The sequence below is a fragment of the Cajanus cajan genome, chromosome 4 (assembly GCF_000230855.2).
Source record: "Cajanus cajan strain Asha chromosome 4, NIPB_CcT2T_4, whole genome shotgun sequence".
In the NCBI taxonomy this organism is placed as follows: domain Eukaryota; kingdom Viridiplantae; phylum Streptophyta; class Magnoliopsida; order Fabales; family Fabaceae; genus Cajanus; species Cajanus cajan.
In genome coordinates this window covers 1,172,239-1,231,851 of record NC_138520.1, presented here as the reverse complement: position 1 = coordinate 1,231,851, position 59,613 = coordinate 1,172,239, and the positions used below count along the sequence as shown (strand labels likewise).

The 59,613-nt window shown below is 31.7% G+C and overlaps 5 protein-coding genes across 6 annotated transcripts; 2 read left to right on the top strand and 3 right to left on the bottom strand.

The window, feature by feature from the left end:
* Positions 1-6,959: 6,959 nt before the first annotated feature.
* On the top strand, positions 6,960-13,164 carry LOC109802399 (kinesin-like protein KIN-7E). Its single transcript, XM_020363755.3, is given in 16 exon segments — positions 6,960-7,267; positions 7,527-7,752; positions 8,333-8,422; positions 8,521-8,621; positions 8,734-8,847; positions 8,932-9,013; positions 9,087-9,154; positions 9,243-9,308; positions 9,396-9,520; positions 10,098-10,434; positions 10,729-10,830; positions 10,941-11,097; positions 11,186-11,814; positions 12,296-12,615; positions 12,715-12,938; positions 12,941-13,164. Coding segments are annotated over 15 exon segments (2,661 nt in total). The 5' UTR covers positions 6,960-7,267; positions 7,527-7,532; the 3' UTR covers positions 12,967-13,164.
* Positions 13,165-14,677: 1,513 nt separating this feature from the next.
* Positions 14,678-16,994, top strand: CIB22 (LYR family of Fe/S cluster biogenesis protein). The gene is made up of 5 exons (XM_020363785.3): positions 14,678-14,863; positions 14,942-14,983; positions 15,109-15,190; positions 15,714-15,769; positions 16,737-16,994. The coding sequence occupies exons 1-5, from the start codon at positions 14,732-14,734 to the stop codon at positions 16,776-16,778; spliced, it is 354 nt and encodes a 117-aa protein (XP_020219374.1). The 5' UTR covers positions 14,678-14,731; the 3' UTR covers positions 16,779-16,994.
* A 4,440-nt stretch (positions 16,995-21,434) lies between these two features.
* Positions 21,435-21,998, bottom strand: LOC109802878 (30S ribosomal protein S31). The gene has a single exon (XM_020364285.3). It carries the CDS (start codon positions 21,933-21,935, stop codon positions 21,687-21,689), a length of 249 nt encoding a protein of 82 aa, XP_020219874.1. The 5' UTR covers positions 21,936-21,998; the 3' UTR covers positions 21,435-21,686.
* A 1,766-nt stretch (positions 21,999-23,764) lies between these two features.
* Positions 23,765-26,917, bottom strand: LOC109802405 (ubiquitin fusion degradation protein 1 B). Of its 2 annotated transcripts, XM_020363767.3 has the most exons (9): positions 26,736-26,917; positions 26,477-26,557; positions 25,388-25,412; positions 25,257-25,289; positions 25,014-25,135; positions 24,771-24,901; positions 24,477-24,679; positions 24,206-24,372; positions 23,765-24,119 (listed from the first exon to the last, which is right to left on the bottom strand). In XM_020363767.3, the coding sequence occupies exons 1-9, from the start codon at positions 26,736-26,738 to the stop codon at positions 24,030-24,032; spliced, it is 855 nt and encodes a 284-aa protein (XP_020219356.1). In that variant the 5' UTR covers positions 26,739-26,917; the 3' UTR covers positions 23,765-24,029. The 2 variants fall into 2 exon arrangements, with proteins under 2 accessions (XP_020219356.1, XP_029127834.1); XM_029272001.2 differs by lacking the exon at positions 26,736-26,917 and having other exon boundaries at positions 25,388-25,466.
* A 16,601-nt stretch (positions 26,918-43,518) lies between these two features.
* ADC2 (arginine decarboxylase 2) lies at positions 43,519-46,304 on the bottom strand. The gene has a single exon (XM_020363104.3). The coding sequence runs from the start codon at positions 45,855-45,857 to the stop codon at positions 43,821-43,823; it is 2,037 nt and encodes a 678-aa protein (XP_020218693.1). The 5' UTR covers positions 45,858-46,304; the 3' UTR covers positions 43,519-43,820.
* Positions 46,305-59,613: the final 13,309 nt, after the last annotated feature.

Below are 59,613 nucleotides of genomic sequence, written 5' to 3'. Positions count from 1 at the left end.
TGTTGTACCATTTTTGCACTTTTTCACGTGATATGGGGGCACTTTTTTAGATGTTTAAAAATCGTCACTTTCCATGACGTCTTATACATCTTACTTGACAAAAATATTTATTTTAGTAATTAGTTTTTGTATTAATTTATTTAAATAATTTTATTTATTTATTTATTTATTCTGGTCAAAAAGCCCAGATTTAATTTAATATTTTTGATATATTTTAATCCGATTTAATTAAATTTTAATCGATTAGAATTGATTGGTGTACCTGTCTGAGGGTACACTCGTAATATTGTGGGGAAGGGCCGAACAGGAGCTTCAGGTAGATACTTCGGAAGGGGGGAGGTACCTGCAAAAGGCACTCCGACGCTCAAGTCAGGACAAACACAATTTTCTAGAGTCAATAATGAACAGTGACATACCTCATTACGTGCGACCTATTTATAATACCTGACATGGGTCTGACCATGGTGGGCCTTTTCTGACACTTACCAAATTAGGTAATACAATGCTAATCAGCTAATCATGTCTTAATCATGCGCTTATCCTTGTTAACTGTGATTTGTACTATAATCCGTTTAACATTTCGGCACATCGCCGAGCCGACAGACTAAAGCTTGGGAAGTTGCACGTCTTCGGCTGTTGACCGGGCCGACAAATGCTTATTCAGTTACCTTACTTGGTCGGCGTTTGGCCGAGCCGATACGTAGTGTACGGAGATGCATCATGGTGTTGTTTGCATCGGCCTTCAGCCGAGCCGATATTTACTAGTAGACTATTCTCGTCCTTCGTCAAGGTTTACATAGACATGGTTCAGCTCGCGTGGGTGTCTGATGTAACAGCACGTGTTGGTTCACGTGACCGATAAGGTCTCTCTGGTACAATTGGATTTTTTCATTTTTCACTATTCCATCTAAACTAATCCAATGTTGGTTTAGTTTAAATCAGAGTGGATTTTTAGTTAAAATAATGAAAAGAAAAAGTAAATTACATTATACAATTCGTAAAGTATATTATCGTGTTATCAACTAATAAAATATTTTGTTAACAACTTAATATTATAAACTATCCAAAATTTATCAAGTTTAACAATAGTACAAACTTAAAACAAAATCTACAAATCTATCGTGCACAACACCATTACAAATTTAAAACATTTTGTTTTCATTTAGTCAACACCACTCAGGTCATCGAGGATTCTACATTGAATAAGTTTATTTTAGATCAAAAGTGTAAATTTTACAACTTAAATTAAACATGATAATTATAATTATAATAATTATTATTATTTAATTGGATAAATTGGTTTAATTTGATTTGTAGAAATCAAAATTCAAAATCTAAACTAAACTGATTAGATTTGTCAATTTTTAAATCTAAATTGATACAATAACTTGAACTAATAATATAAACTTTTTAATTATTTTTTATTTGGTTAAATTTCACATTAGTTCATATTTATGTTTTTTTTTTATATCAATAAGATGATTAAAAAAAATAGTAATGAGCCTGTAGGACAAAAAAAAATCCTGCACACCCCGATGCAAAGCACATGTCACCTAGAAATGACAAGAAAAAAAATCGTATATGTGAGTATTTATAAAAAAAATTGTCATAAATAATAGATGGTCTAAATAAATACTTATTAATGATAAATAAGATTTTTTTTTATTCATAAAAAAGTGAGAGTGGATATAAATATAATAATATATATCACCGTGAGTACCACCAGGTAAAATTAGTTAATCATCTATATATTTATCTTATACTTTTTAATACTATTTTTAATATTTCAGTATAATTAATATTGAATACATATTTAAAAATTAGTTTTAATTATTTATCTTTAATATTTGAATAAAATTAACATAGCCAAACTTAAATCTATTTGTAATATTTTTTTTAAAGATTTAAAAAGAAAATCACAAATATTTATAAATATTCACACAGATATAAAACATATAGGAGATAAATTTTTATCGAACGAAAATCGAAAGATATTTCCATACCCCTCAACGGCCCACATTGTGATCCTAATGTCAAATAAGCAAATAGCAATTGAAGAAGAAACGAAACAACGTAATTTACGCAACGACACATGGAACTCAACCTTTTCCTTTCCAAAGGCTCTTTAGTTTAACTTTTACTTTTGCATGTGTTAATGATAGATTCATAAACAAGCTCCACGGATACTTAATTAGTACTTAAACTTCTCATTAACATTTTGAAACATGCACGTAATGTAACAGGTACAATGTCAATTTCGTTATGTCATTGTCCCCATCCAAATGGACTTTTCCTGCAAAGCGACTAGCAACCCAAAACAGATAGAGAAATGAATACTAATATTATTTATAAACAAAATAATTTAAATGTATGTACAGTGTAAGCTTTTATTTTTATGTTATCATAGTATAATAAATTTATTAATTTTATAACAATTATATAATAAAAAATCTAAAAATGTTAATAAGGTGAAATTCAACTTAATATAATTTTGCAAAAATTCACATGGTTTTTCTTATATATAATATTATAGTCATATCATTGGATCTTGAACACACATCAGTAGTGTTCAGTGACTGTATTAAAAAAATAAAATTTAGTGAGACAATTTTTTTAATATTTTACAAAAAAAAATAGTTAAATTATAATTTTGATTTTTTTTAATTCACAATTTTACTCACTTTTTTTTAAAATAGATAAATCCAATAATTCTAATTTTAAAAATACAAAATTTTAGTCTCACACTAAATTTATATTTATTAATTGTTAAGTTTTAATCTTTACATATATTTAAGTGATGTGACATTTCATAACATAATACTTAAAAATTAAAATAACTAAAAAATATACAGATAAAATTTATTAATAAAATTAGTATCAATTATTCGTTAAAATATATACAGATGTAAATATTTTATGTTACTTTAATTTTTTTTATTTTTGCATGTGGTATCACTAAATATTTCATTATTAAGTGGTGACAAGTCTTAAAACACATTAATTCAATATGTATCCAAATCGTCATCCAAGTCATTAAAATATTAATATTTTTAACAAATTTATTATAAAATAATTATTTAATTCAATATTTTATAATTTAAATTAATATTTTAATTATTCAAAATGATTTCGAAACATGTTTTTTGGACAATCAAAAATGGATAACAAAATTACACATTGATAAAAATAAAAGGATTGAAATTGTAATTTAATTTTTTTTTTGTTAAAATACATTATCTTGTTACACATAAATCAAATACCTAAGTTTCTACACCTTGTTTTATTTATTATTTTTTCTTTATCATTTATTTTTAAAACAAATTATGTTATATAGGAGCAAATTTTCTTTTATTCAATATAATATAAGTACAAAAAAAAATTGCTGTGGGATCAATTGCTCCCATAGTCATTTAGGTACATCCGCCACTACTATGCTAATAAATTAAATTATATATCTTAAAATACGTATAGTTAGCAGTACAATATTTCATGAATAATGTTACGTATATAATAAAAAAATTGTATATAATTTTTTTATATCTATCTCTTTTTATCAGTTAATTTATTATTAAAAATATTATTAATAAAAAAAGAGATAAACACAATAATTTTGTATAACTTTTGTTTTACGTGTATTAATGCACTTGTGTTCTTAAAAGAAGAAGAGAGTGAAATTTACTGAAAATATAGATAGTTTTGCAACATTGTATTCTGTTGATGGTAGTTAGCGTGACAGGCGAAAAGTGGATGCTCTGAAGGACGTGATGCACGCTTCAACTGTTTTCAGTTTCTACTTTCTAATTTAACAAATGATTTCACGCTACAAGGAGGCCCAATTATGTTCATCTGCCATCTTGTCTAACATGTTAATAAATAAATAAATAAATATATATATATATATATATATATATATATATTTTTTTTTTTTTTCATTTTTTATACTTTCAGACAAATATAGTCGATGATATTGTATTTTTATATAGATTAATTTGATCTACAAGTTTTAAAAAATATGTGAATTTAATAATTCTTAACTTTAAAAAGTATGAGCTTTAAAAAATTAAATAAATTCACATGTTTTTAAAATTTATAGATCAAACTTATTAATAGGACATATATAGACATGAAGCCAGACATGGATATTAGAAGATATGAGAATAAAAATTAAAGTTCATACATTAATATATATCAAATTTCATATGAAACATTCATATTTCAAAATATTAATTGAATTAAAATAATTTAAAATATCAATAAAAGTATATCTAAAATATAGACAAATTAAACTCTTTTTAAAGAGCTAAAATTATAAATATTAATCACCAATTTCGCATGTAATGAAAAATTTAATGAATTTATAATTTAAAAAATTATTTATTTATTCTTAAAAATACTTATAAAAAATACTATTTATTAGTATAATACTTTTTAATAATTTAGGATAAATAAAACTTACGTTGAAAAGATTATCTCTCCCTTATATACTCATTATTCGATAACAATCATTTACACTAATTTTTAGAAGAATTTTAGAAGAAGAAAAAATAATGAAAATTGAAAAGAAGGAGATTGATATTAAGGACTTCTCTTGCTTGGTAACGAAAAGAAATACGGTGGAAGTCTCAAAAGTCATGTCTGTCTCGCAATTTTATTTTTACTCAATTATTATGTTAATGAAAAAGAGGACCATTTTTTCTTTCCAAATAACCAATTTATCTTTTATGCGGTACATTGTTTCCAATAATTCTATCACAAAATGTTTTTCTTTTCTACCTAACACAATAAGTATAGCGAAAATTTAACTTTTGTGTCTTCTATTTTGTTTTCTTTCTCATTTTTTCTTTCGAACAAAGTATTAAGGTGTTTTAAGACATTTCAAAATAAGTAATTTATTATAATTGTTTATCTTTATTTTCTCCATAATTTGTATACAAATACTATATAACATTATTATACATGTCTAAAGGTATATTCGTAATTTTCTCGTAATCTAAAGGTTGAATAAGAGCTTCGAACAAATATTTCAACGGGGGGGTATATGCAAAAGGTACTCTGACACTTAAGTCATAATAAGCACAAATATCAATAGTAACTAATGAACAACCTTTGAGATATGAACTATTTATACTGACATTTATAGGCCCGATTTTCAATGGGTCATGTGCTAAGGTTACCAAATTAGGTAATATATTGGATAATTAACTTTATGGCCATAATTAACCTTTGATCGTTAATTAAAGATGATTAACATTTGTTTAAGGGGTTTTATCCGACACTCGACTGCCAAAGATATCGAATAGGTTTCGACTGTCGAGAGTGCCGAATGGGTTTTAACTGCCGAAGATACCGAATGGGTTTCGGCTGTCAATGGTGCCAACTAAGTTTTGGTTGCTGAGGGTGCTGAATAGGCTTCAGCTACTGAGGGTGCCGAATGGGTTTCGACTATTGAAGGTGTCGAATAGGCTTCGACTGCCAAGGGTGCCGAATAAAGTCCAATGTTGTCTACATGTGCGTTTCGACTGCCGTGAATGCCAAATGAGGCATTTTAATTGTGGCTCTCGGTCTCCTCGGGTGCCGAACGGGTTTCGACTAACGAGAGTACCGATGGAGGTTTATCAAAATGAAGCTTGATCCTTTCTACATTAGGGAATCCTCTAGGAAGCTCTCAACTATCTAAGGTGTCGAACGAGTCTTAGTGTTTGTATGCCAAGGGGTATGGCCGAAAGACCTTCCCCATACAATTATTTTTTATTTACTTTACACAATTTAAGTTATTCATTGTAAAAAATATTATATAAATCTCACAAATTACTTACATTTAATCTCTAATCAATAATTATTTTTTGGGTACAGTAATTGATAATTATTTAAATAAATATTTGATTCTTAAGAAATTAAGAATCATATAATTATATAAAAAAATTAAAAAAGAGATGTATCAATAAAATGAATATTATTTTTTATTATATAAATTTAAAATATGAAGCAAAATTTTATCATATTTTTTAATAAATTATTTTGTAGAAAAGAAGAATACATGAAGGCGTGATTGAGGGTGCTGTGTTGTTTGGATGTCCGTAGGGTGGAAAAGCCAGGCTGGAACTGAACTGAATTATTTATGTTCTTCTACTCATATTTTTTCTTTATTTTCTACTCAATTAACTATTTTATAATTTTCTTTTACGAAACAACTTAAAATGATGACTTTATAAATGTAGTTGTAACAAGATCATGCAGGGAAGAAGAAAAGGATGTAATAAAGTGGGTGTGGAAATATTGAAATCCTCTGAAATAGACGCTCATGAGAAGGAAAGTAGGCTCCCAAGTTCCATGCTATGCCATGAAACCAACCACTCTCTCTCTTACATTGCAATTTGCATGCTGTACTGTATTGGCGTTACAATTCTTTTCAGATCGTGGGTCGTTAAACTTGCACCCATTTTCACCCTTCTGCTTTCACTACTCTTATTCTATAGAATAAAAATAAATAAATAAATAAATAAAAAGCTTCATCCTCTACCTTTTCTGTTTCTGGTTAACCAAAAATATAAACTTGGACGCTACGTCACACACCTTATGGTTATGGATCGTACTAACTTCAACTCTAGTATTGTGACTCCAGTCTACTCAAAGGTTTGAACTTTGAACTCTGAAACATTTAGTTGTGTTGAGTAAGCGACTTCAGAAGAGAACCAATGCGTGAGTTGATTTTAGTCTTACTTTTGGGTCGCATTTGTGGTTAAGCTTTCAATTGCGGTTCGCTCACCGCCAGAGGAAGAAGCTAAAGGACAGAGAAATTTGAAGGTAATGTCACTCAGTCATGTATCATTAATTTCTATAAGAATATGTGACCGTATGTGTTTGTTGGAAAGAAGAAAAAGAGGGGGAGAATGAAAGGGATGTTCTTGTTTGTTGGGACCAGTGCCCCGTGTAATGTAACAAACGAAACAATTCATGGTCTTGTCTCGTTGAACTTTGTTCTCAGGTCTCACTCATTCAGCAGTTGACACGATCAAACTTTTTTTATTCTTCTACTACAATTGATCTTTGGTGAACCAAAGATAAAAAAAATCGGATTTTTCATGTTTTGCCCCCTGCACTATTTTCTTAACTGTTTTTCTTTTTATTTAAATTTTTTTATCGCTCTTCTCTCTCATCTCTTCTTTGTTATCTTACTTTCTTTTTTTGTTGTTTAAACTTATCGAAGAGAAGTTCTCGTGATATAAAGCTTACAAGTGACAAGAGAGAATTTATTGATGATTTAAAAGTAATTAGTTAGTATTCTGTTGTTCTTGGTCTTTTCTAAAGTTAGCTTCTTGTTGCTGTTATTGCCTGTTTATTTATGAGCTGAAGTTAATAGGTTGTTGTCTTCTCATTCATAATTTGCTTTTCCTGTGTATAATGCTCAAATTATGGGCTTGGTATTTGTGAACTGCCAGCTATTTTGCTATAACTGTCTTGAATTTTTGGGAAAGCATTAACAACTTTTATAATTTACCATATCACTTGTTTTTCACTTTTAAAAGTGAGAAATGGGAGCGGTTGCTGGAGAAGAGTTAGTTAAATGGGAGAAGATGGGTGGAGTTGGCGGTCATGAAGAGAAGATTCTGGTGTTAGTGAGGCTTAGGCCTTTGAGTGAGAAGGAAATTGCCGTGAATGAAGTAGCAGATTGGGAATGCATCAATGACACTACCATCTTGTACCGGAACACTCTCCGGGAAGGTTCCACATTCCCAAGTGCCTACACCTTTGGTAAGCAAATGTCTACTATCATTGATGTTGCTATATAATTCACAAATATGTATTGTCATAAATTGGAAGCAAAATCAAACAATTCTGTGTTTGCATTATATCGACAAGCATTGGAATATTAGAACATGGGATTGATTCATAAAGTACGTTTACTGGATCTGAGGATCTCTTTCCTTTGCCTGGAGAACAAGGTTTAGTTGGTTTAAATAGTTTCAAGTTCTCTAGCTTTAACTTTCTATGGCTGAGATGCACTTTTTTCTAATTTTCTAGGGATGACCAACTTGTGAAATTACTTAATTGAATTGGTGATACAAACATTTGGTGATTCCCTTTTTGCTTGTTTGGATGATCAATTGATATAATTTGTTAAGATGCCAATTCCTTTTATTTCCTTTATATTTAATTTTTAAAAAATGTCTGTACTTTACTGTACTTCAAAATGCATTTTGCTTAGCTTTTCTGAAATGATTGTGTTTGGATTTTATGGAAGCACTGTTGATTAAGTTTAAGATTTAATGTATCCGGGGTTCATTTATCATGGAGCAAATGTTTCTGAATTTTTATTATGATATGGTTGTAGATAGAGTATTTCGGGGTGACTGTTCGACAAAGCAGGTATATGAGGAAGGGGCCAAAGAAATTGCTCTGTCAGTTGTTGGCGGAATCAACTGTAAGCATATTACTTTTTGCTTGCCAGCTTCTGATGATCCTCTTCTACTCCGCCTCCTTAGCTTTGACTATAAATATGTATTTGTACATTTTTTTCAGCAAGTATTTTTGCATATGGGCAAACGAGCAGTGGAAAGACATACACGATGGTTGGAATAACTGAATATGCTGTAGCAGATATTTTTGACTATATCAATAAGGTAGTTAGACTGTGAATTTATTGATCTAGCTGTTTAATTCTTCAGTATCATTTTTAACCATAACTCTTGTTTATAATGTTACAAGTCTTTCTAACACAAGGTTACTTTTTAGCATGAAGAAAGAGCATTTGTATTGAAGTTCTCAGCAATTGAAATTTATAACGAAATTATTAGGGACCTCCTGAGAACTGAGAACACATCCCTAAGGCTACGTGATGATCCTGAGGTGAATGCATTCTATAATCTGTATCTATTGAATTGAAGAATAAATAATATTATTTATTTAATTAATTGTTTCTTGATTTTTCAGAGAGGACCTCTAGTAGAGAAACTCACAGAGGAGACTCTACGGGACAGGGTGCATTTGAAAGAGCTCCTATCATTCTGTGAAGGTAAAAGAAATTTGCATAACTTTCTTGACACAGGTTGGTTTATGGCATTACAATTTCCACTACAATCTTGCAGCACAGAGACAGGTGGGAGAGACATACCTCAATGACAAGAGTTCTCGATCTCACCAAATTATCAGACTGGTCTCTGCGCCTTTCCCCTTTCTGCTTAGAACATTGTGTTTTATATGTTTTACTTGTAGACTTTGTTATGGTAATTGTAACCTTGCAGACAATTGAAAGTTCTGCCAGAGAATTCATGGATAAAAGCAACTCAACCACCCTTGCAGCTAGTGTGGTATGTTTAAATTTATAAATTCTTCCTCTCGTCCAAAATAAAATGTTTAGAAGATTTTACCATTATTTTGGTTTCTTTTCTCTGCAGAATTTTGTTGATTTGGCAGGGAGTGAGCGTGCATCACAAGCATTATCTGCTGGGTCCAGATTGAAAGAAGGTTGTCATATAAACCGAAGTTTACTCACTCTTGGGACGGTCATTCGTAAACTTAGGTTGTCTACATTCTTAGCCTATGATGTCTACCTTCTTTACTCATCTTCTAATATTGTTAGCAAACTTACATCTGATATTGTAAGTCGTGGGTGCCTGATTGCCTGCCTCTTATTTTATTGTTGATTAATTACTCATATCTTTATTGTTTATGATTCCATGTGTCAAACTACAAGGTTAACTTTGTGTTTTGTATTTAAGAAACTGACGAGCATATTTTTGCTTTTCACAGTATCAGACTGAAACTATTGATATCATATAGGCTCGTAGCAGTAGGATAGTCTGTCTTTCAGAAAATAGAAAAAGAGCATTGAGATAGCCTTATTTTTAATTATAAGCAACTGAGTTCCTTTTTTAGAGTCGAATATCAGTTAATGTTAACTTCGTCAATAAATCAAAGTTTGGGTGAAGAAGCAAGACAGATATTATGTACCTTGTCTTTTGACTAATTTGAGATTGCTTCTCATTGGAAAACTTATGTTCATTCAAAACTTATCTGACGGGCTACACTTTCCATGAAGCTGTTCAAATGTAACATTTAGAAGTTTCTGTTGGCTGACATCATGTGCTTGAACACAGTAAGGGAAGACAAGGACACATCAATTACAGAGATTCTAAGTTGACACGCATACTGCAGCCTTTCTTAGGTGGCAATTCTAGAACAGCCATCATTTGCACCCTGAGCCCTACACGGAGCCATGTTGAGCAAACTAGAAACACCCTTCTCTTTGCTTGTTGCGCAAAACAAGTGACCACTAAAGCACAGGTTAATGTAGTGATGTCTGATAAGGCATTGGTCAAGCAACTGCAAAAAGAGGTAACCAGATTAGAGAGCGAGTTGAGAAATCCTGGTCTTCCTGCCACCAATTGTGATTATGCAGCAGTGTTGCGAAAGAAAAATCTCCAGATAGAAAAGGTTATAATTTAGTTTTTTTCGAATTCATGATATACAGTTTGTGTAGATGGTGGACATGTCTAGACATGGAACTTCAGAGATATTGATTTATAACTTTGTGTGTTAACCTCTCTTTTCTGGTTAATTAATTGTTTGTTTTTCCCCAGTGTCTATAATTGGTATCATCATTTATAGTTTTAAATTTTATTTCATAGTTAAAGCTGTATTGGTGCTTAGCGATATATCAGTCACCTTTATGCAAGTTACATTTTTGTTACTTCTTGGATGTTGATAACATGGGTTTCAATTATTCAGATGGAGAGGGAGATTCGGGAGCTAGTGAAACAACGTGATCTTGCTCAATCTAGGGTTGAGGATTTGCTGCGTATGGTGGGAAATGATCAGAAATCTAGAAAAGTTATTTCTATCTCCTAATTAGTGAACTTCTATAAGAAATTATGCCTCTGAATTTGGTTACCTCTCTTGTTGTTGTTTAGACTGGCATTGATAATTGTTTTAATATGCAGGAAATGACGGACACCTGGGAAGATGATGATTCAATATCAGAGTCATCAAGCATCTATCGTTCTGATTTACGCATTACAGAATTCAACAATCCTAACTATAACAATGAAGACAGTGAAAGTAGTCCTGATAGTAAGTTGTTTCCTCCCTTTGCCAATAGTAAGTAGTCTGATGGAAGTTAATACCATTCAAGATTAGAACAGCATCATATTTAGCATGTGAATTGTGATAATTTTTGTCTGTGCAGAAAACCCTGATGAATACTGCAAAGAAGTTCAAAGTCTTGAATTGGAGGAATCAAGTAGAGATGACTTGGAATATCCTGATCCACCAGTAAGTGAAAATGGGGTGTTGGCATTACCATGGTATGGAGAGGAAAATGTAACAATTCAGGAAATACCGACCCCTGTGAATGAAGATAGGGAAGAGAGACAGATCCAAGACAATGCAACAAGTAGTGTGCTGGAGCAGAGACTGGATGATGCACAATTGAGTAATGATTCTCCACTGGCTAGCTCAGCAACAGTGTTAAATTGTAGGAATCTTAAATTAACAAGGAGCTGGAGTTGCAGGGAATATTACACTCCTGATAAAACAGAAGAAATGGAGCGGACTCCGCTGAATAGTTTTGAAAAATTCTTCCCTGGGAGACCAGATGGATTGCAGAGAAAATTCCTTCCATTAACTTATGATGCTTCCACAAAATTGTCAACTAATGGTTCACCGTCTTCTATTGGAAGTCCCTCTATGGATGAGTTAAGAACCAACAACTCCAGAACATATGCTAACGAGGATATTACTAGTGTCCAAACTTTTGTAGCTGGGATGAAGGAAATGGTCAAACTTGAGTATGAGAAGCAGCTTGTTGATGATCAGGTGCAAATGAATTATTTCAAGTCGTTTCTTATTTCTTATAATTTAAGCAAATTTTCTCACTGATGTATTAATTGCCTTTGAAAATAACTGGAATTGTTCATATGCTTCTTCTGTTATGTAATACTAACCCGTTACGATACAACTGTGAATTATGGTTTATTGAAGTGTTAATGTCTTCATAAGTAGGTTGTTTACTCTGGTCATCTTTGTTATTAATTCCTTTTCAATATTTATTGTGTGAAATTGTTCCTTGTCATTAGCAAATATCGGAAGAATCTTGAACCTCTACGTATCAAGACATTCATAGTTTCATATTGATACCTGTAGCAGCCATGGATATTAATAAGTTCACACAATCATATTCATATCTGTTACCACTACTAGTGTTTTCTGTGTAATGTTTCATTTGATGCTTATAAATCTGATTTGGAGGGTCACACAGTTGAATGTTTTTGTCTAAATTATAGTTACTGAATTGTAGGATCATCAGGCAGAGACAACATATTTTAGATTTGAGAAGAATATGAAAGATGCTGGTGTAGATTCAATGTTAGAGGTACCTGGATCTCCAGTAGAATGGTCTATGCAATTCAAGCTTCAGCAAAGAGAGATAGTGGAGCTGTGGCAAACCTGCAATGTATCCCTGTTCCACAGGACCTACTTCTTCCTTTTGTTCAGGGGTGATCCAACAGACTCCATTTACATGGAGGTGGAGCACAGAAGATTATCTTTCCTCAAAGAAACATTTGCCGGAGGAAATCAGTCGTTGAACGACGATCAGACAGTAACATTAGCTTCAAGGTTCTCTTTCTTTTCTGTCATATGAGCATCTGATATACATCTTGCTCATGCACACTGCTTAGTGTTGACTGACATACATGTCTTTGTATGGGAAAACAGTGCGAAAGGTGTTCGGCACGAGAGAGACATGCTGGTGAAGCTCATGCAGAGAAGGCTATCCGAGGAAGAGAGGAAGAATCTCTTCAGAAAATGGAGCATTGCGTTGGATTCAAAGCGCAGGAGGAAGCAGCTGGCGAATCGCTTATGGAGCAACGCTGATATGAACCATGTTGCGGAGAGTGCTGCGGTTGTTGCAAAGTTAGTGAGGTTTACTGGGCAGGGTAAGGCCCTCAAGGAGATGTTTGGCCTTAGCTTCACACCACAACGCATGTCATATTCCTGGAGAAGTACCAGGGTCTCTCTATTTTAGGCCTTTGTTCATGTACACCAAATTTATTTTTTTATTTATTATGTAATTCACTGCTTTCGTCAATGCAAATGGAACCACTGCTTTTCTCATTTTGGTGTAAACGAATATAAGTATATTACCTAATGCCTTATACCTGTGAATTCTTGGTCTTCTATTGCTAATTTTATAGTAGATTCCTTTTATACCTCTACCATGTTCTACACTTCTATTCATGTCACTCTATATTTTCATGCTACGTAAAAGTCAATGTGTTTTTCGCTTTCCCTCTCTTTGTATTAAAAGCATAACTTCCAAAGGTGGACGTTATTTCTATCCTTTATATATATATATATATATATATATATATATATATATATATCACACCGCTCAATAACTTTATATTAATTATGAATTTTGTAAATCTAACCGTTAGATTAAAAGTTCATATCACTTTATATGTGTATATCAAATTTTGTTAAAATTGAGCAACAACTTGAAGGTAATCAAAGTGTTCATATTTTAGTATAGTTTGAAATGAATATATTACGTTAATTTTATTTTATAAAAATGAAGTATCAATTAATTTTGGATTAATATAAAATTTTGTATATATAATCTGAGAGTAAAGAATTTTTAATCTAACGGTTGAATTTATAAAATTCATATTTAATATAAAGTTATTGAGCAGTATAGTACTTAGTAAAGTTATACCGATGTCGTTTGAACTATCATTATATATATATATATATATATATATATATAGTTTATGACTGTAAAATAATTTTATAATTATCCGTCAATTTGAATTAATAAAATAAAGTATTAAATGATTTTAAATTTTTTAAAAATTACAAACTTTAAATTTAACGGTTGGATCATTAAAATTTAATGTAGAATATGAGTTATTGAACAAAATAAATCTATCTAGACTTACTTTGAAAATAAAAGGATCTCTCCTCTTTCTCTCTCTCTCTATATATATATTCATGATTATTTGTCATTTTAAAGAAGACTGCTAACGTTAAAAATGATTAAATTTAATTTACATTCAATTTTAAGGAAAGAGAGTGTATATTTTAAAATAAAAGAGAGGAAAATATCATTTACTAATTATATGTTTCATTTTTTCTGTATTGTGGAAGTATTGAAAAAATGGACAGAAAAAATGGGTGGTATAATAGAAAGGCTCGTGATATATACACCTCTTTTTCTTATAAATACACCTCCTTTATTTTTTTTATATTATAAAATATTGTAGTTTTTTTTTAATTTTCTAATTTTACACTTCTAACTTTTAATTTGTTACTTTTTTCTTCTTTTTCACACACTTTTTTTGTCTCTTTTAATTTTTACATGCTACTAAAATAGGTGAGTTGGAGGAAATGTAAGGAAGTGCATATAAAAATTGAAAAAATGAGGGAAGATGTGTAAAAAAAAAATACTAAATTAAATGTTGTGGATGTAAAATTAAAAATTAAAAATTAAAAATTAAAAATTAAAAATTAAAAATTAAAAATTAAAAAATTTTAAAATTATAATTATTTTTTTAAAGGAGGTATACTTATAGGAAAAAAAGGAGGTGTATATATCAACGCCGTAATAGAAATTGGATCCAACTAAGATGGAAAGCCCAGCATGGAGCCCAAAGTCTAGTCCAATCTCGACACGACGCGGTGAGTTTTCCATTTTTCCAATCCGTGGGTTGGGAAAGTGAGGAGTGAAGTGAAAATGAGCATGGCATCGACGGCAGCGTACCTGGCTCGGCGGGCGGCGCAGAAGGAGAGGGTTCGGATCCTGTACCGCCGCGCCCTCAAAGACACTCTCAACTGGGCCGTACATCGCCACCTCTTCTACGACGACGTATTCTCCTTTCTCTTCTCTCCATTTCAATTTCAATCCCTTCTCTTCTCTAATCCCCTTTTCCCTTTCTCTCCTCAGGCTTCAAATCTCCGCGAAAGGTTCGAGGAAAACAGACACGTCGTACGTTTCCCCTTTCTTTCCCCCTCAATCCCTTCGCTGCGTTCGGATCCACACATGCGTTGTCACACTTTTCCTCCCTAATTGTTAGGACTGTGTTTCTGATTAGGGATTTGTGTCATATGCAGGAAGACCCTGATACCATTGATAGGCTCATAGCGGATGCTGAAGCCTCCTACAACAAGTGGCGTCATCCTGATCCTTATATAGGTAACTTTATTTAATTCACCTCTGCCGCATTCTTGCTTTCTGTCACTCTTAATTGCATATTATATCATATCACGTCCATTGCAAAGTATTACTGAGATTTTTTTTCTTCTAATTCCTAATATCACACGAATGATGATGGGTAAAGATACGTTCTTGAGAACATAAGCTGAATATCATGTTAATGTCTTTAGTTGTAAATAATTCTTAATAGATTGCTTTAAACATATCTTCAACCGCTTCTCCTTTTGTTAAAAGAGGGTTGAGGGGATTGCTATCATACGATTATTAGCTATATTCTCCGTAATCAGTATCTTTGCTTGTCACTGCAATCAAACTGTTAAACTTGCCAAGAAAGAAACGGCACAAAGGCACGGTATCACCCATATCTTAGCTTTTCTTGTGTTGGGGGTTAGATTCATCTGCGCATATTACTCTACTAGTTGGCCTTTCTCTTTCCTGTTTTGTTTATTTTATCCAGTTCATATATTAACCCCTTTTACTCCCATTTTCTGATGTATAACAGTTCCTTGGGCTCCTGGTGGTTCTAAGTTTACTCGTAACCCAACTCCGCCTCAAGGGGTAAGTTGTTATGTTTATCTTTTCCATTTTTTGTTGGTTCCACTTACTTATTTTGCTATTTTCATGGACGTCACTGAAATTCTTATTCTGTCTTTGATTAATACTTTTCGAACAAATTTTATATATGCGTGTGCAATGCAAGAAGCATAGAATGATAGAATACCTGCATAAGGCCCCACACTTTTTTTTTTTTTTTTGGAATGGGGACATTTATGTTTATACCTCTCATCAATCATCGTATGACCCAGTTGCCAGTTGGGTCATGCGACCTGTTATGTAAGGGTATCACACAAAATGTTCCATATCTGTGTGTATTTAATCACTTTAAACACTTTGTGGCCTTTTTCTTTGACAAATGCACGGAACTGTTCCTGATTGTTATGTGATTTGCCTGGTTTGCATATTGCTGGGAATGAGTGTATCTCATCTCCTCTGCATTATGTCCTAAATGTGTGTTTGATAATTTTAGAAGTTAACAATGCATTGCTCCTCCATATTTCTGCAATAAGTACAATTGCTAGATGAGTAATTTTTACTTTTGAACAAGTGATGGAATGTTCAAGACTGGCTAACTGAGATCTCAGGTGGTCATAATATTATAATCATGAAGATGAAAACTGCTATGAAGTTTGCTTCTTGTGCATGGCCAGCTTCCATAGTTAGGCTTTTGAAATAATTAATCCTATCATTCTATAATCTGCTGCTGGATATTCATTTCCCTTGTGCAATATAAAATACCAGTGAAGTTGTATACTGTTTTCCAAACTATCTATCAGATAGGGTATATGCATAAAATATGATGAGGGATGGGAGGAGGAAGTTTTCCATTTGTGAGTAGGGTATCCTTCCGGCGTGCTTGCATTTTAGTGTTCCTCATTCATTTTCCTCTGTATTAAATCCCCAAAGGTTGTTCCAATTTATCGATTTCAAATATATGCTTATTTCTGATATTATGTTTTTGATGCAGATTGAGATAGTTTATAATTATGGCCGGGAAGAGAATGACTGAAATTTGAAATTTTTGGTGGCACCCTTGCAATGAATAAAGGTCTGCAATCAAACTGTTCTGTATTCCAAGATTGTGGATTAAATTTCCTTCGTTTACACTTATGTGATGAATATAAATTGATACAGAATCCCATCCATGCTTATGATGTTGAAAAATTTGATCACCTACAAACTAGATGGTACTTGGATCATTGAATTTTTTAGGATTGCATTGGAACTTCGTTGTGCGAGTTTGGAGTTTTACATAAAAAATAAAATAAATAAATAAATAAAAACTAGTTGCCTGAATCGTCTGCAAAATCTGAATTTTGGTCTCTTCCCGATACCTTAGCTATACCTTATATTAACTGTTTAGCTACACTATCACGCCATTACAATGGTTAATTAGATCTAATTTACTACCTATGAGATCTGAGAACAACACTAATATATAATGTATGTGAAAAAATTGGTTAATAATAAAATTCTGGCACCATAGAAAGTGAACCGTCACAGACCATTCAGACAACGGAGAAAGTTGACAAGCCCCCGTAGAATTGATATTGGGGGAGGGGCTGCTGGATTAGACTTCTTTTCGATGCGACGTTACCGCACAAAACGAAAGGGTTTAAAATTTCTGAATGTGTTGAAGAATTTGTGACGGAGGCATTGCATTGCAGCCTAGAACCAATATAGCTGCTGTAAATACACTGTTAATGATTATGTGTGTTTGGATTTAAGTTGAAAAACTTAAATTTAGTTAAAAGTAAGTTTAGTATAACTTGATTTATCTTTGGATACTTTTATTCCAAAAGTACTTTATTGAAATGAAAATTGTTTGAATAATATTAATGAAAAGTACTTTTACATGTATAATTACCAAAATGAGTATATATTTTATAATGATAATAATATTGTTTATTTTGTTATTTTTAGTATATTTGAATTGATGAAAAAACTTCATTGTTATTATTTTATATTTTGATATTAATATTATTAGTTAAGCTTATTTTTACTAATTTTTTATTATTAAAAAAATCAAATAAAAATGAATACAAGAATGAATTAAGTACAATAGAAAAGGAAAATTGAGAAACGAAACTTCTTGTTTAACGGAAAAGCAACATAAGTGTTGCTTTAGATGTAACGAATGTTTTTGAAGATAATGAAGTTTAACGTAAAGTAAAAAAAAAAAAAATTATCAAACACATAGGTGCAGTCGATCAGAATTGAACTTCTGTTTGGGCATCCAAATAGTAAACCAAACATATTCCATATTTTCTAATATATACTTATTGCAAATTTCCCCCTCGAGATGTTTTTGATTTTGCACTTTTCTGTTTGTGTATATTCTTTTCATCTGAGCACGTTTTAAAATAATCACCTAGATGCAATTTGAAGTAATCTGTTCCATGTGAATTCTCTGATTTGTATTATAGTTAAGCACTCCAAACACCACGCACAAAATGAGGGGCTTTTACCTTATATTATGGCGAGCACGGCCAAATCCAACTTACTAACCCGATTCAGGATTTTAACCCGATTCAGGATTGATTTGGATGAGCTTGAGTTTTGAAATAGGACTGATATATTTTTAAGGTGGCTCAACTCAACCGGTTTGAGATTTGATTTGATGGGTTTTAGTTTTGAAATAGGATTATATTTTTAAGACAGGTTCGAATTACGTTTTAGACCATTTAACTTGATTTTTTGACATAATATTTTCTCATAAATTACAAGTTTTTTGAATTTTTGTACATTAATGTTAAAATGTTACTAATATTTTTTTTATAATATGATATTATATTTACAATGAAATTATTTATTTTAGAGTATATATACCGTAATTTTTTAATTTAAATTTTGTACTTATTTTATTTTATAATTAAATTATACATAATGTTAAAATTAATAGTTTAATAAAGTCAAATCAATTTGAATTTATCCATATATCTTCGTGTCTTGATTATAGTTCATTTTCGTGTTTTGATTAGGTCAGTCTTTAAAAAATTGGTCCAGACAAAAATTGATTTGAGTTTGACAATGATTCATGCTCAATCCTACCTTTTGTTAATTCATTTAAAACGAGATGGAAAAAAAAAATATTTTTTTTCCTCTTCTAATGTTAATATACGTTATATTTATATATCATTTTAGGTTATCACACTGAGTTAACAGTATTGTTACTCCTAAGGCGACTTTGTATCGTGTCTAAAACAAAGAAACGTGCTTGAGCCGGATAAGAGTGTTTTAAGTTAAACGTGTTAAAATAAGCATTTAATTAAATTCCTTTAATTATTTAAAAGACAACTGTTAGTTGATGTTTTTAACTATTAGAAAAGCAAATAACTTTTTTGAAAGTATGTAGTGAAACAAACAAACAAAAAAACTATTATATAAAAAATATATAATTAGCCAATTGTTTCATTTTATAAAAATTAGTACAAAATACTCTTCAACCAGTGTCTTTAAAATATTTGCTAACAAGACATATATTATACAAATATTAAATAGTTTATACTTTTTTTATTAAACATACTTTATTTTGGATTCATTTTTTGTCTCGTATACCAATACGACATTGGTCAATAAACGCTTACTTACGTAAGGTTAGTATAATTACCTAAAAAAAACAATAAAAATGGAAGAGACTGATCTTTGGAGAGGCTTTTGTTTATCTTGCAAAGTTGTGTCATTGTTGTACACTTGTATGTCACCATGATACAATTAAAAAAAAAACGACGCTTACTATCCGTGCGTTGAAGATGTATCCTATCGCAAATAGATGTCTTTTGCGTATTAGACATCTTGAATACACCGTCGTAATGGGATTTTTCAAGTCATTTTTGGTGCTAAAAATATACAGTTTACTAGTTTAATTTGAATTCACCAATATCATCTTTTTTCAATGAGCTCCTCCATAAAAACTTTGCGTGCCAGAGTTATATGATTTTGCTTCACAGCCTATATAAGATAATTGTTACTCGCCCACCCAAGAACTATATTTACAGTTCAGACCCTTTTGTGTTCATTTGTATCTTAACAGAATTCTTGCCAACATGGAGTTGCAGTTAACCATAACTAAGACGCGGAAGATGTTTTCGAACACCAATTCTTCAGGTGCTCGTGCAAGTGCAACAACATTGCGTGTAATTGGAGCTCTCATTGCTATGTCCTTGCTATTATGGACCATCTGTTATGGATATCAAGCCATAACAGGACCACGAAGACATCCACTGCATGGCCAATGGATTTTGTGGGTCGGAGGGTTGATTATGATTTTAGGTTTCTTGCTTCTGGCTCTGGGGCTTCCCATAATTGCGGATTTGTTCCTTAGGTTGTTAGAGGAGCTACAATATCTAAAGGAAACTGATACTCATCAGAGTAACCAACTGAAAGTAAAAGTTGACGAGTTTTGTTATGATTGAGCACCGTTCTCCAGGAAGACTACAAATCTATAACAGGGTATTGTTTAAGTTATTTTCATTGAAGCAGTAGATCAGACTTCAAAGTTATTTTCATTGAAGCAGTAGATCAGACTTCAAAGTTCAAATGTCCACTCTTTATTTCTCACCTATAAACAAAGATGTTGTATAGTTCTACGAATCTTGACCAGGAATTGCCTTATTTTATAAGAAGGGTTGGTGTAATGCCACCGATGTATGAAGAATTGATCAGCTATAGAGGGTTTAGGAAGAAAAGATATTGCTTGCTAGTTTCAAAATTTAAATGCATGAGAACACTGATGACATTCGATATTACATAGAATGCAGTTTTTTTAAATGCAACTTTTTACTGTTCCAGTTTTCTTAATGATAGTCTTTCAAATGAATTACTAAAACAGAGGGAAGCATCAATAAAATGAAGTGAACATCTTAAGTTTTGAATATGATCACAGTATTCATGTTCTTGTGGATTATTTAAACTGGAATGAACAATAAGCCTACCAAAGTGAGCAAACCTGCTACGTCTCCCTGCTATTATGAAATCATACACCAGTTGTTCTTTCCCTACACAACCAACAAAAAAGAAATGCCACTAGAAACACTGGGTTGTTGATTCATAAATGTTTTATGGTCAAATGCGATCCAACTCTGGTTTAGTCAGTCTCATGTTGAAAAAAGGGGAAAGAAGTCACTCATTTGGTACATAACTAAAAAGCAAACTCAAATGCTTGCGCATAAAAATGAACCTTCAATTGAACAGCACCAAATGAATATTGTCTTCCTCTTTCCGGAAGGCTGAACAAAGGTATGAATAACAGTTATCACACAACATACGTGAGCTCATAGCTAGTTAAGAAATATGTTAGGTGTGACAGCATTTGACTTAGCTGTCGCCTCTTTATTCTTTATATATAAGAGGCTTTTTTTCAGAATTTTATAAACCTGTGCCTAACATTGTATTGATTTTATACGAGGGGAAGGGGATTAAAACCTCCTCCACATGGAGTTCTTCCATTAAAAATCCCTCTATACACATTGTAATCTCTCAGTAAAGGCTGTTACTCAAAAATCAACCACCTCAGCCCTAAATATTTGTATTTTCTGAGGTAACCAAATCCAATGAGAAAACTTTCCCACAATCTTCATCTATAAATCAAGTGTCCTATGTCTTTGAGCAAATCCATTATTATGGACAGTGTCCAGCAAGGAATGCAGATATGCAGGACAGCATATAATATTAAGATAATTTGCATAATTAAGAGCAGCAATTGTGTGAATCATCCGTGTCTTGGTGGATTCAGTATTTAGCCATAAATCACACTCCAAGGATACAAATTGAAGGACGCAATCTACCAACTGAACTAGGTTTTTAATCTACTAGAAACTAACAAACATTGAAGTTTATGATAGATATTCAATGGCAAGAGATAATAACGATTGAATAGACATATGAGTCAAACGAAGCAGGAGATTGGAAGAATGAATCAGATGAGCTTGAAAGGGAGAGGCCAAGGAGTGGACCTGGGAACTTCGACCTTGTCTTTTATGCGCTCTATCATCTTCTCTTTCTTCGGACGAGAGTTTCCGTACGATCCCTTGAATCTCTTCCCTTTCTTCGTCTTCTTGTCCCCGCGCCCACACAACTGTGGCAACGCCGGCGCCGCCCTCTCCGCCGTCATCAGCCACTTCGCAGCCACGCTGCACCGCTGCATCACGCTCCCACCACTCGCCATGCTCCTTTCCTTTCCTTTCTTCTTCGCAATTCAATTCAATATACACTACAAAATCATGTGGGCCGAGGCTACACTTCCTTCTTCCTTTTTTAATTGGACCTTCATGGGCCTTACCCAACTTCTTTCCCCTATGCTATTCATTAAAAATATTCAAAACCCATCACGGATCAATTAGTGAGGTTATTCCACCTTAATACTTTCAAGCGCAACAAAAGACAATACATGTGGTTTAAGTAATGAGAGCTACTAAATTTTTTTATTTTTAATAAATTTTAATTAATATTAAATATTATATTCAAAAGAGTATATATTTTTTAAAATAATTATAGTGTTGGTACAAAGTATATATCATATAAAACAGTGATAAATCTTTATTAGAGAATATGAGTATATAAGGTGGGTATTTTCCTCTCATTATAATATATTCAAAAGAGTATATTAAAAATGTGCAGTTAATGTTTTTCTTATAATTACATATTTTCTTTCTTGTCTTTGTGTAATTATTGAATAATAGTGTATGTTCTTATTCACGTGTTTTATACAATTAATTTTTTAAAAGTTTGAGATAATTTATTAACTAATAAGATTTTGTTTGAGAATTTTTAATTTAAATAAAATTTAACAACAAAAATAATGTGATATAAGAAATAATAATAGAAATATATATAAGCAAGTCAAATAAATAAACACAAAAATAACTAGTTTAGATTTAATTTAACAGAGAAAATTCAAAATATAAATTTTTTAAAATATAAATAATTAAAAAGTAAGACATAAATGTATTTAAAATTAATATTTTAATTTATTTTTGAAAAATTAACTCCTATATGTAAAATATGAACAATTATCTTGCACGAAAACATTTTTATGAGTTTTTCTTCCATAAAATAATTTTTAGATACTTTTTTAACTTTATATATAATTTGATTTTTATTTATCATAATTATTTATGAATTAAATATTAACATTATTTAAATAAATTATCAATAAATAAAAATAATTGTGTCACAAAATAAGTTATTTATCATAAATCTAAAATATAATTTATATATTTAAAAAATATTTATTTATTCAAATTTTAATATAATATATATATTCTAACCTAGTATTTATTTATATACATAATTTATTTTAAATTTTAATTATTTATAATAAATTTTTAACATGTATATTCCATAGGTTAACATATTCGTAATTAATAATTTGAATATTTTAAAAATTATAAAAAAAATACTTTTTTTATAATTTCGTATTGACTATCAGGTACCACGACGCTCTTCAATGACCACTGTGCAGGCATAATGAACATAAATTTGGATTATTTTGGTCATGATTTCGTATTCTTTTTTAATGCTCAATTTCAAGTATTTAGCATATTATATACGACTGTTTCCTTAATTTGTGGTTCAGTTACTTCTCTACATTACAATCATATATGTTCTATTGTACAATTTATTCAAGTGACTGAAAAAGGCAATTTTGTTTGATGAAAAATTGCAGCATGCCTTTAAAATCCGTCATTCTCAAGGTCAAAGGTCAAACAACTACGACTTTTGTTTTCAATCAATGATTTCAGAGCGCGTCAATCTCCTACCAATGTTTATTATAAAGTAACAGAGATAGTATTTCTTGCTAACAGAAATAATATCCAATGAAATCACAGGAGAAACTGTTTCATTATCTGCTTTTCATAGAAAGAAAATCTCCTGAAGGATTTCAATTTCTTTTTATTCTTAGGTGCAAATGCCTCTGCTCCCGTCCCATAGGACTAAATAATTTTCCGCAAGATGAATTTGAGGGAGAGAATTTTGCAGCTTTCTAAAATGAAGTACGAGTATCAAGTATGGTTCATATGTTATATTACACAATTTGATAAGTCGAATTTATACAAATATTGTCCCCGTTCTCTGAATCTACAAAATCAAACTAAGGAAAAGGAAAACTTCTAAACATTCTCATTGGTTACATACTTTATTTGCTACAAGCGTAGCTAGGATACTAGACTCTCGAAACTAGTGTCGTTGATTTATTTGATACATATAGGGGCCAGGCCAGCCTAGTAAATTGCTATCTAATACTTTGATTTTATATCAATCAACCCTTTAGGGAGTATTTCTTCCCAATGAAAGGCTGAAATCTCGGTTGCTTCTGATGGGGTGGCTCTTGCTTTGACTCGGTCTTTTCCTACAATAAACAGAAAAAAATGATATTAGTTGCCAGCCAGATAAATATTATCTAAGAAGAGCATTGAGGAGAAGGAGTAGAATTACCTTTCCTGTTTCTTTTGAACGGTAAAAATTTGATCCAAACACTATCTTTCCTTGAGATGGACGAGAAAAACTTGGTGAACTAGATGTTGTAGAAGACAGTGAATTGACATTTGGAATTTGGTTTCCATCCAAGCGTCTCCCAGTCCCGAAAAATGGGTTCAACTTAGCTGTGATAAGAAGCCAAAAGTTAAGTCACATTTTCATGCTATTGATACAGCCTAAAGAAAAAAAAAAAAAAGGCAGATTAAGACCACGAGTATTGAATGTACACCATTGTCTAGTGTTTTGTTTGCAGTATTAGGCTTGTAATCCAAGGAAGGAGCAAAGTCCACCTCACAGTCTGTCTCGGTGATGCTTATAGCATTATTAGGTTTTGTTTCTATAACATCTATATAATACTTTTTGTTGTTGTATGTCACCATGATGGTATCTCCAGTAGTCAAGCAGGAAAATTTTCTCAAAGTGGTCTCTAAGCTGCAATGTAAAATATGATCAAAGTCTAAAATGATATCTATCAGTGAGTAAATTATTTTCATCCAATATAATACGATCACCATCAACTCACATAGCTTTTGGGTTGGAAATATCAAAAAAGTCCTTTGTGTGGGGTTGTAATTTAACATATGTTCCCTTTGGAAGTGATACATATTTCACTCTAACGGTGTCTCCCTCTTGTAAAACCATATTCTGCATCATCTGTATAGAACATGTCATTAAGAAACTAGAACGCATTAAGAAACTAGAAACTTGGAGAACCATTCTACTAGCAACAAGCATATGCACAAAGTTTCGATTCCTGTGGTCCTACCCAGTATGGCATATATATAGTTCCTTCATCTGCAATGAACTCCAGAACCCCACAATGAGAAACCCTCTCAGAAGCACCATTTCTGAGTTCAAACATCATAGGATAATCTATACGTAGAAAAGCTGCAATATTACACTTGATATTAGTCTTGCTATTTTGTCAACTGGACATCAACATCAGTGGAAAGACCGAAAAAAATATGCATATATAATCAAATATAAGATCGGACTTAAAAAACCTTACCTAGACGATCAAGGGCTGAAGGAGGCATTATAACTGAAGCAGCAACAATCATAACATATTCAGTATTAGACGGGTAAAAGAGAGTGCGACGATATAAAATAAAACAAACCTGGCTAGATTTGGAAACTTACTTTTATCGCCATTTTCAATTTCGGACTGCAAAAATCATGAAGAATAGTTGGAATAATTTTCCACAAGATCTATTTGATACTGCAAAAATCATGCTTTTAAAATTATTTTAATTCACATTAAGAGTTTAAGTCTTCCAAATATGCTTTTAAAACTCTTTATTTCAACCAGATTTTGATATTTAAGCAAACAAAAAGTAGAGAAAATGATTTTACTTTTTTTTTTCACACAGAAGTGAACAGAGCTTGAATTTTGAGTCTGTAACTACACTTAACAAACTTGCTTTCCCAATATAGTACGTATAATCCAGAACTTTAGGTGTTTATGCAAGTTTTTTCATTAGTCCATTTTTTCCTATTAAACCTCTTCTAATTGAGCTGATTCATGTGCTATATTTAACATTATTTATTGAACATAAATAAAATCTCATACTGTTAAAATAAGACGAAAAATACAAATTTATAAAATACATAAAATCTCCATTACTATAAAACTTTTAAATAATAACTATAAATAAATTTATTAAAGTTTAAGCCTAAAATAAGTTTGAATTTTCGATGCACACCAATATTCAATCAGTCAAATGTATACCAATATTCACTATTATTAAACATGACCTATACACTGACTCTGTCGTTGATGGTCCTGGGTCATTAATTCAACCAATGGATTCCGGATCTAATCGATTGAACAGGTTGATGTTATCTACACTTTGCATTTAATTTACTCAGCTCAGAACGGTTACTCAACAGATTCACTGGTCAAACAGCCAGATTGAACCATGTTTTAAAACTAGGCAAATATTCTTCCCCTTCTCTAAACTCAATGAAACTAAAAAAAGAAAAACTAGTAACATTTTCAATCGTTGCATAGGTTATATGCTAGAAGCGTAGGTAGGGTACTAGACTCTTGAAACTCAAATGAAAGTCCATAGCTCATGTTGTATTATTTCATAAACAGTTCCGTGCATGTAGTTTTAGTTTATCACAAATTTACAATAATAATCACCTCAGTGAATTTTAACGGTGGTAATTAGTATGAACAGTAATGAATCATTGATAGAAATCATCACGTAGTAAAGGAATGCTGACCTTTTCAATAAATGAAGCAGAGTAACATCGATATATCTGTTCAAATGATGATGTCCCCTCATACCCATATCCGTCAAGAAACTGCCAATATACCAAAAGAAAATCATCATGGTACTATTTCAATGTCTAAGTAAATATTTGAATGACTAAAAAATGACTATTAATAAAGAAATATTGTTACAGCCAATGGAATTTAAATAAATAATTTAGGAATAACATGTTAACAATATGCACTAAATAGTATATATGTATAGCATACCATTTTGCTGTCCAAGCTTTAATTTGGAACTCGAGCTATTCGATCAAAGAAGACGAAATTCAATGTGTGGATTTGTAGTGGAGAGCGCCTTGCAGGACTGGTAAACTAGAAAAACCGATATTTATCATTGTTATTCAAGGTCATGGTCATGATCATGGCATGAGATAAGATAACCATGTGCTTTATGCTGTGGTGAAAGTTTAGATGACTATATCTATATGGTATATGTTCTTAGGTACTGCGTAACAAGTACGCAAGATCAAGCCTAGAAATAGAATCGACTCTATTATGGCCGAAGAACAAAGAACGAGTATAATTGGCCCACAATACCAAAGAACAAATTATCATCTTTTTTTCAAAAAAGATACGAAAGTAGTACTTTGTGCAAAATTTGCATAGCAAAAATGTGTATAATTAGAATACGTGTTTTTAGCATTTTTCATTCAATTATGTGTTCCGTGCACACCTTTCTCGATGTAATTTTCTCATGCGGCTTACACACATCAACCATCGCAGGAAAGTGGTTCACATTATGATGTAAGACTCGTATTTATAGTTAGTTGTAGAGCAGAACATGATAGACATACTATAATTTATATTTCTTTGAATATCCTTAGTTTTAGCATGTGTTTGGTTCAAATTTTTAACGTGATTTATCACGTTAAAATGAAAGCTATCAATTATAACTTTTATATTTTTAACGTGATTTTTTGCTTCGATACTAATTGATGTCATGAACTGAATCTATTACACATTGATGAAAATTATACAGAATATGTAAAAACAAATTGAAAATTACAGAGAATATCTAGGGAGCAATTATTGGGAGATGAATTTACCGACATAAATAGCATAAGAGATTAACTGATGCTTCTTCATATTTTGTCAACTCAATGCTTTACGTAAAGTTGTTGTTCAGCTTCCAAGTTCTAAATCGCGTTAAGATAAGCCCTCATGGTATATGAATATGATGCTGGAACATGTTCATTCGATATTCCTATCTATTCGATCGATTCACTATTATTCGACGAGAATTCTATGCCAAACCCAATTAATTATTTCTCTAAAATCTTGAACATTCTCCGTCACCTAATGACTCTAACCAGTGGCGTAAAATAAAATATTCAGATCATGAGCTTGTAAGATTTTCAAAAGGAAAATAATATGAAATTGATTTTATATAGATATCATGTATAATAAATAAATATTTTGGAATATATGTAAAAAAACTATATATTGTATTTATAATTCATAATAAGTAATTTTGAGCATATAAAATATACTTTAAACTTATTGTAAACAATATAGTACAAGTTATTTTAATTATTAATAATTTTAAAAATAATATTGAAAATCAATTTAAAACTTAAAAAATGTAAATATAAATTAAAAGAGACTAAAGGTTGAAAAATAAATCGCTAAAAATACTTTCATCAAAGAAATCAACTAAAAATACTCGGGTTGATAATAGTTTCTATAGAAACATTTTCTTTCAATATAGTTATTTTAATTTATAAATACATAAAAAAAATTATTAATAACTTTTTAAGATATTAAAATTCAATTTAAAATAAAAATTTAAAAAGATAAGAAATTAAAAAAAAATCATTAAAAACATTTTCAACAAAAAAAAATTCTAAAAAATATTGTCATTCAAGAAAGGGGCTGGGCGTGAGAAATGAGAATCACGAGACCATATTATTTGCTTGGAAAAATTGTATCATACATAAAAAATAAAAACAAAAAACTTAGAAAAATTATATTTGTTTTAATTTCTTTTTACAATAAAGTGAGAGATAAGATAAGAAAAGAAAAAATAATATGAAATAAACAATTAATGTACTCAGAAAATTAAAATAATAATATTATAAAAATTGCATAAAAATATATATAATAAATATTTAAAAATAATTTAAAAAGGATTGTTGAAAAAACAAACTAAAAAGAAATGGTGTAACGTGTTTCGTAATAAATCAATATTAATACAAGTGTTTCGTACCTATAACGAATAATATATACTTCTATATCCATGCATTTAAGTAAAATTTGGTCTAATTAGCTTTATTTAAAAACAATGGGTTAAACTAAATATTGAGAAAACACATTTAAAAAAAAAATAAACGTTTCCTTGAAAACTCTTTCCAAAAATGAGTCATTATTCTTTCCATTTTGTCAATTTGACTAGACATTTTTTCAATATTAAATTTTTTTCTACTTTTGAAACGGTTTAACACAAACGTGTTTGGTAATAAAAAATTGAAGGATACCTGTACCTAACTGAACTTAAACTTTCCTCCTTGGCATCCTTATCCTTCATGGGTCTAATATAGGATCTCCGAATACACAAACATTTTATTTCAATTATAGTAAATTTTATCGTGACACTAAAGATAGACATACAAATGCCTAGTAAATATTCCTTTGACTATTCCGTCCTTTTCATTTTGGTTGAGCAACATTACATAATGGTTTGGTTAATTGAAATTTTAGAAAGTGGAAAATGATACTAGAGCCTTTGAGTCAAAATTCCACTTTAAAAATTTGCTCCTAAACAAGGTGCAGTCTTAGGAAGTCCTAATTAAGTGCTGGATAGGATACCAATGTGATAAAGTGAAAGTATTAGAGTAATGAAAGAAGAATGAAGATTATAGAGAATATTCATGGGGAAGATGGTGGGAAATGAATTCGCCGTCGTAAATAGCAGAGCATAACAGATTAGAAGATGCCTTAGTTTTGTCAACGCAATGCTTTCTGGAAAGCTGTTTATCTATAATCATGTGGTGCATGATGCTGGCCATGCTGGAACTTGTTAAATCAATATTCCTATCTATTCGATTCACGCTTATTCTATGCCTATGCCAATACATTATTCCTTTAAGATCTTGAACATTCTCCATGACCTATTGCCTCTAAGAACAAAAGCATTTCAGGTCATCTACTAGTGCTTATAACATTTTCAAAAGGGAAAGGGATTTTAAAATTTATATACTAAACTATTATCATTTTTTATTTATTTATTTATATATATATTATTAATGTGAAGTCTTTATTTGATTGGCTCATTTTTAATGAGTTTTCCCTTCTTAATCATTTTTTTTCATATATAAAATTTGAACTCGAGACTTTATTAAAAGAGATAAAGTTCAATATCAGCTAGATCAATGATTTATTTGTATTATTGACTTATTTTATTATGTTATTTTTTAAAGTATATATTTTTATTAAAAAAATATGTTTAAAAACTTTTATAATACTTAACTATCATTTTGTTGGTAAAAAATGGTGAAAACATTTAAAGAATTTATGTTAGTAGAGCTATCAAAATTGATCACTCATTTTGGTCTAGTATACCACGGATTGACTAATAAGTGAGTCAATCAAATCCAACTCACCTTCCAGTGAGCTAATAAAAAATGAATATGGTCCGACCTACAACGAATTGGTAGATTAAATGAGTTGACTTACTTAATTTTTAAAAATTAAAAAAAAATCTAATTTTTTGTAATGTCTAGCCATATTTTTCTTAAAATATCTATTTTTTAAATACATATCCAGCAAAATCTATTTTGTACCGGAAGGGTCCTATCGGCCACGTGGACCGACACGTGATATCGTATCGGATATCGGCACGAGGGACATCGGTCACATGGATCGACACGTCACGGCCTATCAGATATTGACGCGGTCCGGACACGACTTCGGCTAGGCGAAGGACCGAGAACTGTGGAGAATCCAACCCATTTCCTATCGGCTCGGCCAAAGGCAGAGAACAAAGAGGTCGTCTCGGCCATTCTCTATCGGCTCGGCCAAAGGCCGAGAACAAAGAGGTCGTCTCGGCCATTCCCTATCAGCTCGGCCTCGGGCAGATAGGATCAGAGCAGTTAGGACGATGATCATGATTAATAAAGGGAAACGCACAATTAAGGAATAATCAGTCGATTAGCATCGTATTACCTAATTTGGTAAATGTCAGGAGAGGCCCACCACACTTAAGGCCCATGACAGGTAGTATAAATAGGTCAATGGAAACGAGGTATGTCACTGTTTATTTATTACTCTCGATAATTGTGTTTATCCTGACTTGAGCGTCAAAGTGCCTTTTGCAGGTACCTCCCCCCTCTGAAGCATCCACTTGAAGCTCTCGTTCGGCCCTTCACCTACCAGAAGATTACGAGTGTGCCCTTAGACAGGTACATATTTTTTTAAAAAAAATCTAATGTCCAGTCACACACTATCTTTTTTCTTCTAATTTCTTTTCTTTTTCTCTCACAAAAAAAAAAGTCTCTAACCTAGTAATAACCTTTCCAGGGTGACATTTGGCTAAATGAATAAATGGACTATGAGTTTTTAATTTTTTTCCATGAGTGAGTTGTAGGTTTTTATATTGTTGTTGTATGAGTGAGCTCGTGAGTCAGTTCAACCCATCATAAATTTAACTTGGATGAGCAGGGTTCATGGTGGATAGGGCTGAATTTTCAACATTACTAAAATTTGCAAAAAAATTTAACCCAATCTGACTCGAATTTGTGATGGGTTGAGGTGACTCAAAGGTTGTGACCCATTTTAACATGTGCATATTATAGAGAATAAAATTTTATTTTATGTTTTTTATAATATATATATATATATATATATATATATATGTGTGTGTGTGTGTGTGTGTGTTTGTGTGTGAATTATATTTCAATTTTTAATAAACAATTTAAATAGTGAGATAAAAGTATTGACTAAATTTATTTTAAAAATAATCAGTGAACTTTAATAGAAATAAAAGCAACAGTTGATAAATTAAAAGTAATAGGTTAGTAAGATGATGAAAGTAGTTGGAGATGTTAGAAAGAATATATATATATATATATATATATATATATATATATATATATATATATATATATATATATATATATTTTGGTGATATAAGAATCATCATAAGATCTTGAGTTGGATGGTGTGGTAACTGGATTAGTATTATGGGTAATATTTTTGGACAAGTTTTGGGAGATTTGTCTTGAAGGAGAAGGTATTGAGCTTGGTTCAGGGGCATGTTCTAAAGCTGCCATTGGGTCAAATTTATTGTGGAACAGTAATGGAGATTGAGAATAATCCTCAACATTTTTAGAGGCCATTAATTCTCAATCTCCATTACTATTCCACAATAAATTTGACCATAGAGGATCTTCAAAAGTTTTTTAACTTCTTGTGGAGCTGGCGAATAACTTTCTTGAATGGCACACCAGAGATGGCCCACCTTAGTATTGGGTTTTTCTAAATTTTTTGAATAATTTTTATTTTTCTTAAAGGATTTCTTATAGGGCTTTTTGTAATTATTATAAGGCTTGTGGTAAGACTTTTGAGAAACAAACTGTTTTCTCTGGGCCTTTTTCTTGATTGCACTGGGTGCTCTAATAGGTTCTACTCCATATTGTTCACAGAAATTTCCTATTTCTCTTTTACTTGTTCCGGCTTCTTTTCTAAGTTTGTTTTGGAGTTTGAAATCATTACAAACTTGTATTCCGGTATCAATAATAATACTATGTATTTGGCCATATGTAAGGGTATTAAAAGGTATTGGTTTTCCAAAGTGACTTTCTAATTTTATTTTGACTTTTTCAGAAAATAGTTTTGGTAATCCTACAAGGAATCTTTCTTTCCAGAATCCTTGAAAACCATCTTCTCTTAAAGTAATTTTGGACATAAATATGTCTCTATACGATCGGTAATCGGACATGGTTGGACAATAGAGATTTGCTAGTTGACTAGCTGCTCTATCCTTAAAAGTATTGGGATCTCCTATAAAGTGTTGAATAATAGTGTAAATAAGGGTTGCAACCGCATCCTCTTCACCAGTTTCTGGTTTTACTGCATTTAGTATTGATTCTTTATCTGCTGGTGTCTAGAAATTATCCCACCAACCTTTAAGTTGGCCAGTAAATCCTTGGACTATAATTAAGGTTGTAGCCTTATCTGAATTTCCTCTTCTTTTATAGGCACTGGCGGCCATAGACATCATACAAATATAATCTAATAAACTTTGTTCACTCATACCATCTATATTCCATTCAATCATTTCACTTCCAGAATAACTATTTTGTACATATTCTCCTCGATCAGTCTGAAGAGTCTGAAGAGCCTGTTTCTTCAGGTTGAGAATCATCTTGAAGTGCTCTGATTAATTGGAGTCTTGCCTCAAATTCTTCTTGAGAGGTGGCTGAAGCTAGTTCGGCCATAATTTTGCTTTTCTCAGCTAGAAACTGAGTGTCTCTAGAAATTATTTTCTTGCTTTCTTGAGTTAAAAAGGCTGGAGAGTTGTTTTGAATCCATTCTTTTATTCTTGATTTACTGATGAAATTCATATCAAACTTTGACCACCATTTAATCTTTATACATCTTGCAAGAATCTTTAAAGGAACATTGTCATAGGGTTGCCTGAAGATATAATCCCAGGTAACAATCCAAGTAATATTTTGGGATGCAACAAAGGTAATCATCTTGTAGTTGGGTAAAAATGTTGTAACTTCTTTAAAATAGTCAAAGTTTTCTGAAACTTCTTGTGGAAACAATTCTCTAATGGGTCCCCAAGTATAAAACCATTGAAGAAACCATTTTGGAAATTTTAGCGAGATTCCTCTGCGGAACCAGAAGAACCATGAATGAGTCTTGGGTTTAAGATATAGCATGTAGTTCCATGCCATGGTGTAATCATAATAGGTATAAGTTTGAGGTTGAAACTGTCTTGAAAAGGATTTAGGTTGATAAATGGGTTGTCCCCATTCTTCAGGTGTCATAATCTTGAGTATCTTGGCTTTGGAATAAATAATATTGTTGTCTTTGTCTCTGGAATGGAATAATTCTATTGAAACAGAATCAACTAAAATAAATTCATAGAAGATTATGGGTTCTAAAGAAGTTTTGATAATGGGTGTCCTTTGAGAATATGGTATTGATTAATTGGTCTCTAGATAAATCCTAAGGTTATACACTCTTGTTGGTGTTCCCGGTAGTAAAACCTAGTGAGGTAGTAAACTCGTTGGTAAGCCATGGACAGAGGCCACACCTTTACCACTGTCAAAGAACCCTCAAAAATATCAAGACTTTTTGAAACATTTAGCAGTTTAGGAACCAAAAACAAAAATAAGCAAATAGTTATGAGAACTCCCAACACCCAAGAAGGAAACCCAAGTACTTCTCAAGATAATTCCCAAACAGAAATTCAAATAGCAGAAATAGAAAACTCCCTTCATAATTGGTCAATACCTATTATTAAAAAATGTGAAGTTTATAAGCAACATAGTATTTTCTCAACAAATCAAGATGAAATTCATATTTCAGAATTTTGTTATCCAGGTACTAAGACTAACAAAATTATTAATATTTTGCAACAAGATATATTAGATGAACATATAAAAAAGGGTTATAATTTTATGCACTTAGGATTAATTCAAGTTGCTGCTAAGCCTAATTATAGATTAGGTGTAAACAGTCCAATATTATTATTATTAAGAGATATTCGTATGAAACAATTTCAAGATTCTATTATAGCAATATTAGAAAGTAATTTACATGATGGCCCCGCCTTTTTCAATTGTTATCCAAACTTTTCCATGAATATTAGAAACTCAAAAACAAGTAATGCTTTAAAATTATATGTTATAATCCCTGATGAAATCTTAGATGAAGATTCAGGCCCAATACAACTTATTTTTAGAATTTATTATAAAGTTACTAAAATAGATTATAATTATAAAGCTCTTAGATCATCTCCAAAAAATGAAATTGTTTTAGTCGAAGCAAATCTTAGAAAGTCATCAATACAAGTACCAAGGCGTCTTAGTCATGCTGAGGTAATTTCAAAAATTCCAAAAGATTGGTTATTAGAAAATATAATAGATGAACCAAAAATTTACAATACCCATGTTAGAGAAATAGTTCAAGAAGGAACAGATATTAGGTTAAGAATGAATAGGTCAAAATCTTTTAGGACTAATTTACCACAAATGATTTATAAAGGAAATAGTGCAAGACATTCAGTAGATGGATCTACTATTAATATAGATTTAACCAAATTAGATATTAAATCTAAAATTACAAGACCTGTTTATGAAAATGTTCAACATGAAGAAGAAGTAGATGATTTTAATCCTACTGCTTCGCAAATTATTAACACTATTATAAGAGAAGAACCGTTTCAAATAGATAAAGAATGGATTAATCAAGATTTTAAAGCTGATTACAATAAAGAATTAAGAAAATGGTATTTTGCAAATTTTACTCAAGAAGAAACTATTAAATTTAGAAATTTATATTATTCTTATATGGAAGAAAATGAAATCAATATTTATTTCTTTGATTGGTTAAAAGATTATTGCAAAGAAAATAATATTATTAAATCAATAAATCCTTTAGTAAAAACAAACAAAATGTGGAAAACAATAGATAATAAAATTATTATTTCAGAATATCCACCTATGACTACTGTTAAAATAGAAATAGAAAAACAAGAAATAGAGGCAAGTCCTTACAAAACTATTAATGAATCAGAACCAGAAGTTAACAAAAAAGATATTAAAAAACTTCATAACCAATTAAATTTTTCTAATAGTATGCTAGAAACTTTGTCAAAACAATTAACAAGAATAGAAGATAAAGAAATTCCTTCCTCAAGTAGTAGTAGTATAGTCTCAAGTATTCCAAAACCATTATTAAAACCAATATATCAGTTAAATACTCATATAGATTCATTAAAATTAGGAAGTGAAAGTGAAGAAAAGATTGAAGAAATAAAGGATTTACTATCAAAATTAACCTTAGGAAAACCTTCAATAAATACAATAGACACATATGATTTTACTATAAATAAGATTAAAACTCATTATCCAAAAACAAGAACCTTTATTGATATTATGCCAATAGAACCAGAATGGAAGGATTTATCCAGAGACCAATTAATCAATACCATATTCCCAAAGGACACCGATTCAAAATATCAATAATTTTTTAAATAAATAACAGAATTTGAACACAAATTCAAAAATAATACAAACAATTATAATTCCAATATAAATTGGACCAAGTAAAGGTGGCAGAGCCTCCTAGTTATGATCAACCTCTTGTTAAATAATCGGGTAAAGTGTTTGACTCTCCTTTAATATGCTCAATCTCAAAATCAAAGCAGGATAATAAAGCTTGCCATCTAGCAAAAATATGTTTTGAAACTAAGTTTTTAACATCTTTTTGTAAAACTGATGGTGCTGCTTTACAATCGGTTCTTATCAAAAATCTTTTTGAAAATAAATCATCTTGAAATTTTTGAAGACATAAAACTATTGATAAAATCTCTTTTTTTGACTGTTGAATACTTTTGTTGAGCTGGATGCCAAATACCTGAATGATATCTGACAACTTGTTCTTTTGCTAAAACTTTTTGCTTTAAAATTCCCCCATATCCTAAGTCTGAGGCATCTGTCTCGACAATAAGATAGGCTTCTGGGTCAGGAATCCCTAAACAGGGTAATCTCTTGACTATTTGTTTAACTTTAATAATGACTTGGGTCATTTCTGGGTCCCATGGTTTTGGATTCTTTCTAAGTCTTGTATATAGTGGGGCACAAATAACTCGAATATTGGGAATAAAGTCTGCTACATAATTGACACAACCTAAAAATCTCTGAAGTTGGGTCTTATCTTTTATTTCATTTGGAAACTTATCTGCAAATTCTATTGATCTTTGGATTGGAGTAATAGTTCCTTGATAAATTTCATATCCTAAAAATCTTATTTTTGTAGAAAATATTTTAATTTTATTGGCAGAAACTACTAATCCATTTTCTTTAACTAAATTAATAAAAGTTTTTAAATGTTCTATGTTTTGATTAATAGAGTTTGAAAATATTAATACATCATCTAAATATACTAAGGCAAATTTCATATATGGATAAAAAATATCATTCATAATATTTTGATATTCAGAAGGGGCATTCTTTAAACCAAATGGCAGTACATTCCATTCGTAATGTCCAAAAGGAACATTAAAAGTCGTTTTATACTTATCTTCTTCTTTCACCCCAATTTGATAATAACCAGATTTCATATCAAATTTTGAAAATATTGTTGCATGAGTTATTCTTTTAATTAAATCTTGTTTATTAGGTAAGGGGTACCTAATCCATTTTAAGACTTTATTTAATGGTTTATAATTAATAACTAATCTTGGGGCTCCTCTTTCTAACTCAGCGGCATTTAAGACATAAAAAGCTGAGCAACTCCAAGGAGACTTAGAAGGTCTAATTAATCCTTTATCTAAATATTCTTGAATTTCTTTTTTACAATATTCTAAATATTGAGGATTCATTTGTATTGGTCTTGCTTTAGTATTAATGTTCTTTTCATCGAAATTTTCTATATATGGTAATGATACTTCATACTTTTTTCTATGCCAAAAAGTTGTTGGATTTAACTCACAAATTTCTTGTTCTATTTGATTATTAATCTTTTTAATAGTTTCTTGAATATTTTTATTTAATAATTGTTCTTCTATTCTTTTATATTGAATTTCTTTAGATAAAAAATTAATTTGTTTTCTTTTATTTTCTATAATACTTTTTTCTCTTAATAGGTTTAATTCTCTTGATCTTGGTGGATGTATAAATTCAAAACATATTGAATTACCTACAACTTGTGTTTCTAAACCTTTTGGAGTAACCTTAAAAGGATATAGTAATGATAAAAAAGTTGTTCCTAATATACAAGGAATGTTCATATTTTTAACTAATACAAAAGAGGCTTCATAGCAAATTTTATTTTTACAAATTTTTGCGGATGATAATTTATAATTAATTTTCATATAGGAATTATTGGCACTCAAAACTTTTTCAAAAGACTTTTCATAATATTTTGATGGAATAATACCTTCTTGTAAACAATTAAGATCTGCTCCTGAATCTATTAATGCAACTAAGTTAAATTCTTCACTTTTAACTAATAATTTAATATTACAATGCCATTTATGAGTTGTTATCATATGTAAATAATTAACATCTTCTACTGAAGTCGAAGGCTATTCTAAATCTATTTTAGTATTTTCTTGTTCTCTGACTTTTTCTTTTCCTTCTAATTCTAATATTCTATATTTAATAGATATATTATCTTGTTTTAGATTAGTGATTTCTATTTTTAAATTTTTAATTTCTTCTTGTAAATCTTTAATGATAACTGGGGTTGGCTGACGAAATCTTGAATATATTTCTTTTATATCTACTTCTTTAACTTCTTCTTGTTCTTTTTCATCGGCTCTTAATAGTTCTTCTAATTTATTAATGAATTCAGTTCTTATTGGACCATGTTCTAATTTTGAAATTAAATCTAATAAAGAATGAGTTTGATCTACAGTTAACATGTTAATAGTTTTACAGTCATTACAAGTACAAAGTCCTGGACCTAAACAATTATCTTCATCTTGAGACTGATTAGAGCTAGAGTCTTCTTCTTCTAATTGATAAATAATTTCAGTATTGTTTTCTTCATCAGAAGTAGAATTGCTCTCTTCTGATTCTGAATTGATCATTATTGCTATTAAAGATTTTTTTAATGATTCATCTATTTCTAATTCATTAATTTTTTGTTGAACTCTACATTTGTTGGCAAAATGGCCTGGTCGCCTACATTTCCAACATGTTATATTCTTTTTTGTAGGTTTAGGCTTAGTATTGGGTTTTTCTAAAATTTTTGAATAATTTTTATTTTTCTTAAAGGATTTTTTATAGGGCTTTTTGTAATTATTATAAGGCTTGTGGTAAGACTTTTGAGAAACAAACTTTTTTTCCTGGGCCTTTTTTCTTAATTGCACTGAGTGCTCTAATAGGTTCTATATATATATATCCTAAAATTTTGCTTAAGGAAGTTTATTTTTGGAGTTTTCCATATTTTTTTTTAGCAAAATAAAGTTGTTTGCAAAATAAGGGAGATATGAATTTGGAACAATAGCTGAAATTTATAAATAAAATAATAAAATAAAACTTTTTTCAAGCATCTGAACAATTAAAGGTTGTGATCATTTGTTAGCATTTTTTTCTTTTTAAACTTATTTATTGTGCAAAAAAATCATATCACAACAAAATTAAATATCTTCAAATCAATTTCATTTTCAATTATAGCAATAATTAAATATTAAAATAAATTAATTTTCCCCATTGTCCGAAACACACCCCTAGAGGCTAGAGGTAATATATGATTATGAAACACATCCCTAAAAAAGAGAAGAAATAATATTTGATTGAGAAATTAAGTAGAATAACTTACTTTATACTGAAATTTATATATATATAAATAGATAGTTTCTATAAAGAAAGAAAAAAGTATAGAGTTTTTTGTTCAATTATTTAAATTAAAAAATAAAATAGTAATTTTATGAAAATATCTCTTTCAAAAATTAGCAATTGTTTATGTACCTTTTACTCTAGTATTAAATTAACGAATTTTTTTTAAATATGTCATTTTTTTAATTTATTTAAATAACTTGGACTCAAGATTATTTACCTAAATAACTCATTTTTTAGGTCCAGTTGAGAAATCGGTTACTAGGTAACCGATTTCTCAGAGGGTTTTTTTAAAAAAATTTCAAAAACTCTTTGAGAAATCGTAACCGATTTTTCTTTTGGACTTTTTTTTTCTTTTTTTGGTTTTTTTTTTCAAACTTTTGGGTTTTTTTTTTGTTTTTTCTTCAGATTTTTATATTTCTTTTTTCATTTTTCTTCGGAATTTATAAAAAATTATAAATAATATTTAAAAAAATATTTAGTGTAGTTATTAAAATATAAAAAATATATTTTTTATTTAAATTCAAATATTTTTTTAAAATATTGTTTTGATTAAAAAAGAAATATAATTAAAAAATAGAGATAATTTAATTAAAAATTGTCAAATAAAATATGTATTAAAAAATATATTTTAATAATGAAATTAAATTTTTTAAATATATAAAAATTAATACTATAATTTAGTAAATCAATTGTTAAAATTATAAATATGTTAATTAAGAATGACATTGATTTACGTGCGTCAGAAATCAAATGCTTTAGTGATGAGTGTCATTGATGCAGTGTGTCATTGATGATTGTGTCATTAATGAATGTGTCATTGATGACTGTGTCATTGATGCAGTGTGTCATTGATGCAGTGCTTAGGGTTTCAAAGTGTCATTGATGCAGTGTTTAGGGTTGTATAGTGTAATTGATTGAAGTCTATCTCCACCTTCTATTTAAATGAGATCATTCTTAGGTTCAAATGCAGAGTGCAATTAAGCCAAGTTTTCTTGTTTCTATGTGTTAGTCTTTGTCTACAACAATGTCTTCCTCTTCTTTCCATGTGTTAGTCTTCTTCAATGATGAAATCACTCAAACAAACGAATGAGATACTTTTGTATCCTCTAACCCAATGTTTTTATCAGTTAGTTCACGTATCACACTTGATGCGTTGAAAGCTAAGATCCAAAGAAGACTCAACTTACCACAACCACATTTAGTTGATCAACTTTACTTTCGATATCCACAAGTGGTAGGCGGAGAAATGCTTAATTTCTGGGCTGTCAAGCTTAACGATGATGAAGACGTTCATGGTATGATTCAAATTGTTCGTTCCCTTATACATCTTACTTCTACTCAACTATATGTAGATCTCACACCAATAAATTCTTCCTATAAAAATCAACCTTCTTCCTATGAAAACCAACATTCTTCCTATCAAAACCAACCTTCTTATCACAACCTACCTTCTTCCCATGAAAACCAACCTTCTTCATATGAAAACTAACCCTTTTATTAAGAAAATCAACCTTCGTTAGACGATTTTCATACACATGGATTTTTGACCAACCTCCTTACATTTGGAGTCCCATAAGAAGAACAAGAACAAGGAGTCCCTGAAGTTGGAGTTCCTAAAGAAGAAGTTGGTCCTTTCAGTGAGGGGGAAGACGATGCAAGACTCCAACAAGACGAACAAGATCGTCTTCTACAACAATCTCCGCACGTAAGCACATTCAGTTTCCCAGCACACATGCATAATGTTGATTTACAAACAGATTTCACCGCAAATCATACCAAATCCGGAAAAGATTATAAATAAAAAAGGTAGTCTAAAGTCATCCATAATACGCACTGAAATGGATATGGTTGAACCAGGACAACCAAAAAGATATTCTCTCTGCAAGAATGTAGGTCACTCTAAGAAGAAATATTTTTATCGTCAAGGGAGTTCAAGTCAACATGCTTAAAATGTTTTGTAATTCCAAATGTAATTTGTTTTCTATTATTTTATATAAAAATTGTCTTTTTCTTAAAATTTTATTTAATATTTATTTAATTATTTAATCTTTCTAAAAACTTAACTAAATAAAATTTTTTTAAAATACTATAATTTTTTTAAAATATAAAATTAAAAATTGAAAAACAAAAAAAGAAATATAAAAATCTGGAATAAAAATGAAGAAAAAAAAAGGTATTTGAGAAATCGGTTAGTAACCTATTTCTCAAAGGGTTTTTGAAATTTTTTTAAAAAAATCTTTTGAGAAATTGGCTACCGAGTAATCAATTTTAGGTTACCGATTTCCCACCTGGACCTCAAAAATGGATTATTTAGGTAAATAATCTTGGGTCCAGGTTATTTAAATAAATAAATAAAAAGATATATTTAAAAAAAAAGTCTTAAATTAACATTCAAAAATAGGTGAAAATGACTAAGTACAAAAATTAATATTACTATACTCGTGAATAAAAAATAAAAAAGCCTATAAAAGTCATATTGTTGTCTGAAAATATGACGAAATCATGGTACTTTCTCTGTAATATATTTCATGATTATAAAAATATTCCCATTTGGGCCGCCAGTATGATGGTCGATACAGCAAAGCAATGTCAACTACTCTACAATTTCGTAATGCTAGGAGATGCAAAGATAAAACAAATCATGTTGACCGTTAAACAATGGAATTTGAGCTATTTCCACCCAAAAAAAATTCAGATATTGTTGCTTGAACAAGAATGGACAGTGGGTAGACTTTGATCTTGAAAACTCTTTCAAGTGGATTTTTTCCCTCACAAGCTTCTCTTGGACATTTGGTGAAGGGCATGATTATCCAATGTTTTAATGTAAAGCCGACGGCCAGTACTATGGCTAAAGCAACATCCTGAATTTCAAATATTATCATATTCAGACCTAATGCATATATATGTTGAGTCATACTTGGGATTGAGTTCACCTCAAGAAAATATTTTATCATTTTACGTATTACATCACTAAATGCAATAGTTACAACATTACCATGAATATTTTATTGACAATATTTTTCTCAGTGCACATCATTATTATAAAAGGAAATTATAAATCAATGAGCAGTGAGCACAAATCAGTATTCTTTTATTGCAAACATTACTAGTTCTTGACTAACTTCAAGTCTTCAACGGGGTACCTTATCAGCTTTCCATTGACATGCCTCCAAGGCATATATTGCAGAGACTATTCCTGGTTATTCATCAAACGTCCCATCATCAACACCAGTATCCTAGTATCCATCAGTGTGCATAGAACAAAATCTTCCATTAATTGTCAAGGAAAGGTTCATACCGAAAAACGAGAAAGACACACATGAATTCCTCTTTTTCTCCAAACTGCTGCTTTTTAATCAGTAGCAAGTGATACTATTCCATAATAATTCAAGCTTCAGTTACAGGTAACACCATTTTTTATCAGTGTACCGCTCAGAACAAGCAAACGATACGCACCTGGTTCCTTGCTTTATTCTCAGTGATGCTTTTCATTAAAGATTTTTCAGGAAATGACTATAGCATTACTAAAACTGCAATTAGCGCGTGCAATGCATTATTTGGTTCAATTGTATACATTGAATGGGACGCTTCTAGTTACCAACCATATTTCCTACATGCGTTGAGGTTCTTTAACTTTAACAACATACAGACGCCAAAAATCATTAAAAAAAAGGGGTGGACTGTGGCAACTGCGAGGAAAAAGAATAGTAGTGGTAAGTGCCCCCGAATGATTTGAATTTTGAAACCGTTGGACCTATTATTCTACGGGAAATAATCAATCGTGAGAATGACAGACGAAAAATGGGCGAGTAAAAAAGAAAATAAAAAACAAGCGAACCATGACCCGTGTCCCGTCAAATACTTTGTTTTAACAACAGTAAAGAAACATATAAATAGATATTTTGCTTCATAAACATGTAACAGTAACATGTGATTCGTGAACATTGTAGAAATAATTAGTGTTTAATAAAAACCTCCCCATAATAGGACTCGTGTCTCTCACGTTGCACAACGTACACTAAGCCCAACTTGTATCTCCATAAATTACGCCCACTTTTTATCTCCATAAATTAAGCACAATATCCACAGCCAGCCCCACACGCAAAGAACTCGACAAATGCAGCACGCCACCTCAACCTTCAACCACCGAACTAGCAAGCAAATTCAGCTTTCTCTATACAACTACTGCACCTGCCGATGTCAATTCTAAGAAGAACGAAGCATCGAAGTTACCAGCCACATTTTAAACATCCATTGAGGTTCTGTTACGACATACAGACGCCAAAAATCTCAAAAAGGCCCCCACCAATACCAACAATAATGGTATCAGAATCAAGAATCAACCTTTTTCTTCGGTTACGCTATCTCCTCCCCTCACCGCACACAAAGGTCACACGATCAACCCAATTCACATTCATGGCCACAAAACAACAAGAAGAAATAAAGAAAAATGCTAAGAAGAGAAAAAATGAGAACTTGTCCATAACAGAACATTTTTATTCTAAGTATAACAAGCAAGGCAACAATAAAATTTGTTACTCTAGAACTTGACGAAAGTCATAGACATTTCATTTTGAACAAAATGCAGAGAACAACTGACTGACGGACCCTGTCCTTGTCCTGCATCCTGTGCTAAACTAAAAACAACGAAAACGGAGAAAATAAAAAAAGGAAAGAAAAAAAAATGAAGATCTCCACGACCACGACCACGACCAACAGCAACAACCAACAAACAAGCAACAGACAAGCAGGGAATGAAAGAAAACGAGACTCAAGCACAGCAATAAGACCACTGTTCGGCCTCATCTTGGGCAGCAGGAACAGCAGCATCGGCCTCAAAAGAAGAGAGCGGCACCAGATAAGGCATTCTATCAAAGGTGCGAGCAAGGGCAGAGGCGAGAACCGCTGCGCTGTCAGGGGTGACATACTCAAAAGCACGGTGCTTGAGAGACTCGAACATGAGCTCGGGCTGGTGCTGCATCACTCGAAGGACGTCTCCACAGGAGGGCCCCGGCACGGCACGCGTAACAGCGAAGCTGTGTGGGCCGTCGCTCTGCGACACCCTCACCACGCTGGGGCCGCCGAACAAGTTGTGGACTCCGCCGAGCGCCTCCTCGTAAGCCCCACCCAAGAACATTCCCAGATAGTAACTCCCTCCTTCCATCTCGTGCAGCGGCAGGCTACTCTCCCCGTTTATGAACTTATCAATCTTCCCATCGCTGTCGCATGTAAGGTCCGAGAGAATACCCCTCACCGAGGGCTTCTCCTCCAAGCGATGAATGGGGATAATGGGAAACACCTGTTCAATGCCCCACGCGTCGGGAATCGACGTGAAGACAGACAAATTCACGTGGTACGTACGAACCGGTTCCACCGCCCCGACCGCTTTCCTCACCAACTCATACAAGCCGTCTACGGCTGCCAGCTGTTCCATACACACTGTTCCCTGTTTGAACTGCTCCACGCATCGCTGCTTCATCTCCTCCGTGTACACCAGGCATGTTTCGTAGTCCCCTCTTATCGCCGCGTCCGAGAGGTTCCTGTAATCCTCCGAGAGCTCCTCCGCCAGATAATGGGTAGACAATGCCGGAGAACCTCCTCCCATCCCAACTGCCTCGAAAATCAACACCGAATGGTGAGACACAATGGCTCTCCCACTCTCGCTGCAGATAACGGGGTGCTTCACGGACCTTCTGTCGCAGACACACTGAACCGCGTGAACCACCGCGGCCGCGTACTCTTGCAGACCATACCCAACGGAAATATCCGAGTCACACGATTTGGAACCGTCGTAATCTATGCCCAGTCCACCTCCAATATCGATGACCCGCATGTTGGCCCCAAGCCGAACCAGCTCGCAATAGATCTGCGCAGCCTCTCCCACGCCATCAGCAAGCAACGCGGTGGATGGAATCTGAGAACCGATATGAAAATGCAGCAGTTGCAAGCAATCCAGCATGCCTGCGAGGTCCAGCTTCTTCACAACCCGCAGAATCTGAGCGGTGGTGAGTCCAAACTTGCCTTTCTCCCCAGAAGTCCCACCGAAATGGCCAGCATGCTTGGTTCGAAGCTTCGCACGCAACCCAATAACGGGCTTAATGCAAAGCTTCTTGCTCAAATCAAGGATCAAATCGAGCTCCTCCTCCTGCTCAAGAACAATCACGGTGTTCAACGCCAGCTTGTTGGCAACGAGGGCGAGAGAAATGTACTCGGCGTCTTTGAAACCGTTGCAAACCAAGAGCGCTTCGGCGTTGCCTTTGCACAAACAGCTCATGGCGAGAAGCAGTTCCGGCTTGGAACCGGCCTCGAGGCCGAAGCGGAAGGAGGAACCAAATTTAACGATGTCCTCGACGACGAAGCGGTCCTGGTTGCATTTGACGGGGTAAACACCTTGGTAGTGAGAGCCGTACCCCTCGGATTGGATAGCGTAGTCGAAGGCGGATTGAAGTGACTCCAAGCGGTTCTTCAAGACGTCCGGGAAGCGCACAATGAGGGGAAGCTGAAGCCCCAGACCCCCAAGAGACTTGGGATCGGAGGCCTTCTTCACAATCTTAAGCAAATCGATCTCCTGGTGGGAGAGGGTGTCGGAGCCGTGGGGGCGCACGGAGATGTTACCGGCGGTGTTGACGGCGAAGTAGGGGCCGCCCCAGCCTTCTACGTTGTAGAGGGCGGAGGAGAGGGAGGGCGACCAATGGTTGTCGGGTGTGGTGGGCGGGGTGAAAGGGACCGGCGCCGGAAAAGAGATGTCAGCGGCAAATGCATAGGTGGGAGGTGCTGCAGCGTCCACGCAACAAGCCAGGGCAGGCATCTTCTCTTCTTGGGCGACGATCAAAAAGAAAAAATGATTAGAATAAAAAAATAGGGTTAGGGTTTTGGCAACAGGGCTGTGCAGGTGGGGGCTTTGAAAGCCGCCGAGGCCGAGGCCCCGGCTTCCCCCTCAAAAGAAGACAGTGAAAGATCTATTGAAAACGGAGAGACCCCTCTCTTCCTTCCCTGAAAGACTCTGGTATCCCCACGCCTACCCTTCAGAAGATAGATTTCAAGGATTCAAGAACCCCACCCACGCCTTGCACCAGATCTGAAACCAAAATGCAGAAAAAAAGGGGAGCCTATACGGGAAAGGTGGGATACACAGTAAAAGAATGGATGGAACAATAGTTGGGAGACACAACACAGAGAGAGAGAGAGAGAGATAAGGCTTAGGCTCCTACGAAGGTGCGACTGGGCGAGCGAGAATTGCATGAACGTATGACCCAATTTATAGACCCTATCAGGGAGGGAAGCAGCTACGAAGACGGGTTCCTTCTTCGTTCGTTAACTTAACGGACGTCATGGGCTTCTTGGGCCCTGGGCCCTAGACCCACCCGAATGCTATTCAAATTCTCGTGTTTATCGCGCTGCACGATAATAAAAATTAATAATAATTCATTTTCCTTTTAATTAAATAATAAATTATAAAATGGACTTACTAGGTTTTTGGAGTTTAGGACGATTCTGCTTCATAATTGAGATTGAGTGATCATCGGCGTCGATTTGCCGCGTGGCCTCCTACTGTGGGACCGCCTTCACCATTCTCTTTCTAGCGCTCCCTGTTCCATTCCATTTCAAATCCTTTTTTTTCCTAATTCTGTACTTTCGTCAAAATAAATTTTGATAATTTTTATTATTTTAATATTTTTGATAATTTTTAAGTAATTATTAAGAGTAAAATAGGTATAAAAAAAATGGTGAATACTGTATGAGATAATTCTCTTTTATTTTTAATTAAAGTAGTATAAAACTATCAATATTAAAACTACGATGATAAACGACCGTATATTTAATCTGTCAATATTAAAGAAATACGTATAATTTTTTTAAATAATTATTATGAAATTAAGACACGTGTCTCTATTAAAAATAAAATTAAAATTAAATAATAAATGTGTGTTAATTTAGTCTTATAATTAGTCTATTAATTATAAAATTTTGATTTTAATAAAAAAATAATTTTTTAAAATAAAAAAATATAATAGTCAATAAAATATAAAAATCAAAATAATTACTAAAAAAATATTTTTTTATATATTAATATAGATATGATGACTAACTATTTTTTTTTCCTAGAAGAAAAGAGAAACTAACACCCATTTGTTATTTTTTTAAGTAACAAATTTCTAATCATAACTTATTTAAAAACTGAGATATAGTTTAAATTTAAATGAATCATTTTAGTTTAATTCACATATTAAAATTTAAGAATTTAATTAGAAGTATTAAAAATAAATAAAAAGTTAATTTAATTACTTTAATAAAATATAATTACCATGTTATACTATCTAGTCAACATAAATTAACAAAAGTTTAACAGCATTAATAAATGAAAGATTTAATTACAGAATTTTTAACTATATAAAACTTTTTAAAAATGTTTTCAATTATAAGAATCTAATTTAAAAAACTGATAAAACTATAAAAACTGACCGATTAATTTACGTATTTTGTATAAAAATAAAATAAAAGATTAAAAAAAATTTATATAATAATGAAATATTTGTAATCAGAGAAAGTGAGTAATTTTAGCTAATTATAAAAAAAATATATAGAAAAAAAAAAGTTATGTACATCAAAACTATGTGTTCTATTTAAATTGAGCATGGAGTATAATTATAAATTTATAATCAAATGACTCAATTATATAATTGTCATTTTCATTGGGAAAAAGAAAACGATTTGTGTCACGTGACCAATGCAACCACTACTAACACGTGAGGGAATTTATTTATTTGACAACTTCAAACTCATAATCGACAACTTTGTACGATGAAAATAAATAGATAAATAATTAAATAGATGAAAATAAAAAAGAAATAATTGAATAATATTTTATTTTTCAAAATTCCAATATTTATTATTTTCCCTAAATTAATTAACAAAAATATCATTAGTATTTTTATAAACGGTAATTTAATTAAATGTTAAATGACTGCATACAAGAAATACATTAACTATTGTACTATTACTTTATTATAGCTAGTTAGTATATAGTTACTTTTCTTTTGGGTAATAATATATACCTCTGTTTTAAAACCATAAAATCCTTATAATTTATCTTCCAGATAAAATCTTAACTCCGAAATCAATATCTATAAATAACGATCTAGATGTTTCATGGGCAAAGTTAATTTAGTTTCAAATAATAAATGATTTACTTATAAAAGTATATTAGTTTGTTATATAAATATAAAGCTTAAATATAATCGTAAAAGTTATTATCATCATATAAAATCTTTTTATAAAAAAATTAAAAGTCATTATATTTTTATAAAATCTTTTAAAATTTAGAAAACTTTTTCGTACTAATTTTTTATATAAAATATTAATCCAATATATAAATGTTTTTAATATATGAATAAAAATTAAAATAAATAATTTTAATGATAAGAATTTAAAGATGAAATCTATTGAAGTTAAAGGAATCAAATATATAATTAAACTTAATATTTATTTTATTTCTTCCCTGTTCCTTAGTGAAAGAGTGTACGTTGCATTTGATGTAGAGGTTGACATGGGGAAGTTGTTAACCGGGCAAGGTTGATGTTGCGAGAGAGAGGTGCATGTGCTGTGTTGTGTTACTGTTATCCCAGTGTTAGCATTAGTAATCATGAACTACGGATATACCATGCCATACACGTCTGAAAGGGGACCAGACACAGACACTGCATGTCAAATTTTATCAAATTTTATGTTGGTTAAATTATATTTTTTATTTTTTTATTAATTTATAATTTTGTTTTTTTAATTTTAAAATAATAATATTTCATTTTTTTATTTTTTTAAATATAAAATTTTAATCTTCTATAAAATTGACTTTTACTAATCATTAAATTTTAATATTTATTTATAATTAAGTAATGTGATATTTAATAATATATTTAAATATAAAAAATTAAAAATAAATAAATTAAAAATTAATATTTGACGACATTCTCAATATGAACATTAGTAAGTAACTAGGGAGCCGTCACACATCAACAACAAAAATCTTCTACAGTAAAGATAAACAATTTAAGCAACTAGACCTACCAAATTACAACATTTGACCTATCACAACCAAATCAAGTATAAACAATGTTAAACTTTTGAGAATGTTAAGTAAATAACTTTGATTAATTTTTTAGGTTTCGCCACTTAAATTATAAAAGGTTAGTATTATTGTTTGGATAAAATAACTTGAGTGTGAGCCTACTATAACCTTAACATGCATATTTAGGTCTCATATGAAATTAATCCATCAACTAGTAGTCTCATGGTTAGGTTATTTAAATAATTAACCACAATCATTTTGTAACCAAACTTATAAGTAGTTATTGTAACTTAACTATACCAGTTTTTAATAACCAATTTTAATTTTTAATAATTGGTTATATAACTGGTTATAGTTTTAAAACTAGTTATATAATAAATTTTGGATGGAAAGATATAAAGTGATTTTATATTTAATACACGTTTATAGTAATTTTTTATTTTAGCAATTCTCGTTATATAGACTAGCATAAAATGGTATTTCGTGTATGGAAATTTTATGTAAAATATAAAATTAAAATAAGTAATGAAAATAATTAACGTTAAATATGCGTGTGTAATTAACAATTAAATAGTGTCAACGGATTTTGAGTAGTTATTTAAAAGGTGTGAGATGTTTAAAAAATAAAATTATGTAAAAATGAAGAAAAAAAAACTAAATTAAAAAGATGGAACAACAGTGTTTTCAAAGATAAAGGTAAAACGGTCAATAAAATATATACACCAAAAAAAAATATCAACCTTGTTAAATATTATAGATTAAAATGGTTATTTTAAATGAGAATAATTTTAGAAACTATTATTCAACAAAAATGTTATAGTTATTTTTTTCAATAAGAACTTTTTTGAGATTTTCTTTTAAATAAATGTTTTAAATTTTTTTTTATTTCTAAATTAAATATTAATATTTTTAATTAAATTATCAATAATTAAAAATCTTTTCTATAATAATATAAAAGTATTTATTTATTATTATTTTCAATTGATATATTTATATGTTGAAAAGTATTTATTATAAATTTTAACTACATAAAATAAAAATGTATCATGTTCATTAATTTTAAAAGTTAATTTCTTAAAAATCTTAAAATTAGTTTTGATTATAACCGGATAAGATATATAATCAGTTTTTAAAAGTTAAAACCAGTTATGATAAACTAAAATCAATTATAAAAAAAAGTAGTTAAAGTTAATAACCACTTAGTATATATGGTTATAACTATTTTTTAAATAACTAATTATTATAAAATTAGTAGGTTATAGTTATAGTTAAATTTTTATAATTGATTATTTTGATCATTGTTGTTGATTATCTTCTAAATATTATGTACTTTTCCAGTAATCAACTAAGACTTATATCATTTGACTTCATATTTTACTCAATTAGTCACTTTATATACATATAGATCGACCTAATCTCATACAAATTCTGCATAAAATCTAGAGGAGACAAATTAAAATAACTATCCGTTAAAAAGTCAACTTATTTACCAAAAGGTTCCCAATTCGGAGAAGCACCGCAACATATACTCACACAATGAGATATTTTAATTTTTTAAACAACTATACTTTCCTCTAATTTTATGTATCTCAAGATTTTCAACTAAGACATATATCTTCACACATGTCTATCCAACTTAACTTCATATACCTATCAATTTTAATCAACATTTAATCTCATATAAACTTACAACTTTTACAACGTAAAACATCATATAACATCATCTAAGTAAATGAATCATCATGCTTTAACATTTAGGAAACTTAAACATCAATTTATCATATAGGAATTCATGCCCAACACCACTCTCATAGTGCCCAACACAATTGAGGCAAAGAGCCTCTAACTCGCCCACATCCAACATCAATTCACTTGTGTCTTGCATGGGTGGGGCAAAAAGCCTATCAATTAATAGCGTTTGGCTAAACCTACAATTGACCACATTCAAGCAAAGAACTTTTGCCTAATTCATACCTGACACTATAACACTAGTGTCTGACATCGTCAAACAGTGAGCTTTTGTCTTGATCACATCTGATGCCTCTTATTTCCAAACCCAACGCCTCTCATTTCCACACCTAACGTGATTAGGATAAAGAGCCCTTGACTTAAGTCATACCTAACATAATGAGAATTTCAACACTTGACAGAATCTCATTTTGACTCAATTCACCCGAAACTCAAAAATGGTAAAACATGTGACATATAATACATCTAAATATCATAAACAACTCGAAATCAACTCAAAAACACAACATACAACCATTGCATTTCAAGAATCACTAGGCCCCTTTCAAATATCAACGAGAAACAAAAACTCCATCACAACCACCATCTCCTATTAATTTTAATCAATCAACCATTTATAAATGATTTCAACTAGCAATAAAACAACTACAACTCAACGATCATCAAACACAAAATTTTCTTATCTCATGTTGCTCCAAAAGATAAAAGGTGAGGAAAAAAAAAGAGAAGAAAACTTTTGCATGACTTCGAATTTGAAATTCCTAACTCCGAAAGCTTGAATCTCCATGTCAGCCTCTCGGATCAATTATGGGGAAGACTGAACAAAGTTTTCAGTTGAAAAGAGGGAAAAATTAGCTTTAAGCTTTAGAGACCTTTTTTTTAGTTTTTCTTAAAATATAAACTTATAGGATTCACGTCTTAAAAAAATTATTATACATTATTCTTTAAATTAAACCAACCTAACCTTGATTTAATCACCTAAAAGACAACTTAAATCTAGAGGACATTTAACCTTGAGAACTCTAAAACAACATCAATCACTGTAAAATAGTGATTACTCATATAATTAATTAACAATTAAGCAAAATTACAATGTTACATAAAGTTTTATGCATACTATTATATTATAATATGTTATGATGAATTTTTTAGCTCAACCAATGTAGGAATATACAAGCCATTTTTGACTTTGTATTTTATTTTTTAATTTATTAAAATGAATAATTATAATAAATTGTGTGATCATAATATATATAAATATATATATATATAGGGGTTATAATAACACCGGTGTAACTTTTACTAAGTATTACACTGCTCAATAACTTTATATTAAATGTGAATTTTGTAAATTCAACCGTTAGATTGAAAGTTCATATCTCTTAGATCACATGTACAAAATTTTATATTAATCCAAGATGATTTGATACTTCATTTTTATAAAACAAAATTGACATAATATATTCATTTCAAAATACACTAAAATATAAACATTTTGATTACCTTCAAGTTGTTGTCCAATTTTAACAAAATTTGATATACACGTATAAAGTGATATGTGTAACGACCCACCTTAGGTCATCACATCAATAACCAACCAAAATAAAAGAGCATTTATAATAAAAAAATAGAGCAAAAGCCAGCTACGCTAGAGTGTAAAAATTGTTTTCATAATAGCAAACATAAGTATATTAGTCATTCTCAGTAAAATCATACAGTCATCCAAAATATATTAACATTAACCATTAACAGAAACACCCTAGGTGCTGGTCAAGCTCTAAGCCTAGCCACTTCTCAAAGCAGCTACCCAGAAGACTCCTTGCTATCCTATGGCTTCACACCTGATCTGCTCCCCCACATAGTGAGATCATCACAGTTCCACCACATGGAAACATAAGGGTTAGCACGTATAAAACCAACCATAGTATAAATATCATTTAACAATTATTTGTTCAAACCATCATGTATTTCCAAGATAGATATAAACCAATAGCATACATATTAATTAAAGAAATCCATAACCCTAGTATACAATCCATACCATATGTATACATAATCCACATCCAAAGCAAAGTCACACCACCGTATAATCCATGATGTAACCAACACATCCAAACCAAATGTTGGCCTCAACACCTATCCAAACCAAGTGTTGATACGGTGAAACATGTCAGCAACCCATGTCTCACGCCTAACCTCTCATGGAAAGTATACAGTTGGATTACGTCGTCACGTAACCCTGGTGGGGTCACCTCATCCATCGGTATGACTCGACCCAGACCCATACCGGTAGCAAATAGATACTTAGAGGAGTACTTCAGAATCCACCTAACATCTGAAGTGGTTTACTATATAATCCTTGGAAAATTTCCAAATTGGAAATCCTCACAATGGGATTCCGAAATACCATATTTTCTCCAAAGATTATATCCCTGATCTCACCAAGAGACCTCCCATCCATAACCTTACTCCTCTCAGTCCTATTTACTTTTCCAAACCACATACACATACTTCATAATTATATATATAAACATAATCATAACCATGCCAAATTAAATATCCAAAACAACCACCAACTTGAATAAATAACAACCATCAATTTAAATAAATAACAACCTTCATACAAACAAAATAGCATATTAAAAGTTATACTACTCCTATCATGCTCATGTATACTAGATTAAGTCTTATAAGTACTACCCATACTAGATTAATTTTATAAATGCCACCCTTACTTGGATAAACCTGAATTGAAACTCGGGCAGAAACTGAGACTATAGCACAGCTGCCTCCCCAAGGCTCCTTCCGTCTAAAATAGGGGCCGGAGCTAAAACTAGGACAGAACCTCCTCCTCTAGATTTCCCTTGGTCTTCAAAGAGAAGAAGAGGGAAAGAAGAGAGTATGAGAGAAGAGAGAATGAGAATTGAGGGATGAGAAGTATTTCTTGGGATGGTTTGCAATGGAGAAGTGAAGGCCTATTTATAGCCTCCAAAACACATTAAAAAAATGTAAAATAATGGAGAAAAAGATAGACAAAACTAAGTGGAATGAATTAGTGGAATGAATTATAGAAGTTGGTGGGATGAATTAATGGAGTTGGTGTGAATTAATGGAGTTGGTGCCATGTTCTTTTCCGCACCGACTTTGGCTACTGATTTGGACCTTATAGACAGCCGAATCTGAAAATATTTCCTTCATGAAAGTTGTAGGATTTTCTCTTATCTTTCCATAGCCACCAAGTTTGTATCATTTGAACAACCACCGACCAAGTTATACCCCAAACACCGAGGCTTGCCAATCAGCCCAGCGAGAAACAATTGTATTAATAAAAGTCCAATTTTGACCTCCTAAACGACCGATTTTGCAAATGGCTATTTCTGCAAAAGTTGTGCGTTTTTCTCTTAGATTTCCATTGACACCAATTTTGCATCATTTGGACCATCACAGCCCAAGTTATGCCTCGGACACTGAGACTAGTCAGTCAGCCCAGCGAGAAATGATTCTAAAAAAAAAAAATTTCACAATTATCTAATTAGATCTAACAACACACATATCTTTCTAAGCATAAATGGAGTGTGAATTATCTATAATTGAAGTAAAATATAACCACCAAATTATGACCAAATACCACGTAGTAATAATGACAATAATAATAATAATAGTAATAATCATGTTGAAAACTGAGATGTTACAATTCTCCCCAACAACAAAAATTTTCGTCCTCGAAAATTCACTTACTCAAAAGAGATATGGGTATTGATCCTTCATATTGTCTTCCAACTCCCAAGTGGCTTCATTAGTGTCTGCATCCCAAATAACCTTCACCAAATTGATAGATTTACCTCGCAACTTCTTAACTCTCTTGTCTGCCACTGAAACTGGTTGTTTCTCAAAAGTTAAATTCTCCTTCACTTGCACTGCCTCTGATTCCAAGACATGACTCGGATCGTGAATATACTTCCTCAGTTGTGACACATGGAATACATCATGCAGATTAGATAGAAATGGAGGTAATGCAATCTGATATGCCACTGGTCCAATCCTCTTGAGAATTTGATACGGTCCAATAAACTTAGAATTCAACTTCTTCGCTTTGATAGCTCTTCCCACACCTGTGGTAGGAGTTACCTTCAAAAATACATGTTCTCCCTCTGAAAATTCCAAAGGTTTCCTCCTCTTGTCTGCATAAGACTTTTGTCGACTCTGAGTAGCTCTCATTCTTCCCTGAATTTGTTTCACTTTTTCAGTAGTTTGCAAGATAATCTCTGGTCCCACCATCATTGATTCTCCTTCTTTAAACCAACACAAAGGTGTTCGACACTTCCTCCCATACAGAGCCTCAAATGGTGCCATTTCTATACTTGCGTGAAAACTGTTATTATAAGTGAACTCAACCAAAGGCAACATCTCTTCCCAACTCCCTAGATGATCCAAAATACAAGCCCTCAACAAGTCCTCCAAAGATTGAATAATCCTCTCAGACTGCCCATCAGTTTGTGGGTGATAAGCAGAACTGAGTCTTAACTTAGTTCCTAACGCCTGATGCAAACTCTGCCAAAATCGGGATGTAAAACGAGGATCCCTATCAGAGATGATACTAGAGGGCACACCATGTAATCTAACAATCTCCTTAATATACAATTGAGTTAACCTTTCTAAGGACCACTTTATATTCACCGGAAGAAAATGAGCACACTTAGTTAATCTATCCACGATCACCCAAATAGAATTACAATTCTTAGCAGACCTTGGTAATCCAACAACAAAATCCATGGTTATACTATCCCATTTCCATTCAGGGATCTCCATCATTTGTAACAAACCTCCTGGTTTTTGATGTTCCACTTTAGCTTTTTGACACACAATGCAAGATGCAACATACTCAGCTATCTCCCTTTTCATTCCATTCCACCAAAACATTTTCTTCAAATCTTGATACATTTTTGTCATACCTGGATGTATACTCAATTTGCTTTTATGAGCTTCCTCAAATATCAATTTCTTCAACTCCTCATCCTGTGGAATACAAATTCTACTCTTGTACCTCAAAATTCCATCTGTACCTTGTTCAAAATTCTTCCTAAACCTCCTAGGAAAACCCACAACAAAGTTTATACACATTATCTCATTTCCAAATAGGAACATCTAAAGGCTACAAAAGTCCTAAAAGGCACCTAATGTTCTGTCTCAGACTTATACTATACTAAATATGAGTACACACCATCCTCTATTCCTCTCTACACTTAAGGTCACCATGCTTCCACTGCACGACTTTGATACACCTTAGTAGCTCCTCAATGGATACTAAGAGAACACTTGTGTCCTCCCTTTAAGATCATCTTCCTAAATTCAAGATTACTAGGCCATAGATCCTATTATTGAACCCCAAAACATCATCAATTTCCACTCGTAAAGGGCTATTTATACCCACCCCTACTAATCCTCTCCACTTGGTTCACTAAGAAAGAATTTAACTCCTAGGCTTCTCTAATCTCGTCCATTAATTCATTAGTTACTTTCAACATACTAAATTCAATGCTCCTAAGGGTGAGCTCACACATCACGCTTAAGTCTCTAAGTTCTTTAGTCAAATCCAACCCTTAAATCATCAAATGTGGTAGGCGAAAGATCATCCTACTCAAGGTATCTGCCAGAATAATATTTTCATTTCTACGACCCTCTCCAAAAATCATGTGCCTAAGCGTAAGTTTTACACAGAATCAATCTCCAAGTCTTACCACCTCATCTATACCGAAGGCAGCTCTTATCCACTACCTTGTCCTATATCCTCTTGTCTTGTTTTCAAAATGAATCAACTAATTATGCTTCTCCAATTTCCTTCAATAATTCACTTGTTACTTTAGTCATACCTAGTCTCATACTACTAAGGGTAACCTCATAAGCCAAACTTAAATCTTTAGACCAAACCAAAAGATCTATCTCTCTAACCATAAGGGAAGATATATCTAGAGGTCTTCTACTCAAAGTATCAACCACCATACTAGCTTTGCCCAAATGACAATTAAGATCAAAATCCTAGTCCTTAAAAATTCCAATTATCTCTTCTTGTCAATAGATATTTAAAATTCTTATGATCGCTAAAAACCTCTAGCTTAGAATCATATATGTAGTGTCTCCAAATCTTAATTAAAATTGCTAACTCAAGGTCATGGGTAAGGTAATTCCTCTCATGAATTTTCAATTGCCTAGAATCACAAGCTACTATCTTTCCTTCATGCATCAACACTCTTCCCGAATCTATCTTAGTAGCTATAGGAAAAGAAAGCAAAGCGATTCCTGTAGTAGAGGCGAGTGAGATGAGAGTAGCCTAAACCTCGAACTGCTATCTTAGAAATTTACTTAATAAATCTCCTATAAATTATCCTAAGAAAACTCTTAATTTTACTAATTGAATTAGGTATCTCTCACTACAACTTCTACCTTAGGTAGCTCTATGTTAAACCTTCACAAGAAATTACATGGCCTAAAACACGCACCTAATACAATCAGAGTCATACTTAGATAATCTAGCCTAAGTTTATCTTGGATATATCTTCACACTTAACTCTAATATGATGGTATCACATCCTAAGATCAAAACCTTTCATTAACACACAAATATCCATTAATTGATCCATAAGGTCACATACTTGCATATCAATTCATATTAGAATACTTCCTTCACATATACTATCCCTAAGCATATATGAATTGATCACCATGAACCAAGCATATCATTTTAATCAACCTTTCAATGACCAAACCTCAAAACATCACCAAATCTATTTTATCCTTGTTATGCCTATCATGACAGTATATATCTATAGAGTTATACTCATCCAAATGATTTCAAACCTGTCTTAAATGAAATCTAAATGAATAAGCTACAACTCTTAAGATTTCAAAAAGATCACCTTCCTAACTAAAATTTCAACAATCACTTCAAGTATATTCAGCTCTAACAACTAGACTTCTGATCACCAAAGCAGTCATAACTAGAGTTCTAGACCTGCTTTTTACCTGATTCCAGTTCCATTAGAAAGATAGTATCTAAAGCCATAATTCTCATAAAGACCACAAAATCAGATTCTATCAATATGATACTCATACTGGCACAACAAAATTTCAACAAAAATAATCCCCATATCATACAGCATTAGTGTACTAACATACCTTAATCATTCCAAACTCACTCCTTTCCACCTTAAACTCATATTCAAGCTTTTCATTACAATCCTAAACCAAAACAGCTCACAAAATAAAATTCACATACTACCTCAACCATAAAAGTTATCATGCAAGCACCAACACTCAAGGAACGTTCCAATCTCCCATCAAAACTTCAATTCTCAGATACAACCTCTTTGGATTCAATCACTACTACTATAGATTCCTAAATTCCATTAATTGTAAACTCTTGCCAAATCAATGTCTCACCTAAATCTAAGGTGTCAATAATTTCTAGTTGATTATCAAGGCTTTATTCATACTATTGGTACCTAAGCTCACCATAAAGTATTCTATTATCCAATAGTAGCAGCAATTAGCTCCATAGCTCGAGCAATTTGCCGCCCATCCATGCTTGAAGAAGAATTAGAATGATTTCCCCTACCAGTCATCCTAAAAAGGTCAAAGAACTTTATGAGTTTACACGAAACTCATAAGAAATTCCTAATCAAGATTAAGAAACTCATGAGTTACTCATGAAGTTCCTTTCAAAATTCGTTTCCATACAACGGAAACATAACAAGACCATTCCCCACAAATCCTAAAGAGACTTGACCAGCTCTGATACCAAAATTGTAACGACCCACCTTAGGTCATCACATCAATAACCAACCAAAATAAAAGAGCATTTATAATAAAAAAATAGAGCAAAAGCCAGCTACGCTAGAGTGTAAAAATTGTTTTCATAATAGCAAACATAAGTATATTAGTCATTCTCAGTAAAATCATACAGTCATCCAAAATATATTAACATTAACCATTAACAGAAACACCCTAGGTGCTGGTCAAGCTCTAAGCCTAGCCACTTCTCAAAGCAGCTACCCAGAAGACTCCTTGCTATCCTATGGCTTCACACCTGATCTGCTCCCCCACATAGTGAGATCATCACAGTTCCACCACATGGAAACATAAGGGTTAGCACGTATAAAACCAACCATAGTATAAATATCATTTAACAATTATTTGTTCAAACCATCATGTATTTCCAAGATAGATATAAACCAATAGCATACATATTAATTAAAGAAATCCATAACCCTAGTATACAATCCATACCATATGTATACATAATCCACATCCAAAGCAAAGTCACACCACCGTATAATCCATGATGTAACCAACACATCCAAACCAAATGTTGGCCTCAACACCTATCCAAACCAAGTGTTGATACGGTGAAACATGTCAGCAACCCATGTCTCACGCCTAACCTCTCATGGAAAGTATACAGTTGGATTACGTCGTCACGTAACCCTGGTGGGGTCACCTCATCCATCGGTATGACTCGACCCAGACCCATACCGGTAGCAAATAGATACTTAGAGGAGTACTTCAGAATCCACCTAACATCTGAAGTGGTTTACTATATAATCCTTGGAAAATTTCCAAATTGGAAATCCTCACAATGGGATTCCGAAATACCATATTTTCTCCAAAGATTATATCCCTGATCTCACCAAGAGACCTCCCATCCATAACCTTACTCCTCTCAGTCCTATTTACTTTTCCAAACCACATACAC

What these genes read in the sequence shown, in the direction of transcription:
- CIB22 (XM_020363785.3), top strand. Translation starts at nt 14,732, where the DNA reads ATGAGCATGGCATCGACGGCAGCGTACCTGGCTCGGCGGGCGGCGCAG. An exon ending in TCATCCTGATCCTTATATAG is followed by an intron (nt 15,191 to 15,713) that starts GTAACTTTATTT and finishes GATGTATAACAG; the next exon opens with TTCCTTGGGCTCCTGGTGGT. An exon ending in ACCCAACTCCGCCTCAAGGG is followed by an intron (nt 15,770 to 16,736) that starts GTAAGTTGTTAT and finishes TTTTTGATGCAG; the next exon opens with ATTGAGATAGTTTATAATTA.
- LOC109802878 (XM_020364285.3), bottom strand. Translation starts at nt 21,935, where the DNA reads ATGGCGAGTGGTGGGAGCGTGATGCAGCGGTGCAGCGTGGCTGCGAAG.
- LOC109802405 (XM_020363767.3), bottom strand. An exon ending in ATTTCCAACCCAAAAGCTAT is followed by an intron (nt 24,680 to 24,770) that starts GTGAGTTGATGG and finishes TTTACATTGCAG; the next exon opens with CTTAGAGACCACTTTGAGAA. An exon ending in GTTCAAAAGAAACAGGAAAG is followed by an intron (nt 24,120 to 24,205) that starts GTAATTCTACTC and finishes TGTTTATTGTAG; the next exon opens with GAAAAGACCGAGTCAAAGCA.
- ADC2 (XM_020363104.3), bottom strand. Translation starts at nt 45,857, where the DNA reads ATGCCTGCCCTGGCTTGTTGCGTGGACGCTGCAGCACCTCCCACCTAT.